This window comes from Eleutherodactylus coqui, chromosome 4 (genome assembly GCF_035609145.1).
Source record: "Eleutherodactylus coqui strain aEleCoq1 chromosome 4, aEleCoq1.hap1, whole genome shotgun sequence".
In the NCBI taxonomy this organism is placed as follows: Eukaryota; Metazoa; Chordata; class Amphibia; order Anura; family Eleutherodactylidae; genus Eleutherodactylus; species Eleutherodactylus coqui.
Genome location: NC_089840.1, coordinates 148,223,287 through 148,295,375, shown reverse-complemented (window position 1 = coordinate 148,295,375; position 72,089 = coordinate 148,223,287). Strand labels below are relative to the sequence as shown.

General features: G+C 45.0%; 1 protein-coding gene across 3 annotated transcripts; it reads right to left on the bottom strand.

Annotated features, from left to right (window-relative positions):
• Positions 1-15,374: 15,374 nt before the first annotated feature.
• Positions 15,375-59,393, bottom strand: MDFI (MyoD family inhibitor). 3 transcript variants are annotated; one of them, XM_066598692.1, is made up of 6 exons: positions 59,238-59,393; positions 45,457-45,506; positions 39,140-39,247; positions 32,095-32,301; positions 29,161-29,367; positions 15,375-16,198 (listed from the first exon to the last, which is right to left on the bottom strand). In XM_066598692.1, exons 2-6 carry the CDS (start codon positions 45,491-45,493, stop codon positions 15,942-15,944), a joined length of 816 nt encoding a protein of 271 aa, XP_066454789.1. In that variant the 5' UTR covers positions 45,494-45,506; positions 59,238-59,393; the 3' UTR covers positions 15,375-15,941. The 3 variants fall into 3 exon arrangements, with proteins under 3 accessions (XP_066454789.1, XP_066454791.1, XP_066454790.1); XM_066598694.1 differs by lacking the exons at positions 39,140-39,247; positions 45,457-45,506 and having other exon boundaries at positions 59,238-59,268; XM_066598693.1 differs by lacking the exons at positions 39,140-39,247; positions 59,238-59,393 and having other exon boundaries at positions 45,457-45,502.
• Between the last annotated feature and the right edge of the window lie 12,696 nt (positions 59,394-72,089).

The window sequence follows — 72,089 nt, the reverse complement described above, 5'->3', positions numbered from 1 at the left end:
TCTGTAGCCCCGCCCCTTTCTGCCTCTGGCGGCCATTTTGCTGCACTTGGGAGGCCTATATTCCCCAATGCCACTGTATCCAGTGCTAACATCATGATTGTCTGAAGTAAGGTTTGTTTGACCGGACTTTGTTACACTCCAAGATGTGGCCACTTTGGATGTGTGATAAGTTCAGGGAAACAAACCTTTGTGAAGATGCAGCTTGGGACATAGTAGATGACTAAGCTGGTTTATAGTGCATGGAAGATTGGAGTTGATGCATGGGGGGCAGAGACCAGGAATACATGACAGGGGACGCTCTCTCATGTTCCCAGGGGCTCTGTTTTCCACTGCCCGCTTCTCCAATGGATACTCAGACAGATGATGTTACGGAAGGCTCCTACAGATGAAATAATTTCCCTATAGTCACCCAGCAAACTTTTTCATGCAATTTGGTGAAGTAATTTTACTTTTTATGTGAAGAAAGAGGGACTGAATTGCCCAGAGTAGGATGTTAATTCATCCGTATTCTTTAGTTTTTCTTTAAGTCTTTTGTATATTCTAGTGTCAGTTTACACTGAAGCTATAATTATATTCCGACAGGAGAGTAAAAGCTAAACGCTGGCCATACCCTGAAATACTATTACACTGGGTGACGTAAAATTTGAATTGTGTGGCGCCCCCTTGTGTTAAAAAATGCTAACTGCGACCTGAAAGGAAAAACATTTTTTTGTAAGGAGATTTTCGCTCAGACTTCGCTGCATACAATGTCACCTTGACCTACAAAGTGCTTGTTTTTGTGCCTCTTGGTTTACTAGTTTGAACGCAATTACTCTTTTTTTCCATTGAGTATTCCGGTTCAAAAGGGGGAGGCAGAGGTGATCTGGGCCATAGATGATCTAGGTGTTGTAGATCAGCTATTGGGTTTGAAAAAAAATAAATAAATGGAATAAGATAACAAGATTCCGAGCCATGTGAAATAGAACATCAGCACGATTATTTAGTACTAATACAGTAAGAAACTGCAGATATGCAAACAGTTATCAGAACCTCTGTTGATAATGCATATGTTGAGCTTTTTGCAGATGGTATCAGGGTGAGGATTGACGACTCCACATCGGATATGCAGTGGTCACACAACAAGATGTCCTAGAAGCAGAAGTTCTGCCTCCGCATGTCTCAGTACAAGAAGCGGAATTGAAGGCCATCACTAAGGCGTGTAGAGTGGCGAGAGGTAAGACGGCAACCCTTTACACTGACTCCTGGTATGCATTTGGCATAGCTCATGATTACGGCCCAATATGGAAGTCCAGACAGTTTTTTTACCTTAGCAGGACAACCAATTGAGAATGGTGCAGCGGTACAGAGTCGCATGGAGGCCCTACTTCTACCTAACAAAGTTGAGAGTTCGCACCAATTCCTACACTGGAGAGGCGAGAGACGACACCCTTGCTGACAGCGCAGCAAAGGCAGCGGCCCTCAAGCCGTGGAAGAAAGAAGAAAAAGATACTGACGGCATGAGTCAGTGGTAAAAAACTTTGGACATTGATAAAAATTTGGACTTTGATATGCTAAAGACTTTTACAGTTACAAGCCAGCAAGGAAGAAAAGAATAAATGGACTAATATGGGAGCAGCAGAAACAGGACAGCGTGTGGTGAACGGTCAACAGCACTTGCCCACCACAGTTCCTGTATCCCATGATGGCCCAGCTGATGGACGGAAAGACCCACCTAGTAAAGCAGCACTGACGACGACGCTTGAAAGAGGTTGGGCGACTTCTGGGTTCTCTGTAGCTGCTGCATCATTTGTCCAGTTTAGCATGATCTATGCCATAAGTGAGTCAGGGCAGAAGTAAATTTGCCACATCACACTTGCCGGGACCACTCTACCCATTTCAGGGATTGCAAATTGACTACGTTCAGCTCCCACTTGTTGGGAAGTATGAATACGTGCTTGTTGTTGTTGATGTCTTTGCAGGTTGGAGGCTGACCCTGTTACCAAGGCAAACAAGTAGGTAACCGCAAAGAAGCTCATGAACGAGGTAAACTGTGAATATGGGGTACCAGAAGTGGTTCAGAGTCAGACAGAGGTATAAACCTCGCAGGTGAATGTAACATGTCATGTCTGCTCTGGGTGTATCCCAGGCCTTTTACATACTGTACCACCTTTAGAGTAGTGGCAAGGTGGAGAGACGTAGTGGCACGCTAAAAAGTAAGATACTTAAAAATGACGCCACTTTGGAAAGACTGTCATCCAATAGCCTTATACAGTGTTAGATACGAACCCAGGGGGGATTATATATTATCCCCCTACGAGATTGTTTGGGCTAGCCCCAAGGCTAGGTCGTTACTATCCTCAGTGGTTACAATTACAATCTGATGTGTTGACTGAGTATGTGATTTCCGTTGTTAAAGAACTAACCAAAGCCTATGCACAGGTGTTCTCTTCCAGACTCAGAGGCAGACACTGGGACACATATCTTGCAGCCTGGGGATTGGGTGTGCGTCAAGAAGTTCCCCAGGAAGCACCCTCTTGAGCCCCGATTTGATGGCCCCTACCAGGTGTTTCTGATTACTGCCACAGCTGTGAAACTAGCCGAAAGACTTACATGGATCCATGCTTCATACTGTAAGAAAGCTTCAGATCCGGGAGACCAGTCTTAGTTGTGCCAAAGACATTACTCTGGTTAGGGCTAGTGAGAGAGGAGGGTAGCAACTGGAATCCTTAGTCGGAAGAATATGAGGGTATGGTTACCTTCTAGTATAACTCGTCCAATGCTCAAGTAGCCGCATATTCCTTCGACTATTGTACTGTGGTCCCGTGTCTAGGCGCAAGATCCCACCGCAGGCCAGATTTAACTCAGTCCAGCTGGTTATATGACTTATATACCCGGGGAATACAATATGTTCGCACCACTGATAACGTCTGGGGAGAAGACTGCCGTTATTGGGGATTAGTGGGATGTAACACAGGAATAGACTGGTCCTATAAACCGCGAAGTGCCTTAAATAAGAAAGATAGGAGCGGGAAATCCCTAATTAGTCGTATAACCCTCCTTGAGAATAATAAGGACAGCAGGTATTGGAAGGCTGAACTTAGTATGTTGCTTGGTTTTAATGCGGTTTTTACATTAAAGGAGATGTCTCGAGGAAGCAGTGATTTTTTTTTTTTGCCCAGTCCCCCTAATTAAGCATACATTACTAAGCCCCCCTGTAAATGACATTTCTAGCTGGTTTGTACTTACCGTTCCAGCGTTTCAGCAACTTATAAAAGTTTCCCCAAGATGGCCGCCGGCTCTTTTCCCGTCGCTCGCTGCAGCCCGACGTGCGCACTCCCGAGACGCTGCCAGCTGTGTCTCCATGGCAACACGACGCCCCGCAGCCGCCGACCGGACCCACCGCAGCCGCCGACCAGTCACCCACCGCCAGGCAGCAGGTAACCGGCGCTAGCCCCCGGCTCCCCAGCGCTACGCTCCCGGCTCGCCAGCGCTACGCTCCCGGCTCCCCAGCGCTACGCTCCCGGCTCCCCAGCGCTAGACCCTCAGCCCAGGTGAAGGCCCCGGAGCCCAGCGCTAGGTTCCGGAGCCCAGCGCTAGGTTCCGGAGCCCAGCGCTAGGTTCTGGAGCCCAGGTGAAGGCCCCGGAGCCCAGCGCTAGGTTCCGGAGCCCAGCGCTAGGTTCCGGAGCCCAGGTGAAGGCCCCGGAGCCCAGCGCTAGGTTCCGGAGCCCAGCGCTGGGTTCCGGAGCCCAGCGCTGGGCTCCGGGGCCTTCACCTGTCAGTGAACATCACCCCCGACCCATCACTTACCTGGGCGGCTTCTCAGGACAGCTGGACACCTGGGCGGCTTCTCAGGACGGCAGCTCCAGTTTCTGCACCTTCCTCTAACAGAGGAAGGTACAGAATGGCCGCTCCAGCGCGCTCCCGAGCAGTGACAGCTCGTCTGCGCATGCGCAGAAGAGCTGTAGCGGGGAGCACACTGAAGCGGCTCGTGCTGGAAGGAGAAGACCGGACCGCGCAAGCGCGTCTAAAAAAGCAAGCTGCCAGCGAATTTAGACGGAACCATGGAGACGAGGACGCTAGCAACGGAGCAGGTAAGTGAATAACTTCTGTATGGCTCATATTTAATGCACGATGTACATTACAAAGTGCATTAATATGGCCATACGGAAGTGTATAACCCCACTTGGTTTCGCGAGACCACCCCTTTAACCATGGGAGATCCAAGCCCGGGGGACGGAGGGACTTATAGTCTGGGGACATACCGGTACGGGAGGACAGATCCCTTAGGGAAGTTTAAAATAAGGGGTATGGTAGATGCAGCCGAATGGAAGCCTTCACTTAGTCCCGTGCCCATGATTAACCCCCTCCGCCGTAAGATAAAGACCTTGACGAACATGATGATCATAGCCGACCCTACCTTTGTGGACACCTTGACAGTAGCGACTGGCTACTCTGACCAGAATCTCTGGTTGGAGTTGATGAGGTACAATGCTAACAGGAGCAACAAGTCTAACTGTTGCGTGTGCGGTAGTGCCCGACTACACTCGGGGATGGTCCCCCTAAATCTCCCTGTAGATGCTGAAGAGTGGTTTATTAGTCTCTTCACGAACATTTCCGCTAATTACACTGTCCGTGAGAAATGGAAGAAGGAATACTCTATAACTACTTAAGTGTTTTGCACCGGAGAGAGTATTACTGACTACCCTGGAAACTACACCTGCCAGGCAATTAGGCAGGGTAGAGGGAGATTTTTGGGGAACTCACCAATATTTCCCTTGTTTAAAAAAGATGAAGAGCCAGTTCCGATAATGCCAAACACATACGCTACCAAAGAAAAGGAGAAATGTACTAGTACTGCGCCTGCCCCGATCTCCTAAGATGGATTGTCAGTGGAATTCCCATTTGCCAAGGGGTAGTGCAGAAGACCTTAGGTTCCGGCGAGGGCACACCCTGTGGGGTGTTAACTTGTACAGATAGAGGGTATGGATGCCCGGAAATGAGCCCAGGGAATCCATGGCCTCCCTCTGAGGTGAGGTAGGGATCCCCCCCTCCTAGGAGTAGGGACTTACGGGCAGTGGGAAAACCCTGACGCAAGGGTGAGGCGACCTGGACGTGTTCACCATTAGGACTATCTCCAGGAGGGACATTGGTGTGGGTGAAGATTAGGGAGTCCCACGCCGTGCGTACCTGTGCACACTACTAGTATTGTAACATTATGCTAGAGCGAGAAGAGAGACCCCTGGTGGTAGTTTTGATCTACACGTATACATTGACATCATAGGATAGCCAAGGGGGGTACCTGACAAGTTTAAAAAATTAGAGACCAAGTTAAAACTAGATTCGAGTCCATTTTCCTGATCATTAGGGTAAATAAATGTTGACTGGATTAATTATGTTTATTATAGTTAGCAGTGGTTTATAAATTATACTAGAGACGCCTTATAGGGACTAGTCGACCAATAGGACCTACCTCGACTATGACTTTTTTAAAAATAGAATGACCTTAGATATGACTTTAGCTAAAAAGGGGAGTGTCTGTAAGATGATAGGGGAGACTTGTTGTACCTACATCCCAGACGACACGTGACCCGCAGGTAAAGACGCAGTTGCCATTAAGAGGCTGACCGCACTAACTAAAAAGAGCTAACTTTTGGGACCAGCACTCGCCATGGATGAGCGGGTGGTAAAGGATCCTGGCACAGACGGGCGTCGCTGTTGTATGTGAACTGATGGTTATCTTTTCTGTTCTAGTCTGCTGTGTTATCCCCTGTGTCAGAGAGACCTGTGAAACTGATGCTGGAAAAGCCGCTCCCACCATGAGTTTGCTGGATGCATCCCCAGAAGGAGTGGACAAGTCCTACACCCCCTTGAAGACTCTAAAACGAACCTTCAACGCGCTCCAGTTATAGGCTCACGCGCAGAGAACTGTGAAAATTAGATAGAGAGTTAGAGGATAGACATTTTAAGGGGGGATTGTGATAGACATGATGATTGGTTGGTGTAAAATGTCTATCGATTTGCACTAGACGTATTATGTGTGTTTTGTGACTTCAGCCTAATGTGGAACTCTGCTGCATAAGGAAAGAGTTAAATCACAGTGTTATGTTATTGCTTATGTGTTCATCTTGAGTGTTTTCCCAGTCCTCCCCATCCCCCACACAGGATCTTCTTCAACAAAGAGATATCTACTTTCACTTTCAGTTTTGAGCACGTTTGTGAGACAAAGACTTGCTTATACATTGGACTTGAGAGAAGGTGGGCAGGAAGGAGGGGGGATTCTATATGATCCGACAAATGAGAATCATATATGTTACTGATGTAACCTGTTAAACGCCCATAAAGGGCAGGTGTTATCCTTCTCAATAAAAGGCCCTGTCTGGCTGTTTCTGGGCAGAGAGCCATTTTGGATATGAGGCTGATAGCTTGTGTCTAATTTGCTCCACGAAGTGTGCACACGATACAATTCGGAAGCGACAAAATACCCTGAAGCCTGCTGGAGAAACCATAATCCAGAACACCTCACCCAGCTGACCTGTACAGCCAATGCCTCCTGGGTCTCTTGAGCCGGCAGGAAAAAAGCAGTCAGAAACAGGAGAAAGTGAGAGTAGATCCTGCCATTGCTTCACCACAGCACAGGAGGCAGGTAATTAGTTGGACTGAAACCAATTACATAGAATTATTGACTTTTTACCTTTAACTGCCAGGCCATTTTTTTTGTTTTATCCATTTTGTTGTTTTTGCCTCCATCTTTCAAAAAAATTGTAACTTTTGTATTTTTCCATGAAAATCTGTCTGAGGGTTTGTTATTATAGAACAAGTTGTATTTTTATATGATAACATTTAATGTAATGAAAAACTTTTAAACATTTTTAAGTGGGGTCTTTTAGGCGGAGGGCGTGGGTGCACTTTTCTTGTTTTTACAGCACACAGTGCTGGAAAAGGACATGTTGATATAATTTATTCATTTATTTATAAAACTACTTATTTCACAAGTCTTGTGTCCCTTTCTTATTTGTTGTTGTGTTTATGCACTTTTTCATATATATTCTTGGTTCTCAGAATTTCTATTTTTGGTGCTCTGCTATCTTATTTATGTATGTATTTATCTACTTATTAACGGAATTATTAGAAGCTATGTAAAATAGATTTTATTGTAATAATAATCTTTATTTGTATAGCGCAAACTTATTCCACTGCGCTTATTGTAGCATTTGCTGCGCATAATTAATTTTTGTTAGTTTTATTGTGCTATTTTTTCTTTTTTTATGTTTTGGGACAGAGTTTATATTTATATTTTTGACATATTTTCTGTTTTATGCATTTTTTTGATTTTGTCCCAGTATTTGTATTTTTTTTCCTTTTTCCAATTGATGTTTCTATTTTCCCTATCATAATTCACTTTTAATGTATTTAGCACTTTCACAGCTGATTGCGAAGAACGCGCTGAACCACCGAAATGCGTTATATTAGCTGTTTTTAAATATCAATAAAGAAGGGTAATTCCCTTGTTTGATAATTTATCAACTAGAAGTGTTGTGCTGCCTCTTTAATGTGATTTTACTTCCTGTCATCTAATATGGTTGTCAAACAGTGGGCAGGGAGCACCTTCCTTTCTTCCTTTTTTTGTGTACAAAAAAGAAAAAACCTAGCAGAGGTTGCTCCATCCTGTTTTCTCCACTTATGTTTCACTCCATACAATGACTTCCAAAAAGCGCTGGCTGGTAAGGGGTTGCAAAAAAATGGCGGTCCACCACCAAATTTTTCGTTGAGGAAACTCAACCAATCCAACAAGGAGCTGTCGAGCCAGCGTATCTACACCTATATTGTGTGATTCTGACTATAATGTGGTGTTGTTCCACTGTGCAGAAGGGTTAAGAGACAAAGCACATGTTGCAGCAAGGTTTAACAATCTTTACTTGGCAGCTAAATAGCGGTACAGTCACTTTAAGTAGTTTATGGGAAATAATGGTACAGGCGCTTCAAAAAGCGTAGGGGTTTCAACACCACAAATAGGTCAAATAATATTCAGGCTGCAGACCACGATAACACAGTTTTGAATACTCTGGCAATATAATCTGGAACACTTGGCAACACAGACTTGGAAATGTTTGTAACACAGTTCTGTTACGTGTATCTATCAACACTATTCTTGGTACTTGTGCCACACCACAACTTCACCACCTGAGTGGGATACAACACTCGTGCTTAGTATTTTCAATCCCTTAGTCTTCTCAGACACCTTACTACACAGTTTATTTGATTACTCTGTCTCTTAGGCCACCCAGTCTATTTGGTTACTCATCTGATCTTGTGAAGTCCATGGACATTCAGCTCGTCTCCAACTGGTTCACTTACAGTCTCTACAGTACTAGTCTCTCTCTCATGAACTTAGCAATCCAACAGGTTCCCAATCAGAGCTGCAACAGTCCAAACTCTGGAAAAAATTCCTTCCCGACTCCATAATGGCAGTCAGAATAATCCCTGGATCAATACTCTTTAGAGAAAAGTTCCTTCCTGACTCCAAGTCTGGCAGTCGGAAGATCCCCCGATCAATAACACTATTTAATGTCTATATCCTGTAATGTCATAGTGCTCCAAAAGGTTCCAGGAATTTTTTCAGCCTACACTGTCAAACTACACCCAGCATCTTTACTCTCAGCAGGCATCAAAGGGCTCCTCTCATGGGTCAGGACTTTAGGAAACACCCAACTTCTGCTTCTACCTCCCACAACTCTTGTGAACTTCATGAATATGGGAAAAAACATTTGCTTGTGCACCACATCCTAATACTTCTACCTCCACAAGTACCACCCTACAGGGCTAAACATGCCCATCAAACACACTCTCCCCACCGAGCATGTTAGCCAGTGAAGAACACCAAAGCCATGACTACTGTGTCTGGGTTCAGGACCAAATCCATACAGCATCCACATAGGCCAGACCGGAGACTACCACATTTCCCCAACAGCCTGGTTACAAGTTATCATCAGTCTTCACTGTAACAATCCGTCATCATACTCCTCTGATAAGTGTTAGCTACTTTGTCAGTAAGCTACGTCACACACATTTCTACACAAACCAGTAGCATTATATACATTTATGACATCTAATATACTTATATATGTCATTGTTTTCAATAGAGACTCTCAGACATGCGCTCGATTGCAATGCTGTACGGCACTTTCCAGCGCCGCGATTTTCGAGTGATGTCTGTTCTATTTTGTGCCTTTAGCACACCTCATCAATGATGGTGTATACTAAAGCTGCTTTCGGAGGAAGGAGCACTGCCTCCTAAAGTAAAAGCATGGTAGAGCACTGCGATTTAAATTGCGGCACTCTACCATGCTCAAGTGTGAGACAGCCGTTAGGGCCCTTTTACATTGAATTATTATCATTCAGATTCTTGCTGGATCACAGGAATCTGAATGATAATCATTCACTGTATATGTTTGCACCATCTGTACCATGAACGTTAATTAGTCATTCAGATCAAATGACGATCTACCTGCGTAAACAGGCCATCATTCATCTATGAATGATGGCCTTTTTGCAGTGAATGAAGGTTAGCAGGCAGAATGATCCCCCTCCTCTCCGCCTCCATTCATTGATTGATGATCATTCCTGTGTGAAAGCACAAAAGGAATCATTGCTAGGGCGGTTGCTGGGTACTTCTATGCCCGGAAGTCATCCTGTGTAAAAGGGCCCTTAGCTTTAATCACTATAGCTTTTGCACAATAAACCATATTATTTCCCTCTCTAAAACAACATTAGTATTACTTTCCTGCATATGCATTATCATTTACATAACTTCTCCTGCTGAACTCTGTTATATCATGTCATCTTTACAAATACACTTGAAGTTAACTCTTCATATCCCTTACATATAGAACCTCACAGCAGTACGGTCCCGATCATGTAATGTTACTGAATGCTAAAACATTCACTTATCATAACATAACAGACTTGAGGAGATGGAGCAGATAGATACGTTTCTGTTTTTGGGGCATTTGGAGACTATTATATATCCGATCCTTATACAATATTCAGAAGCCCCTATCACTTTACGCGAGAAAACATTTATAATTACCTGGTGACATCTGGAATTGGACATTTTTCTAGAGAGTCTTCATCAGTATATGAATTACCCTTCACTACGGAGGAGCTTTCAGGAGCATTAAAGGATTCAGGACCTGATCGTTTACCTTTGCAGTATTATAGAAAATTCAGTGATATGCTATCCACACTTTGTGTTGGCATTTAACTCTCTGACCCCTGGAGGTTCCTTACCGGGGGATTCACTTAAGGCATATATTACTGTCATCCCATAAGAAGGAAAAGACCTATCATTGTGTCAAAACTACCATCCCATATTTCTATTCATTGTCAATCTTAAATTGTTCCAAAAAATATTGGTAATGAGCTTAGGCATAAAAATCATTATTAGCTCATTCGCTAATTGTTCCATTTAAACACTGATTGTTCCGTCGTTCTTATTCACTGATATAGAGAGCTGGTTGACTGAATGATCCTGTTAAAAAAAAAAACTAAACAATTTATCTTTGTGTCTAAACTGACTGCCCAAGCTAACGAGCAAACTGTGTCATCATTCACTCAGGTGAACAATAATCGTTCCATGTAAAAGCACACTTAGGGCTCTTTTACAGAAGCGTATGTCGGCCCACCGTTTTTACGGTCGGCCGATATACGCTATGATCTGATGCATTGGATTTTAATGCATCAGATCACATGGCCGTATTCCCGTGACGTAAAAGGCTGCCTTTAGGCTGCCTTCACATCTGTGTCGCAACCTTTGGTCGAAGGTTCTGTCACTGATTCAGCACAAAATACTGGAAGAATTACTGCTGCATACAGCACTTTTTCTTCCATTAAAATGCCAGGCAGTGGAGCAGAAACCGAACAGACCCCATCATAGTCAATAGAGTCTGTTCAGTTCTGTTATAAATTGGCCCCCTTTGGCCGTGGGGATTCCCCTTTCCTGCTCCCCGAACAGAGCTGGAAAACAGGATCCCCACGCAGATGTGAAGGCAGCCTTAAAGTGCGCTCGGGGTTCCACTTTCCTGCTCCGTTTGGAGAGCAGTAAAGGATGATTCCCCGCAGTTGAATGGCTTTGTCGCTGGATGGAACCGAACAGCTATGGGTGGACCCCACTGACTATAATGGAGTTCGTCTGCTTTTCTGCTAAGCTGATCAGCTTTTGGAAGGAAGAAAAAGCTCTGTATGCAGCAGTATTTATTCCGGCATTTTCAGACGTTTCTGCGATTGAACCTCCGACTGGAGGCTCCAACGCCAATGTGAAACCACTCTTTTATACACTTACTTTGTAGCTAATGTAATGTTTAGTAAGATCTACATGATTGTAAAATTTCTTATTTACCTGTTTCTTTATAAAAAATCAAAAAGCAGCATAAAAAAAAAAATAATTTCATCATAACCTTTAGGCCCAATGTCCACGTGCGGTATTTATTTATAAAATCCGCGTGTGTCTCCTGCATGGGAGAACCATGTGTCTTGCTGCCCTTAGCATTAGCATCCGTAGGGCAGCTAAAAGCATGCACGGGAAGAAATCGAAGCATGCTCCATTTTCCTGCGGGTCTTCCGTACGGATGGCTCCCGCGGCTTCCATTGAAGCCAATGGAAGACATCCGTATCCGCGGCACAGCCACAGCTGTTTTTGTGCTGTGGATACGCAGGAGAGCAGGAGATTTAAAATAAAAAAAGACAAAACTCCTGAAAGCATCTGCCATGCTGAAGAAAAAAGATCCGGCCGGCACAGAGGAGACCCGCATTGGACACGGATAGGTAAGAAATAGTTTTTTTCCCTCTCCATATCCTCGGGCACGCAAGGCTACCACTGCGGGATTCAGCAGTGGTATCCGTGCATGCAAGTGGACATGAGGCCTAAGATTATTGATCTGCTGAGTTGCTGTATTAAAGTCTCTCGTGTAATATTGCTAACCTTGTATCTCAGCTTATCATGAGTGATATTATCTGCTGAGCTGCTGTAAACATTATAATATGGGAAGTGAATAGGTAAGAAGAGTGCAATAATATTCTTGGGTATAATTTGGGAGGGGTGGGGCCCAGTTTACTCTGGAGCCTTTAGGACTCTTTTTATGCCACTGGGTGCATTTTTAATTAAACATATGGAATAGCAGGTTATAGCATCTCGGAAGAATACAGCTGGCCATTTTCAGTTTCATCCCCTTTCTTCTAGGACCTCCAAGTTTTGAAATTGGAAGACTTTGTTCCAATAGTGTTAAATCACATGCAGGTCTTAAATCCACATGTTAATGAGCAAGATACAGCAACAGTGTTTTTCATGTGTCTCTCTACTTGCATGGCTAAAATTATTGCAATTGGGGGGAGCTGAACCACTAGACTTCAGGTGCATGCTACAGACCAAAGTACGCCAGGAAGGTCGTGTGAGAGAGGAGAGTATACAGAGCAGCCTATCTGTTGGAGGAGCAGTCTGCTAGAGGAGAAGCATAAGGAGCAGTCTGTGTGACGGGGAGGAGCATAAGGAGCAGTCTGTGTGACGGGGAGGAGCATAAGGAGCAGTCTGTGCGTGAGAAGGGGCAGAAATAAAGGTTTGTGAAACAGAAGAGGCACTGGAGAGCAACCTGTGTAACAGACGATGTACCAAGGAAAGCAGTGTGCAAGAGAGATAAGGAACCATAAGAGCAGTCAGTGTCGTGTGGGGAGCAGCCCATGAGAGAGGGGGAACCGTATAGGAGAACTGTAGCTTATAATAGAAAATTATTTGGTGCCACATAACAATACTTATTTGTCACTGATTTGTATCACCCAATTTACAGGGATCAGCGCCAGGGTCAATAACTTCCCAGCTCACTAGCTACAAAGGCTTAGAGGAAACACTATTTTTCAGAACAAAGGTTTAGCCTAATGGAACTTGAAAAATGATTTAGATGCATGAACAGTTTTTACAGATAATGCATAAAAGTACCACAGAAAGTACTATACATGCATTTTATAATATTTAGCATAAAGATAAAATAAACCTGATAAAAACACATTACAAATGTTTTCTATTCATATTTTTACTGGTAAGACCGGGGTCCATGATCCGAGTGCTAATGCGTTACCACAGTTTCCAAACCCCATTAGTTAGTCATGTAGCAGACATTGCTTTTAACCTTTACTTGTGTATTAATGAAGCAGTCCATGTTCTTTTTTTTTCTTTACCGAGGGCAGGGAGAGACGGTGAGTGTTGTTCATCACAGTATCACTGACCTCTGCTGTAGAAAGTCCAGTTCTGTAGCTCGTCTACTCCAGGCTGTGTATTCTGCACTCTTCTTCCAGTCTCTGGTTCACATGACCAGCACTCTGACAACTCTGTCCTGCAGTTAATGCGCCAGCTCTATGACACTGCCTAAGGGAAAGACGGTCTTGGTTGCCCATAGCAGCCAATCATAGTGCAGTTTTAATTTTTTAAGTGCACAATACGCAATGAAAGCTGTGATTGGTTGCTAAGGAAAAAAAAAGACAGCAGAGGTAACATTGGGGAGGCCAGTGTCTTCTGGTACACCGGTGTATTTGGGGCCATGTGCTGTCTCTGTTAATTCATGGGCAGCATGCAGTTCTACTACAGCCTATGGGGTTATGCAGAGTAATAGTATTCATGTGGAGCGGTGATGAAAAAATTCCTGTCCGTATCACTGATGAGAAATAGGAAGTGCTAATGTGTCCATGTGAATTGAACGGCACATGGACACGTATTCATGTGCTGTCTGATGTGAGTTGTGCCCAAACCTCTCATGCAGAAATTGCATACATGGTAAGTGTGCACCGGCTTAATTTGGAAAAAAAAAGTCTCCACCCACTTTTCATGATTGGTCTAATGGAATACACGAGGCGCTTTTCAATCTGTTTCAGTTAGCAGTGAATGCCTTATAACATTCTTCACATCTGGATGATCCAATTAGATGCAACAGTGGTCAATATACTGTTTGTTCACACATGCAGTCACTTTGGTTCAAAATTACATAAGAATTGCTGCCAGTATTGGATTTATCTTTACATTTGATTACCTTACATAAAACATGGTTCTATCGATGTATGACACTGTTATTACAATCATATCACCAAAAACAGCATAGCAAAGCTGAACAATATTGTTGGGCACACAGAATTCAAAAAAATGTGCATGCGAATGTGATGTATTTTACTACTGAAACTATTGGAAACACTTGCAATTTTTTTCATGTGCATGAAAAATGCACATGAAGTTCGCAAATAAATAGATGCAATGCGGTTTTTAAGCAAAAATGCATCATGCTCACACTCATAATCACAAGTTTAACCCTTTCCAGTCCAATTTGTATCCTGGTTTTCCTAGAGGGCTTACTTTTTTCTCTTGTTATACAACAGCGCTATATGCTGGCTAAAGCCAGTACTGCATGAGGTGACACGTTGGAGAGGCTCCGACAGAAGAGAGGCTGGCAATATACAGTAAGAGGACCCCGACGGATGTCTACCAACATCGGAGCTGTACAGCCTTAAATCATAATGTCTTCACAGGTCAGAGAGTGGATTGGAAAGGTTTAAGAGCAAAATATCAGTCCGAGTTTCTCAGGTCAATACCATACTTGCCCATGTGAATATACCCTTAGGTTGGTGTCACATGGGCATAAGCGCATTTACGCAATGGGCAAAAAACATGCAACCATGCTCACATTTATTGAAATGGGCAATTAAGTTAATTACTCTAATATGCACTATTTTCGTGCGCAAATGTGCAGGAAAATACAGCATTCTGCATATTTTTTTTTGAGCAAATTAAATGTGCACACAAAATACGCTTATGTGAATGAACCTATTGAAATTAATGGGTTCTATTCATTGCGTGTTGCGCGTGAAAATAATGTGCACAAAAAACGCGGCACAAATACGTTTATGTGAATCCCACCTTCGGCTTCCTTCACACGAGCGTGTATCAGCCAGCCTTTATCACGATTATCATGATTCCAATGCATCAGATCACATGGGTGTATTACTACGACGTAAAAGCGCCCGGCAAGGCCAATATAGTGCTAGGCGTTTTTACGTAGGGCCCAAAAGATAGTACTGGAACTATCTTTTGGACTGGAATATGTCTGCTGCTGCATAGGATTCTATGGGAGCCCATTGCAGCGGCTGTAGGTGGGAGGCAGTTTAGCAGCGTGGCAGGCTCACCTCTCACACCGCTCACCTCTCGTCTCCCCTCTGCTCATTCTGTGCAATGGAAGGGGCGGGGGCGGTGCTAAGCACCATCCCGTCCTGCCTCCTATTGAAGGCTATGGCCAAGGGGCAGGACATGGGCGGTGCTAAGCTACTGCCCTCTCTCCGCCCCTTGTCCATAGCCATCAATGGGAGGAGGCGGCGTGGGCCAGCACTTAGCTCCGCCCCCTTCTATTGTACAGAACAAGTAGGGAGGAGACGAGAGGTGAGCCTGCGATGGGGAGGGAGGGGAAATGGGCAACGGCATGGTGAGCTCGGTTCACATGCATCGGACCCATGCAGTGTGAACGGTCGCACAAATGTTAGATTTGTGCGCCCGTTCATGAGCTTCTACGCCCCAGATGGAAGCATATATTGGCCGTCCGTGAAAATGCTGGCCAATATGCGTTCATGTGAAAGAAGCCTAAGGCAGACAATATTTGCCAAATTCCAGACAGTTCCATTTTAAAGCATAGTGTATGTAAAATGATCAGTTTCCTACTGTATATCTTTACATAATGTATAGAGGACATAACTAACGGCTCAGGCAGGAGGAGGACGACATGGCTCAGGTTTGTTCCATTTCTTTACTTACTGCTCCCTGTTGTGGTTTATACATTGAATACAATCTCTTAGAAGATGCAACAATTTTTTTCCAAACCTTTCACTATCTTCACTTGTATCCAAGGACTTTGTTCACATTTCAGTGTCCCATTTGTAGCTCTCAGGAAGAGAAGCAGAGACCACAACATTCCATGCAGATCTCAAGGCAATCAGCAGATTCGCAGCAGGCATCTACAATGCCACAGTCAGTGCTGCAGGAGTCGGCGCAGTCTGGACAGCCACCCATGGAGCAGCAGGAGCAGCAGAACCCCGCAGAGTCCGCTGAGCATGATCCACAGGTCAGGACGTCCAGCAGCAGGTTACAAAGGGAAAGGAATTGACAAAACAACAGGGCCAAGGCACAGTGCACACAGCAATCTGGAAAGCAAAGATTTGTATGAAGACAAGAGGACACTGCAGGTTTAAAGTCAATACATAGTCAATGATTCAATGAATGGCTGTGATTGGTTCTTCGAGTGCAGGGTCTGATTGGCTGAGCCGTGTGCTCGGGAACCAATCAGAAGCAGAGCTTCCTGGAGGCGGGGATTTTCAAAGTCCCGACCAGGAAGCTCTGCAGGAAAACTTCAAGCAAGTCTGCCGCAGCTTCAGGGAAGACACTCGGGGAGATGGCAGCACCGGAGAGGTGATGTATTCTTTTTTTTATGCAGCTAGGGCTTAGTTTAGGGCTTTTATAGTAGGATTTCATACTGTAAAAGTTGCATTGCATTGTACAAAAACCACGTTTTCGTGCGATACGATGCAACACATAGGAAGGCTCCAAAAGGAAACATGGGCTATAAAAGATCGCAAATTGTGGCTGTATAGAGCATGCCAGGAATTTGTAGTCTCGCAATGTCGCAGGCTACAAAACATCGCTCATGTGGAAGAACCCATATGAAAGCATGGGCTCTACATACATGCGATTTGTAGCACTGTCGCATTGCAAGAAAATCGCCTGTGTGGAAGCGGCCTAAAGAGAACCTGTCACCAGATTTTAGTAACCTAAGACAAGAGTAGCGCTACAATATTGCAAATTCCTTTTGGTTTGTCTGATTATAAAAGCATACCTCTTTAATTGTTGTTCCGTATGTAAATGAGCAGAGCAGTCTGGCAGGGTATTCTGGACGGACTCTGCCAGCAGCCTGTTCATCTCAAAAGTTTGCCCCTCTCGCCTGCTCAGACACACGTAGCAGTACTAAATCTCACATAAGAGATGTGACGTCTGGCCATCAGCCAGTGCATGCACAGATGAACTGTCGCTTTTGCGGGCATATTTGCGTTGCTCATCTGTGCATGCACTGGCTGACGACCGCAAGATGCTCACATGACTTGGTAGTGCTATGTGTGTCTGAGGAGGCGAGAGGGGCCAACAACCGGCTGCATTGATTTCTAGACCACGGAGTGAATTGCGTATATGATGGACTCCTTGCTAGACACGGATTGTACCTTACAAAGACAGGTAAGCATATATTTGGCAGGCGCCTTGCTTCACTCATTAGGAGAGCTTAAACTAGTAAAATAAGAGAATAAATAATAATAATAATCTTTATTTGTACAGCACCACCTTATTCCACAGGGCTTTCAAGGCACATAGGGAACACAAACAATAAAAAAAATTACAGAGATTACAAGAGTTATATGTGGTATTCATTTATTTGGAAACAAAAAGGGTGGGGGTAATACAGAAGGTCACGGAGCAAGGGGGAACACAACAATGCGACGATAACATGTGATATACAGTTTTTAGGACATAAATGGGGTGGGGGTAGTACCGGAGGTGTGGGGCAGGAAATGTACTTGATAGGCAAAAATGGAAAGCCATAGGGGGCATATTGTGGAGGTGGGGGACTAGATCAGGAGGTTTGATATGCTTCTATGAAGAGGTGCGTCTGAAATTCCGCACGTTGGAGATTGTCCGGATATTTTGGGGTAGAGCATTTTAGAGGATCAGTGCTGCTCTAGAGAAGTCCCGGGGGCATGTGAGGTGCGTATTAGAGGGGTGTTTAGTCTGAGTATGTTAGCAGATTCGAGCGCGCGGGCTGGGTGATGTATGGACAGGAGACAGATGATGTACGGTGGTGCGGCGCCATGCAGAGCTTTGTGGATGAGGGTGATGAGTTTGAATTGAGTTCTGCAGTGGATGGGTAGCCAGTGCAGTGACTGGCATAGTGCAGAGGCGTCTGAGAAGCGGCTGGATAGGAAGATAAGTCTAGCTGCTGCATTTAGTATAGAGAGAAAAGAAGGGAAGTGAAAGGCCAGGCAGAAATATACAGCTGATATATACAATTGAGAACCTTGCTATTAGAAGTAGAAAGAAAGAACAAAGACAAAAAATTCAGAAGAAAAGTAGAGCAAAAGACACCGATCACAAGCTAAAATGTTTCTACACAAATGCCCAGAGCATGGGAAACAAACTAGGGGAATTGGAGTACCTAACACAGGAAGAGAAATATGACGTCATATGCGTCACGGAAACTTGGTGGAATGATACACATGATTGGAATACAAGAAATGCCGGAGCTGAGCACAGAGGGCAATAAGCGTAAGCAGCATGACAGGGTTAATGGGGAGTAAAGGGGTTAACTAATCCAGGGTAATGCTGGGAGCTAGGGGGGGGGGGGGGGGGTGGAGTTTTTACAGGAAGCCAGACCAGTAGCTGAAGAGCCAGGAGAAGGCAGACAAGAGCCATGGAAGAAGAGAGAAGATTATGAGAAAACTGAAGAAAGAAGATTGAAGTCAGTGGGTCCAGCAGCAGCAGAAGTCCCAAGACTGAGGAGAAGTTTCTGAGGTCAGGTGGAAGAAGGAGCCTGAAGAGGTCGTCTGCTACTTACCCAAGATGGAGGCTGTGCTGGTGAGGATCCAGGCAGCAGCAGAGGAACATGGCCGGGAGTGGCTGCAGCGGCTGACTGGGGAAGCACTGAAGAAAGAGACGGCTACAGGAGTGGTGAGAGAGAGGAGGGCGCATGTGCCGGCGTGGCTGAGTCTCGGGCACGCGCCTTCCTGCAGGCGCCGTGTCAGGAGTCCATCCCAGGGCCCCCTGGTTAGGCCCTCTCCCGCAAGTCCACTGAGTGGGGAGGGGGCAGGGCTGGGAGAAATTCCACGCATTGCAGCGCTGCATCCAGTACTGGGCCTTGTGCTGCGAGGGGGGAAGGGCCTACCGCCAGACAGTTGTCCGAGAGAAGAGATGAAGGTCCAGGGGTCGAGAGGCTTCCTCCCCGCCACGTGGCTGATCTAGTAGGAGCTGGCAGCCACTGCACAGAGCAAGACACCGGTGGAGGCAGGCTTTGAGAAGAGGTCAGCGGGCAGCAGACAGTGGCGACGGCGGTGGCCCGGTGCAGTCCAGCACCTAGAAGGTCTGCGGTGGCTGCTAATACAGCGGAGCAGTCTCAGCCAGGGAGAAGGAGGTCAGCGCAAAGGGACAGCAGTGATGAGGACCGGATGGATCGGCTGGAAGACGGATCGGCGGCTGGTGGGTTCACAGCCCCTGCGCAGCCAGGTGAGATACCATCTATGTTTGGTATATCTAATGTGCTTAGTCAGTTGGCACCTGTGGGAGGTAGTCTGGGGGGAATGTGCGAGGGAGGGGAGGCGCTTGCAGGTGCGCCAGGCATTGGTGAGCAGATGAGGGCCTTAGTGGGGTGTATGTGGGAGTTCTTACGGCGGCAGAAGTTAGGCGAACATCGTCGCCTGTGCTGCCGTGGAGCACACCAGGGAGCGCGTCATCCATCAGGGAGATTTTTTCTGTAAGAAGCTCGGCTGGAGGGACTGGGGTAGAGCAGGCGGTGGGTGTGATGAATGTTTGGCCCACCCCAGGGCTGGTTACAGCTTTAAACCTGCCAGATGGTGGGTCGTCTAGCTGTGAGAGCATCCCAGGCAGAAGCTCCGCCGGTGGGGTGGGAGTCGGGCGACAGGAGGGAGTCGCAGAAGTGGTCTGGACGGAGAATGGCGGAGATGGTAGATGATAGGGCAAAGCGTGAGGTATATGTTTGCTTCGAGGAGCCCTTGGCGGCCCAGTTGAAGGAGATACGGGAAAAAATTTGAAAGGGATGAATATGTAAAGATATTCTCCTCTTGCCCTTAAAAAAAAAAATTCATTTGGACAAGGGAAAAGAGTACAAAAAGGAGAAAGAGGAAAAGGGCAGGTGGCGTCTAATCCCGCAGACATTCACAAACTGGTTATAGGCTTTTGCCATTTTGGCTAGCGTCATAGGGGGAAAAGGCACCGGAAAATTGTTCCGGCCTCTTTCGGCTACTTGGATTCGATCGAGGAAGCTTATAGAGTTTATGGGGGTCAGACCTGGCTGCGCTATAATGAGCAGTTCAGGCAGAGGAAAGCGGTCCGTCCATCGAATCGATGGGATCAAAAGGATATTGGGTTGTGGCTGAAGGTAAAGTTCCCAGTGTGTTTTGGGCTGCCCTTGCAGAGGGGAGCTGCGTCTTCTGGCTCGGCATCCACATTGGCGGCAAGGGGCCAAGGGGGGCAGGCTGGGGGAAAACAAACTGGACTTTTGTTGGCAGTTCAATGAAGGCCAATGTAAGTTTGGTGCAGGATGCAAGTTTAAGCATGCCTGCTTTCATTGTAGGGCAGAGTCACACAGAGCATCAAAATGCTTCAAACAAAAAAAAAAAGAGGGTACGGTTTAAGGGTTTTTAGCGAGTCCCGTTTTTCCACGGAAAAACTGCGCTCGGCACTTGAGTACCCGAGTGTGGTGTTAGAGAAACTGGGTAAGGAGGTTAGCTTAGGCTGTATGTCTGGTCCATTTAGGAACCCCTCTTTACAGGATTTGGTGGTGTCCCGCTGGGTATAGTCATAAAGGAAGGAACCAGAACAAGCTCCGTTCAAATTCATCACTAGTCCTACCCCAAAGGGGCATCCTTGATGATGGCAGAGACCCTGACATTTGTTCAGTGGTTTATACGTCCTTTGATGCCACATTGCATTGGGTGCGGACATATGGACACAGGGCTTTACTGAGAAAGGTAGATATCAAATCGGCCTTTCGCTTGCTAACGGTGGTGTCGAGGAGCACTAGGATATTGGAGTATTTTGGGGAGAAAGTTATTTGGCTGATCGTTGTTTGCCCATGGGATGTTTTATCTCATGCGCATATTTTTTGAAGTGTCTAGCTCATTCTTAGAGTGAGGGTGCGAGACCGAGTTGGCTATCCATTACCTGGATGATGTTGTGCTCGGGGCGAATGGGTCGCCGGTGTGTGACTTTGGTGACTACGTTTTAAAGGGCTGCTCAGAGTTTTGGGGTGCCATTGGCCCCAGATAGGGTAGAGGGGCCCACTACATGTTTAAGTTTTTGGGTATAACCATTGACACCGAGGCAATTGGTTTGCCGATTGCCCAAGAAAAGTTGTAGGTTTAAAGGAGGAGCTGGTGAGGGCCCAAGGTAAAAAGAAAATTTCCTTGCGAGGGCTGCAGTCGCGGCTGGGAAACTTAACTTCATGGGCAGTATATTGCCCATGAGCCGTGTCTTCTGTAGGAGATTGGCAGCAGCCACGGCTTGTGTGAAGTCCCCGCATCATTTCATTAGATTGCGAGAAGGTCACAAAGGTGACGTGGCTGTTTGGGCATCCTTCCTGAAAAAGGTATAATAGCAGATCGGTAAGAATGGAGGGAATTAATGAGAATGCTGATTTGGAGTTATATACAGACCCAGCAGGCAGTGCTGGGTTCAGTGCATACTTCCAAGGACAATGGTGTGTGGGGGAGTGGCCCAAGGTTTGGAAACAGGCTGGCTTGGTACGGAAGCTGGTGTTATTGGATATTTTTTCTAATAGTGGGGGCCGTGGCGCTTTGGGGTGCTCACTTCCGGAGCAGGAAGGTGAGCTTTTATGGTGATAACCTTGAAGTGGTTCAGGAAGTTAACACGCTTTCCCAGTGGTGAATTTGCTGCGCCATCTGCTGTTAGAAGCATTATCATTGAACGTGCAGATAGTGGCAGTGCACGTTCCGGGGGTTGAAAACTCACTTGCGGATGCTCTCTCTAGTTTCCAGTGGGAGCAGTTCAGGATGCCGGCTCTGGAAGCAGACATGGAGGGGAAGACCTGCACAGTTTGATGCTGGAACGTTGTAAGCGAGCAGTCGGACACCTGATGAGGGTCACTGTCTTGGGGTATGAGGGTGGCATAGGATGCAGCGTGGCATGAGTGGGAAGACTGGATTTTACAGTGTTGGGCTGTGGACTCTGAGGATGACAGGGTAGGGGGCGCCTTGTTATGTTGACTTGGCACGGTTTCGGAGGAGGAGTGATCAGTAGTATCGGTTTATGGCCAGGTTGGCGTTTTTTTTGGGTGTTAGTTGAGAGGCTTGAGAAATGTTACAAAGAATTTTTAGTTAAGCAGGCAGTAAGAGGATTGAGAAGGGGGAAGGTGCAGCGTGATTCGAGGAGACCGGTATCTTTTAGCCTGCTGGAAAGTATGGGGTCGGCGTTGGATACCATAAGCATGGATCCTTTTGAGAGAATGTTATTTCAGGCAGTGTTCTCAGTGGCGTTTTTTGAGGCACTAAGGAGAGTTAGTTTCGCCTAGAAAAAGGTGGGGGGGGGGCGGCGGTTTACAAACGCAGGATGTTAAATTGGTGGATGGGAGGCTAAAATTTTCATTCGGCAGTCAAAGATGGATCAAGGGGATCGTGGACAGCGGGTTTGCTTTAGAGGAGTTAAAGGGGGTGCGGATGTGCCCGGTATGGGCGTGGAAAGCTTACTGAAGTAGTGAAGATAGATGGTGTTGCGGGATAATGAATTACTCTGTGGTTCTGTTTTTGTTAAAAGTCATTCGCGTGGATTTTGGGGGTACTCCTACGTTTTGTGGGGGGCAGTAAGAGCAGCAGTTAGACTGGAAGGGAGGCAGTTAAGGTTTGGAAGGAGGGAGGCGGTCATTAGGTAGATGCGCTTGAGGGGGATGTGGTGGTGCAGGGTGTTAGAAGAAGTGGAGAGGATAGTGAGTCTGGATAGAGTGCCAGATATACTAGTTTTGCACATGGGGAGAAAGATTTAGGCAGGAGACCATTCAGGGATCTCTCAAGGGATATTAAGAATGGCATGTTGCGGCTGCTAACATCATACCGGGGCCTGGTAATTGTATGGTCAGAAAGAGTCCCTAGAAAATACAAAAATGATAAAACGTCCATAAAAAAAATTGGGATAAAAGGGGGTAGGACTGGCAATCGGGAGCATTACTTATCATTATAATTTCTACAGTAATCAAAGAGTATGACAGGACAAGACAAACTTCCAAAGAACATCACATGTGGCAAGTAAGCAAATAGCCACCATCAGACATAGACACAGACCAGGGAGGACCACACCAAGAGAAAAAACCACAAGGGGGCAGACAAGGGGAGGGGGAAGCAGAGGCCCAGGTCCGAGCTTACTCATCTTCCACATCTACGCCCGCCTCTCTGCTCCTTCAACTCAGGGGGAGCCTGACTCCAGCCACCTTCCAAGCTCATCAGAGGACCTGAAAGCAGCCCAGGCCTGCCAAATACAATAGCGTTTTTACCTGGCCTCCGGCTACTCCGTCCCCAACTCCTCAAAATGCATAAGTGTGTGGTGCTCCTCCACCCACATTATCCGGGTCGGGGCAGTGGTGGAACACCACAGCCTTGGAATAATCCTCCTGACTGCTATAATAAAGAATCATTTTCATTACACTCATTGAGCCGGGGAACATAGAGAGAAGAGCCAATTCGGAGTCGCCTTCATATAACAAATATGATTATATAACTCCACCACCTCATTCCAAAGGTTCAACACCAGAGGGCAACCCCATCAGATATGTGTCATAGTACCTCTGCTGCCATTACATATCCAGTAGGTATCAGGAACCCTGGGGGAACATCCTTTGGAGCTGATCCGGAGTCCTGTACCATCTGGACAATATTCTGAAATTCAGGTCCTGGACTCTACCCACCAAGAAGAGCTTGAGAGTCAAGAGCCACACTCTGTTCCATTCCTCAGGGAAAAAGCTCCTGCCCAGTTCCCTCTCTCAGGCCCCCACATAAATAGGGTCCTAGCCTTCCGTCTCCCGAGACAGCAGCAAGCCGTAGAGTCTGGAAATCAAATATCTGGGAAGTAAGGGGGTAAGACACAATCGCTCAAATTCCATGTGGGGGCCAACCTTGTTCACCCATGGCATCAGTGAGTAAACAAAACCTCGCAACTGGACATATTGCAGCCACATTTCCGGTTGAACCTCCCTGTCCCCCAGGATCTCCTGCATCGACTTCAGGCCCTCTCGTGACACAACATCTCCTAGTCTTGGGATTGGGGAACCCGGAAGTACCAGTATAGAGGAGCCCCTGAAGGTAGCCTTGAATTGAGGGTGGAGACTAGAGGCGTGAGTGGGCCTGGAACCCCCATCAGAGCCCTGGGAGCCACAAAGCTTACCCAATTTTTAATAAGTAGGACACAAAATGGGGACTCAATAGGTAAGGCTTTATTCTGTTTAGGAGGGATCCAGAAGGCAGCCTGGACATACCCTGCCACTCCCTCAAGCTCCGCCTCCACCCAAAGCTTTGATGATTTATGTTTTAAAAGATCCAACACACAGTTGGAGACACTAGCCCTGTAATGAAGGGAAAAGTCAGGGAGACCCAACCTGCCCCTGTCCTTTCTCCTTGTGAGGAGCGAGAAACGCATACGTGGTCTGCACCCTCTCCACACGAACACCGAAATTAGGGATCTCCGTCTTTTTAAGTACGGTCTTGGAAGCCTGATCGGGATAGTTTGGCATAGGTAGAGGAATTTAGGCAATGAGTCCATTTTGACCACATTGACCCTTCCATTCCAAGATAGGAACTCCACTTTCTCAGGTCGCCCTCTAGTCACACCGCAAAGAGGAGAAAATTGATTCTAAATGTCTGAGAGACATCTGCTGGGAGCTGTATCCTTAGATATTTTATACTCGTTGAGCGCCAACGAAAGGGGAATGACTTTTCCAGGTGTGAATTGACCTTATAATTGCTGACCCAGCTGAATCCTCCAAACTCCTAGAGAGGGACTGGCAAACCAATTTGATGGTTAGACAAATAGAGAAGCAGGTCAACAGCAAAGAGAGCCATTTTGTGTTCCTGATTCCCAATTTGGATTCCCTTAATGTAACCATTACTGCGAATAGCATTGGCCAGTGCCTCAATAACCAGAACATATAAAAATGTAGAAAGCGGGCACCCCTGTCTCATTCCATTTCGTGCCCAGAAAGTGCCCCGTTGACTTGAACTCTAGCTGATGGATCATGGTACAGTGCTAGTATTCATTGCTTCATCTGTGCTCCCAAACCTCTGCTGTCTAGCGCGGCAGAGAGGAAGGGCCATCTCATTCGATCAAATGCTTTTTCGGCGTTGATTGCCAGCAGACTCAGGGGAATTCCCAAACGCTTAGCCCTGTCAATAACGGACAAAGATATTTAATTTTTTAAAATTATTTTATGCTGACAGCTATAACTTTTTATTTTTTCGTCAACATAGTCGTGTGATGTCTCATTTTGTGTGAGACGTCCTGTAGTTTCCGATGGTACCATTATGGAATACATTCAACTTTTGGATCACTTATTACATTTTTTCTTGGAGACGGGGTGACCAAAAAAGTGCATTTACCCATTCTGGGTAAATAATGCGTTATCTTGATAGATCGAACATTTACAGCTATACCAAATATGTATTTTTGTTTAATTATTTAGGTTCTTTTATTATAAATATGGCAAAATTAGAGTTTTTTTAAAACTTGTATTTATTTATTTTTTTCTAATAATTATTAAAACTTTATTAATCTTATTTTAACTTTTTTTCTTGGTCCCCAAAGAAGACAACAAATTGCGATGCTTTGATCGCTCCTGTAGTATGATGTGATGCCATAGCATTACATCATGCTGTGATCGAGCAGGCATTCTATCAAGCTACCACACTGGCATGGTTTGAGCCCTTTCAGAAGGCCCCCAGCTGCCATGACACCCGCATGGCTCCCTGTCATCTCATCACGGGAATGTCAAATGGGACCCCAAAAAATCGGGCAAGGGATTTAAATATCACTATCAGAATTGACATTCAGAAGTGGTATTTAAAGGTTAAACTGCTCAGATGAGCTGTGCGGCTTATCTGAGCTCTTGCTGCTATGTGTCGGCTGTAAGAAACACCTGGCGCCTGCGTTGTATGAAGGAAGATCAAGCACGATCTCCCTGCATACACACCCCGAACATACAGGACTTAACCTTACGTCCTGTGTTGTTAAGAGGTTAAAGAGACCAGGATGCATGAACAAAAAACTTAAATACATGCTAAAAAGGAAGAAAAATGTGTTTAGCAAATGGAAAGAGGGAGGATTATCTAAAGAAGAATGTAATGTGGCCTACAGAAACTGTAGGGCAAGTGTCAGAAAAGCTAATAATGAATTGAGGCTTGCAAGAGAGGCCAAAAGCAATAAAAGGGATTGGGGAGGGGGGGGGTTGTCAAAAGCAAAAGAAAGGTCAAATATGCTATAGGATGTTTACAGGATGAAAATGGTGAATTGGTCAAAAGTGATGTTGAGAAGGCCGAACTTTTAAATTCCTATTTTGTATGTGCTTTCTCTCAGAAAGTAGATGTAATATCAACTGATCTTCCCTGTTCTATTAGGGGAATAAAAGAATGCAGGCTGTCTATAAGCAGGGAGATGGTGAGAGAACACTTAGCTAACTTACATGAATTCAAGTCTCCAGATCTAGATGAATTACATCCTGGGATACTGAAGGAAGCAGCAGAGGTAATTGCTGAATCACTTGCCAGAATCTGTGAAAATTCCTTGAGAATAGAAGTCCCAGATGATTTGGAGAACAGCAAATATTGTCCCTATCTTCAAAATACGTAAGAAGGTGGATTCAGTAAACTACAGGCCTGTGAGCCTGACTTCTATTTCTGGAAAAATTTTCGAACACATTATTAAATAGCAGGTGTGCAAGTACTTGGATGAGAGTGGAGTAATTAACCAGAGCCAGCATGGTTTTGTAACAAACAAGTGATGCTTGGATTGACAAGGCAACTGTTAGGTGGATTCACAATTGGTTGAGTGATCATACTCAAAGAGTGGCCATAAATGGCTGCACACCAAACTGGAAGAATGTCTCAAGTGGGATACCACAAGTTTCTGTCCTGGGCCCAGTGTTGTTCAACATCTTGATTTAGATAAGGAAATTGAGGGGAAAACTGATTACATTTTCTGACGTCTAAAAGCTAGGAGGGATTTCTAACTCTAGAAAAGAGAGAGAGAAAGAGAGGATCCAAAAATATCTGGACAAGCTTGAACAGTGGGCGGTGACTAACAGAATGGTATTTAACAAGGGGAAATACAAAGTCCTACATCTGGGCAAGAAAAATGAAAGAAGCACATACAGAATGGGAGGAATTGAGCTAAACAGCAGCACATGTGAAAAAGACTTGGGTATACTAATAGATCACAGACTGAACATGAGTCAACAGTGTGATGCAGCAGCAAAATAGGCAAATGCATTTCTGGGATGCATTAAGAGTAGCATAAAGACTAAACCACATGAGGTAATTATTCACCTCTACTCTTCCTTAGTCAGACCTCATCTGGAATACTGTCCAGTTCTGAGCACCTCAATTTTAAAAAGACATCGACAAACTGGAGCAAGTTTAGAGATGAGCTACTAGGATGGTGAGCGGTGTGCAAACCATGTCATATGAGGAACACTTAAAGAATCTGGGAATGTTTAGCTTGCAAAAAAGAAGACTGAGAGGAGACTTAATAGCTGTCTGTAAATATCTGAAGGCCTGTCACAGTGAAAAGGGATCAGCCCTATTTTCATCTACACAAGGAAAGACTAGAAGCAATGGGATGAAACTGATCTGTGAGTGGAACAGTTTGCCATGGGAGGTGGTGAGTTCTTCTTCAATTGAAGTCTTCAAACAGAGTCTGGACAGACATAATTTAATGATCAATCTATGATTCCAATCTATGATTCTACCATGTTTGCCCAAAAATAAGACCTTCCATGATAATAAGCCCTACCCTGATTTTTGGTGAGGCCTTGAAATCTAAGCCCTATCCCGAAAATGAGCTACTCTACATGAAAAAAAAGCAATACTTACCTAGCAGTTGCTGTTCAGGTCCCTCCCGCTGCGCTATGACGCTCCTGCAGGCTTCCGTGTAGTCCTCAATGCTGATGGAGCATCTCTTGTTGGTGACAGGGCTTGAATACCCTGCCTCCAGCAAGTGATTGCTTTGATTGGTTCAGGAGCACTACCTGAGCCAATCAGAGCCGGCGCTCGATGAACTAATCACACCCATTCATTGATTTACATCATTGAATTACATCGGTATTCAAGCCCTGTCACCAGCAAGAGATGCTCCGTCGGCATTGAGGACTACACGAAAACCTGCCGGATCTCTGCAGCCCAGCAGGAGGGACCCAAACTGCTCCTACTAGTTGAGTATAAAAAGACCCCCCCCCCCAAATAAATAAAAATAAGACCCTCTTTTGGGGTAAAATGTAATATAAGACAGAGTTTTATTTTCAGGGAAACATGGTATGACTTTGGGGATGAACAGGCTAATGGCAGAGATGGTCCAGTATACCCACCCATATCGCTCTGCCTCATTTACATATGGTACAGGAAAACTTTATACAATTACACAGGTATGCTTTTATAATCAAACCAACCTAAAAGGACTTCAGAAAAGATTTTTCTAAAGGTCTGCTCTTGGTTTAGGTTACTAAAATCTGCTGACAGCTTCCCTTAAACCTCTCAGAATACTAAAATATTTTACATTGGACAACAAAGCTTAATTCTTATGCAAAAAAACACTTAAAATGTTTAGAATGTGAAATTCCACGCAAACAGAAAGTGTAACATAAAACCTCAGCAGACAGAGATGTCTAAAACTTTGTTGACTTACTTACACTATGTCTAGTTTTCATCTTGTCTGCTTTCAAAACAACCTAAACCACAAATATGCAGAAGCCTGAATAGCAAAATTATGTTGCCACCGTAGATCTGCTCTTTCAGACAGCATAATGTGTCATTTTTAGTTGCAGTATTTGCTAAGCAGTTGAATGAATATTATCCTCACCACCAACACTACCGGTTCCTGTAGTGAAAGAGGGGAACATGGTGGCCCGGAATCAGCAGAGGTGGGATTGCTAGGTATGTATTATACAAAATGTTTTATGCCAAAGAAGACTAATCATACAGGGAAAAAAGTGTTCACATCTTTTAGTGTATTAGAAGTATTTTATAATTAATTTCAGTAACATCATTGATGTGGAGACTGTACTGTTTGGCTCTCATAGGGTGAAATTCAATTTAGTAGAAGTGTTGCTCAAGAATGAACATACCCTCTTGTGCACCAGGAGGAAGAAATGGAGGTTCACTTCCTTCGTTACTCGTTCGACTGGTCTGTTTCACAAGAGGCGGCTGGGAAGAGACCTTTTTCTTAGAACTAGTCTTAGGATTGTGAGTGACAGCAGCTTCTGGATAAGGATTACATTGTGTCCCATTGGTGATTTGTGGAGCTTGTCTCACAGGAGGCATAGAAGAATGACCTGCAAGGAGAGCGCAAGCAAATTCACTGCAAGATCCAGTGTATCAGTTACATCCATTTATGTATCCATCCATTTCCATTGGTGCTAATATGAAGTTGAGCCCCCTTGCAGCTACAGTATTACAAACTCCACCATTCTGCAAGATCTTCCCACAAGATTTATCCTGTGGAAATTTGAGTTCTTCAATCAAAGCTCCCTGTAGTGCTTAGTGTGCAATATTACATGGCAGATCCCCTTCTGATGGTTGGCATACAGTACTACCTTAAATTTAGAAGATACCCACTGCAGATATTACATATTACAGGGGCTTGCCAGCATTTATTCGCAGCAAACACCACAAACATACAGCAAACACAGCGTCAAGTCCATAATTTAGGGTACACAAACCCACAGGGCCACTGTCACTACCCCGCCCAGAGTGTCTGGAGGCCATCTTCCTTTGTCAGATGCGTGTTGGTTCCCACAGCTGGTCCGCATGGGACCTCAGGCTCACAGTCCTGATGCGGCGTCTCTCACCACCTCTCTGGCTAGCAGCCAGCATTCCTCTTGACTGTGTCAGGACTGACACTTATAAACTTTTGTTTTTGCCACACTCACAGATGTTAAAGGGGTTGTCCCGCGCCGAAACGGGTTTTTTTTTTTTCAACCCCCCCCCCCGTTCGGCGCGAGACAACCCCGATGCAGGGAAGTAAAAAAAAAAAACGCTCAGCGCTTACCTTAATCCCCGCGCTCCGGTGACTTCTATACTTACCTGCTGAAGATGGCCGCCGGGATCCTCTTCCTCCGTGGACCGCAGCTCTTCTGTGCGGTCCATTGCCGATTCCAGCCTCCTGATTGGCTGGAATCGGCACGTGACGGGGCGGAGCTACACGGAGCCGGCATTCTGCACGAGCGGCTCCATTGAAGAGAGCAGAAGACCCGGACTGCGCAAGCGCGGCTAATTTGGCCATCGGAGGGCGAAAATTAGTCGGCTCCATGGGAACAAGGACGCCAGCAACGGAGCAGGTAAGTAAAAAACTTTTTATAACTTCTGTATGGCTCATAATTAATGCACAATGTACATTACAAAGTGCATTAATATGGCCATACAGAAGTGTATAGACCCACTTGCTGCCGCGGGACAACCCCTTTAATCTATTTTAGGTTCTAGGATGCCTATCCGTTGCCCTCTGCAGGCCATCTTGTGCGCTGCCCTTCTACAGTTTGTAAGTGCAAACAGATCACAAAGGCCATGCAATAGTGACTGAAATGATGAGGGAAGAAAATCTTTTATCAGATTGTGTCTTCCTAAGGGCTCATTCACACAGGCGTATTGTCACCGCGTATTATGCATGCGTATTTCCTGTGCATAATACGCAGTGAATGGAGGCAATGAAAGTCTATGGACTTTCATTCTTCCATTCACACCTGCATTGGAACTGCGAGGGAACATCCGTATAAAACACAGAAGAAATAAATCACAGCATGCTCAATTTCTCAACGTTTCATATGCACAGAGCAGGGTATTTGAAAAAAAAAAAAAGACATGTGACTGTGCATGCCTGTGATGTCATTATCCCGGGCATGCACAATGCCTATCGCAGCCCCTCGCGATCTCTGCCGGCAGAGCGTAGGGGCTGCCATGACTACAACACTGCAAGACTCACAGTGTTGTACTCATACGCCTGTGCGAACAAGCCATAAAAGGTCCACTAAAGCGTGTGAGAGAAGACCGCAAACTCTGCAGCAGAATGACGTGTGTGGTAGAGTATGAATAGTAGCCGATCTTGTTAATCGAGTTAGCAGTGGATAGGTCTGTACTGTACTGAAGGTTTTGCTGCTGTGTTGTTTTTAATTGCATTACTGGCATTGTGGTTAGTATATCATGTGTATGTAGATCAGAACAAAAGGTACGCCACAGCCAGGCTACTATAAGGCTGGTCTCAGACAAACGGATTTGAGTTGTGGATTTTGCGATCGCCATCCATGGGTATGATACGAGGTAATACGCAGGTATTCAAATGCATTGACTTTCACAGTTTCGCTCACACTAGCAGGTAGGAATTATGGATTCTACGAACAAAAGAAAAATTGCAGCATGCTCTATTTCACCGTGGATTCCGTGCACATGAGCGCTATTTATCTCTATGGATGCATTCGAAATGCAGTGCATATGCAATTACCATTGCATATGGACGTGGATTCATGTGCACGTTGCTAGGAAACCAGATAACAAATGGTATAAAGAAAGCAGGAAATTGTGGGCAGATAATACAGGACAGAGTCTGGGGAGCAACATACCCATCTAGACTGTCTGCAACCTCCACTTGTTCTTCTGGACTCTTCCTCCACAAGAAAGTGTTTTTATCATGAAAGTGGTTTAGACTACTTTAAAAAAAAAAAAAAAAAAGTAGTGTAAAGCGGCCAAGCCTAGAGAGTGGTATCCTGTCCTGAAGGATCTCAGAACAGCTCTGTCCACGACCGCACAAGAGAATGTTGCCTGAACGGTCGCCTTAGCAATAGAAGGGTGTTTTCAGGGGTTGGGATACTTTCTGATGTCATTCCCTGCTTGCGTTCGTTCTTTTGCGAGAATGATATACTCTACATCTGTGCAAAATTGGAACCTGCAACCTGGGAATGGAAGGATGAAGACTTTCCTTATAAGAGCATACATAAGCATATGTTATTCAAACAGGGGACTACATTGAATTTCAATTTAGTAGAAGTGTTTCTAAAGAATCAACATACCCTCTTGTGCACCAGGAGGAAGAAATGGAGGTTCACTTCCTTCGTTACTTATTCGACTGGTCTGTTTCACAAGAGGCGGCTGGGAAGAGACCTTTTTCTTAGAACTAGTCTTGGGATTGTGAGTGAAAGCAGCTTCTGGATAAGGATTACATTGTGTCCCATTGGTGATTTGTGGAGCTTGTCTCACAGGAGGCATAGAAGAATGACCTGCAAGGAGAGCGCAAGCAAATTCACTGCAAGATCCAGTGTATCAGTTACATCCATTTATGTAACCATCCATGTATGTATCCATCCATTTCCATTGGTGCTAATATGAAGTTGAGCCCCCTTGCAGCTACAGTATTACAAACTCCACCATTCTGCAAGAGCTTCCCACAAGATGTTTCCTGTGGGAATTTGAGTTCTTTCAATCAAAATAGCATTTGTAAAGTCAGTCATGGCATGTTGAAGCTCCCTGTAGTGCTCAGTATGCAATATTACATGGCAGATCCCCCTTTTGATAGTTGACAAACAGTACTACCTTCAATTTAGAAAATACCCCCTCAGATGTCACATGATTCAATAGGACTGCTTAAAAACTGCTTTCTGAGCAACAACATGTGCCAGTGTGTTAGGTCTCATCCTGATTCTAGAATTTACACATGTAATTGCTTATTCGTGGACCTAATCCATACCTGTCCACCATCGGTGAACCTGAACCCATGACCCTAATCTCTTCTTCATTTTAACTATTCTTTTGAATCTTCATGTAGTATCTGTTTATCTTCAACTATTCACATTAAGCAGGCAGTGAGAGGTCTATGACCTGCAGGTCCTTGACAGCTACGTCCATATGTCCCTGGTGAAGACTGAGGGGCCTAATAGATGCCATGCCTTGGCACTGCCATAAATAAACCAAGACTCATAAAAAGGAATCCAAAATGCCCTGTTAGTAGTAGTAAGACCCAAACGTGTTTGATGGTGTTGAGGACAGGGTTCTATGTGCAGATTAGTGGAGTTCCTTCACAGCACATTTCTCAAAGCTTGTCTTTATGGACCTAGCTTTGTGCACAAGGGTACATTCAGTGGTGCACTATAAGGGTGGCAGCCAGGAAAATGAAGGAGCAATTTCACAGGCCTAATTCCCAGATTGATTTAGTATGGCCCGAGTGGTTATTTTTAAATCCTCATAATTGGTTTAAGGGCCTGGGGGATGATATCTGGAAGTCTTCATATCCTTTTACAAGTAGTCCTTCTAGTTGTGACTGTCTTCATAATCATAAAGGTTTTAATTATTATCTTTAAAAGAATTCTGCAATCTAATTGTTTGCGATTTTCAGGGGAAAAAAACTAATTTGGATCTAAATAGCAATCGGAGTATAAAACTCAAGTGATGACAGTTATCCCCTCCGTCAAACACAAGTGCTTGTTGTGTGGCAAAGAATCCCTTGAGATACCAAGGACTATATACACTGTCCAAATCCATGGATCAAGTTATCATGTGGTTATTTTTCGAATGACTGATAACTTCATACTTTTTATTCTGTACAACTCCTTACGATTGTAGTAACTCTGAGAAGGGAAGTCATTTATGTTTGACTATATGAAATAATGGACTTCTACTATTTGCATTAAGTAAATCAAATGTACTCACTTATATAACCTCATCCATCCTAGCCTACTATATGATATGATATATAGGAAGAATTAGTAGCTCTGGTATTAGTTGAATAGGGATAGCAAGGTCTAAACAGAAAAGTGATCTAGATGGATCCAGTGATCTGAACCTATGATCTACAATGGGCAGCCTTGTACTTTGTAATGGTAGGGTTATCTTGGGGCAGACCTTCGGTTGGGAAGGGATAGAGTAGTTACTCCTCTCATGACCTAAGGGAAGATAGCCACTGAAACTTCAGAGATGATGAAAATGAGGGAATACGATAGAAAAGCAGCTATATGAAGCAGTCTTCAGCTGCGGAGAGCATCCGAAAACGGCTGACACCACACAAGAATGAAGGTGCAGGAGCTCTTAAAGGGTTAACTAAATTGTACATATTATAATATTTTCTCCAAAAGGGAGTTTTTCTTTTGGCTTTTCATCTGGGAAGCTATCCTTTTGGAAGCATCAGAATTAGTAGTTTGGAATATGGGTGGATATGGTTGAATTATTATGATGACTTGAACTGTTTGGAAAGGTTTGTTTTTATTCCCACTGCACGCATGCCAAAATGTTGTTCTTATCACATATAAGCCAGAATACTGTCTCATTGTTTGTTCATTCACACTGTTACTTGTCATGTATACCACAATATAACAACCACTATCACTGGCTGGCCTCACCCAGTGAAGCAACAAAAATTTTTAAGTGGACCATGGCCATGAAAAGGGGTAGGGCCAAGCTGAACTCTCGCACTAGGGCCCATGAGCCTTTAGCTGTGCCTGTGGGTCCATTCATACTGGAACAGGAAAGAACCTTCTGCGAACTGTTACCACAAAGTTAGAAGCATACTTGTCTAATATAGCTTTGTATGCTGTAGTATTAACCTTACCTTTCATTCAAAATAAGAGGCGTAAAAACCAATGCCACACCATTATCCCTTCTCCACCACATTTTAAATTAGACACTATGCATACTAGTATGTAGCATTCTCCAGGCATCCTTCAACCCATATTTGTCCATCACACTGTCAAATGTTGAAATGTGATTCATCACTTCAGAGAGCACATTTCCGCTACTCCAAACCCTAGAGGTGACATGCTTCTCACCACGCTAGCCGATACTTGACATTGCATATGGTTGTCTTAGACTTAGACTTCTGCCGCACAGTTCTTGAGCTGATGCTACTGTTTGAAGCTATGAAGATTTTTACACACCATGAGCTTCAGCTTTTGTCATCTATGAGTTTGCCAGGTCTAGCACTTTGTGGATGAGCTACCTATTTCTAGATGCAGTCACTTTAGTATATGACTCTAATTATACAATCAGGGGCTGATTGGTCATTCACCCTACTGGTAAAAAACCTGGTGGGCTGGTCGGGTCCTGGGCCAGTAGAAGGGAACTCTGGGCTGCCTTAAGTGTATATAATAAAAAAAGGGCCATATTCACCTCCTCTGTTGTTCGTTGACTTCCGGCTCATTTGATCATGTGACAGACACACATGATCACTTCAGTGAATCCTGGTCTCAGCGATCATGTGTGTCTGTCACATAATTACACGAGCCGGAAGTAAGACGGGACACCAGCGGCTGGGGAGCAACAGAGGAGTTGAGTATGACCTGTTTTATATTTTCTTATATGACTGCCTCATGTGGTTAAAAGGGGGCCACATTGATGACTGGGGGCAGAAAGTAGCTATTATTACTGACCTAGTGCAAAAGGGAGCCATGATTATTGACTGGAGGCCATTATTACTGCTTGTGGCAAAAAGGACTGATTATTACTAACTGGGGTGCAAAAGGAGGCCATTAATACTGACTGAGGGTATAAAGAAGGCATTATTGTGAAGAGAGGGCAGTTTTGCAGTGTGAGGGTCACTATAAGCAGCATGTACTGTGTGAGGCCTGTAGGGGGCACAAAAAGAGGAATACTATTAATGTGTGGAACACCACAAGTAGCATCATTACTGCCTGAGGTACTATAAAATGGGAGAATGTGTACCAGTATGGGGGTGATTACATGGTTCATGATGATTGCATTGATACTATGTTGGTTCCTTTTTTTATTGTACTTCACAGAAAATTTGCAGTGGCGAGTGAGGTAGGTCTCATAGACTCTTCCCTCCTACTACCTACGTGCTGCTGCTGGCAATTTGCTGACCCCCTGCCTACTTGTGTTTGCCCCACTTGCAGCTAGTTTGGACCCACCTACAAATTGAGGCCAATTTGTAATTTTTCTCCCCGGCCACTTTGAGTTCCAAATCCGCCCCTTATACAATTATCATGTTAGTTATCCTACACAGTGGATATCATAAAATAAATTTAAATAAACAATGCCACATTTTCAGTTCTTTTGACACTTTACCTCCCAAAATATGGGAACAAAAATCAAAAAGTGTTATGCATCCCCAAATCATAGCAATTAAAATGCCATCTTAACCAACGTAACCAAGCCTTCATACAGGCGATGGAGAATTTTTTGAATCTCAGAATATGGTGACACAAGAAAGCAATGTTTAAGCATTTTAAGCATGCTAAAATAATAAAAATATATATTAATTTGGTATAGCCGTAATGGTACTGACCCACTGAAAAAAGCTAACATGTAACCTCAGGATTAATGCTATAAAAATGACATTTCCCTAATTCTTCCCCTAATCTAGCCTTGATGCTGATCCCAACACCAGACACCAGTGTCCCTAAGTATCCCAAAAGATATCCCTAATGGACACCCTATCTAAAACTCTGACCCTGACAAACAATGTAAGTGCACTAAAACAGAGACAAGGAGAAAACTGAGTAAATCTGAACTAAGAAACAAGACATAAATAGATATTGTATAAACAGGGAAAAAGCAAAACAACAAACTACAAAGCTAAGAAGCAAAGACTACCCTAGAACATACCATTGGAATAAAATTACAAAAACAAGAAGCAAAGCTAAAATAGGAACAAGATACTCAAAGCATATAAAGAATATTGGATTTAAACGGAATCTGTCAGCTCCAACACGCAGTCCAATCTTCAAACATCATGTATAGACCTGGCGGAGCCAAGCAGATTGGTATATAGTTTTATTGGGAAAGATTCAGTATACCTTGTATTCATTTATATCTCTGCGCATTCAGAGCTGAGCAGTCCAGTGGGGGGAGCTATCAGTGATTGACAGATTGACAGTCTTCCCTGTATGTACAGTCATACACAGATCAGTCCAGTGAGAGGTCCTATCTTTAATTAACAGCTATCTGAGCACTTGAGCTTTGAACTAGGGGGATTGACTTCCCCACATAAACACCTCCCTGTCACCTCTGGTACATTAACTGTGGAATAGGGAATGTGTATAGGCAGCATGACTGCCATCTTATGTGTGCTGTTGCGGAAAATTCTATTCATTCAGGATCCGTGGCATAGCAATAAGGCTCGCAGGGGTTGCAATTGCACCCGGGCCCATAAGCTAGAGGGCCCCTCCTGGATTGAAGTCACGCAGAGTAGCTGCGCAGAGTGGAGGCCCAAGATAAACGTTTGCATCTGGGCCCAGGTGGTCAGGATATAAACTCTGTCGAAGGTGTCTGTCAGTCACTTATCCACCTCTTAGTGGTGATTCTCTGCTACTAGATTCCTTCTAGTTATCAATGCAGATAGGCAATTTGAGCTTTGAACTAGGAGGATGGACTTCTCTGTGCTGACACCTCCCTGTTACCTTTGCTACATTAGCAGGCTAATGGTATAGTGACCTAGATAGGATGGGGCAGTTTCACTGACAGCCCGAACCTGTACTTTGATAGAGAACTCAAATAGGTTCCCTGCCAGTATAACCCCTCAACAGCGCTCATGTTAAATTATTACATAAATAGAGAAAATTGTAAAACTAATGTATAAGTAAACAATTAAATACCCCCTCTTCCAAAACAGATAATGTGCACCAATATTAGACATTCTGTATGACACAAGTGCATTTCACATGGGTATATGTCCAGCAGAAAAAAGAAATCCAAAATTCTGGAGTAACAAAAACAAATCCCAGAAATCGACTATGTATTTACTGATACAAGAGGGCAGGTAGAAGCACCACATAACCCTCAACATGCCAACAGCCAAACTGCTATATGTATTTATCAGTAACATGCAGCTTTAAACGCTGAGGGGCCTGGGGTACATAAACTATGAGGTGCATCGCAGCGCGCAGGATTGAAATATGGCATCATAATTAGGCTGTAAGTCTGCATGCACCATGTACACGTACTATGTGGTCTGACTCCCTGCATCTACTATTTAATGCAAGAATAATACTAAGCAACCGCCCCCCTCTATATAAGGAAGGTGTGTGAGTGGCTGTTCATCAGCACCTTCACCTGTGCAGTGCCTCCTCCATATAGCAGTTTGGCTGTCTGCATGCTGTGGGTTGTAGTGCTTCTACCGGCTCTCTTGTAGCTGTATATCAGTAAACGTATGACTGTTTTCTGGGATTTTTTGTTTGTTTGTTTATATTTCCCTTTTCTGTGATTTAAAAAATTCTGGGGTAAACTAAGAAATTAAAAATAAAATACAAATTTCTACTTTAGAATGCAGCATTCCAAAAGGAGGCATTTTGCTCTAAGTATTAAGTTAAAGTTCCAAAACACTGTTTGTCATGAAAGAGTTAAGGGGTTCTGTCATTGCAGAAAAAAAAATCCTATACTTACCTATTCCTCTCCCGCCAGTCTTCTTACCAGTACCACATCTTCACCTCACTGATCTTCTCCTGGCTCCTCCAGTCCCCTGAGTCACCTGAACTCCAGCGGGCAAGATCCTCTTCTTCCTGTGATGTAGCGTACATTCTTAGCATTCCGCTTCCTTCAGGTCAGTGTACCGGGTCACTAGTGACATAGCATTCACTGCCTAGCAGGGAATGCCGAATCCTCGGCAGCCTGCTTTAGCCCGCAGATGGTGTCTCGCCACAAGTGTTCATATACTATATGAACACTAGTGGCGAGACCCCTGCACCTGCGTGCTAAAGCAGGCTGCCGAGGATTTGGCATTCCATGCCAGGCAGTGGATGCTATGTCCCTAGTGATCGGGTACACTGACCTGCAGGAAGCAGAATGCCAGCAATGTATGCTTCGTCACAGGAAGAAGAGCATCCGGCGGGCTGGAGGTGAGGTGACCCGAGGGACTGAAGGAGCCAGGAGAAGATCGGTGAGGTGAAGATCTGGTAAGAAGACTGCCTGGGGAGGAATAGGGAGGTTTTTTGTTTTTTTCTAATGAAAGGACCCCTTTAAAGGGTTTTTCCTATTTACGGAGGTACATTAAAAATATATTCAAAGTGCTATGTCATATCTGAGAAAGGGCTGGAGGCTGCGGAGTAGTTGCTTCTTTAGCCTTCCTATAATCTGGTCTTGTAAATAAAGTGCTTTTATAAAGAATTCTCCTACATGATATTTGGAGGGGCTCCACAGATTCCATTGACTCGGATGTCACATATATTGATTCTTTTTGTTTTATTTGTTCCATTTTTGCTCCATGAGCTGTCCTGGAGGGGTCTGAGAAAACAAGCAACATAACATTTCAGACAGTCAGACGTGGACGCAGGATACATTTGTTTATGATATTGACTTTACTTAACTCATTTATAAAAAAGAGACAAGAGTAAGACGGAACTAACAAGTGCTCCACATATTATCATGAGATAAAAAGTTTCTGCACTATTAGTTTTAATGCAATGATATGCTCAGCGGCCCTGTAAATTGTCTGCTTACTTTAATTCCTGTATAGCCTGTAGTGCCTGAAGGAAAAATACTCCTGTAGATGCAGCCCAAGTACTCCCCATCTAAGTACTTTTGGGATTCAAAATCCCTTGCAAAGCCAGTCTGAGGGCTCAGTCACACGAGAGAATGTTTGCTGCATAATACTTAGCGCTGAAGACCATTGATTTATATTGGGTGATTCAGACTTGCGTTCTTCTCACACGCATGAGAAAAAATGCAACATGTCCTATTTTGTTGTGTAATACGCCCTTTATAGACTCTGGGTGTTTAAAATACACAGTAAATACACGTTACATGTGTATTTGCTGCATACTGTATATTACACACGTAAAAACATACGTGCATAATAGGCAGCAAAATGTGGTTGTTCTCAGGAAGAGAAACCAAGTAATCTTGTAGATATAATACCTTTTAATAGCGAACAAAAATACATGATGTTATAGCGAGCTTTTCAACCAGGCAACAAACATACGCCCGTGTGAGTGAGCTCTTAGTGTGAACTGAGCGATATTTCCCAGTGGGTTCTTTGTTTAAATTTTTTTGTGTTCGAAGATCACTTTGTAAAACTGGGAAGTATTTCAGTTGCTTCATAATTTGTAACTATAAGTAAACTTGGCCTTCATCAAACCCGACACAGAAGCGCTGATGGAAAGACTGAAGCAATTTTTCACTTTTTACTTTATAGTGAAACAGTACAAATATGTGTCGTGTAAAGAGATATTTTGCCCAGCAGACTGGGTTCGTCATTACATTTCTCCAAGAGCTTATTCACACAGGCGATTTCACCAATGAGTGCTGTCCGTGTTTACAATTGATTACACACAGACAGCGCACAGACTCATTGTAGCCACTGGCGCTATGCAGATATGTGTTCTGTTACATGGACCAATCATGTTATATTCTGGAACAATTTCTTGGACTGTTTTTTGTCGACCTTGACTGAGCAATGCTAAAAACAAATTGGGCTTCCTTCCATATTTTTATTTGACACGTAATGACTAGAGATGAGCGAACGTACTCGTCCGAGCTTGATGCGCGTTCGAGTATTAGCGTGTTTGAGATGCTCGTTATTCGAAACGAGCACCACGTGATGTTCGAGTTACTTTCACTTTCATCTCTGAGACGTTAGCGCGCTTTTCTGGCCAATAGAAAGACAGGGAAGGCATTACAACTTCCTCCTGTGACGTTCCAGCCCTATACCACCCCTCTGCAGTGAGTGGCTGGTGAGATCAGGTGTCACCCGAGTATATAAATCGGCCCCTCCCGCGGCTCGCCACAGATGCATTCTGACATAGTTCAGGGAAAGTGCTGTCTTGCTGGAGTTGCTATAGGGAGAGTGTTCGGAGTTATTTTAGGCTTCAAGAATCCCAACGGTCCTTCTTAGGGCCACATCTAACCGTGTGCAGTTGTGTGGAGGCTGCTTTTTGCAGTGTTGCACATTTTGTTTTATTTGTATATCGGCCGTGCAGAGCATTGCGTCCTGCAGTAATTTTACATTGTCCAGGGCCAGTAGTGGTGAGGCAGGGACAGAAGACATATTTAGTGTATATAGGCAGTGGGCCTTTCCAAAAACATTTGGGAAAAAAAATCTATTTGGGCTGCCTGTGACCGTCCTCAGTGTACTGGGTCTCTGCTGGGGGTAGTTGTCCTAATTCATACGCAGCCAGCTAAGTGTTACAGCAGACTTGCGCAAAATTCTTTCCTGGCTCTGTGTTGCCTGTTACATCACCGCTGTATTCCTGTCCACAGTGAAACAGTCTGCAGTAATTTTACATTGTCCAGGGCCAGTAGTGGTGAGGCAGGGACAGAAGACATATTTAGTGTATATAGGCAGTGGGCGTTTCCAAAAACATTTGGGAAAAAAAATCTATTTGGGCTGCCTGTGACCGTCCTCAGTGTAATGGGTTTCTGCTGGGGGTAGTTGTCCTAATTCATACGCAGCCAGCTAAGTGTTACAGCAGGCTTGCGCAAAATTCTTTCCTGGCTCTGTGTTGCCTGTTACATCACCGCTGTATTCCTGTCCACAGTGAAACAGTCTGCAGTAATTTTACATTGTCCAGGGCCAGTAGTGGTGAGGCAGGGACAGAAGACATATTTAGTGTATATAGGCAGTGGGCGTTTCCAAAAACATTTGGGAAAAAAAATCTATTTGGGCTGCCTGTGACCGCCCTCAGTGTACTGGGTCTCTGCTGGGGGTAGTTGTCCTAATTCATACGCAGCCAGCTAAGTGTTACAGCAGGCTTGCGCAAAATTCTTTCCTGGCTCTGTGTTGCTTGTTACATCACTGCTGTATTCCTGTCCACAGTGAAACAGTCTGCAGTAATTTTACATTGTCCAGGGCCAGTAGTGGTGAGGCAGGGACAGAAGACATATTTAGTGTATATAGGCAGTGGGCCTTTCCAAAAACATTTGGGAAAAAAAATCTATTTGGGCTGCCTGTGACCGTCCTCAGTGTACTGGGTCTCTGCTGGGGGTAGTTGTCCTAATTCATACGCAGCCAGCTAAGTGTTACAGCAGGCTTGCGCAAAATTCTTTCCTGGCTCTGCTGTGCGTTCCGTAAGCGAAGTCAGCCTCCAACCACAGGCCAATAAGCGACACATTTAATTACGGCGTTCTGTTTCTGCACTACTGGTAATACACCATGCTGAGGGGTAGGGGTAGGCCTAGAGGACGTGGACGTGGACGCGGGCGAGGACGCGGAGGCCCAAGTCAGGGTGTGGGCACAGGCCGAGCTCCTGATCCAGGTGTATCGCAGCCGACTGCTGCGGGATTAGGAGAGAGGCACGTTTCTGGCGTCCCCACATTCATCTCACAATTAATGGGTCCACGCGGTAGACCTTTATTAGAAAATGAGCAGTGTGAGCAGGTCCTGTCGTGGATGGCAGAAAGTGCATCCAGCAATCTATCGACCACCCAGACTTCTGCGCCGTCCACTGCTGCAACTCTGAATCCTCTGGCTGCTGCTCCTCCTTCCTCCCAGCCTCCTCACTCCATTACAATGACACATTCTGAGGAGCAGGCAGACTCCCAGGAACTGTTCTCGGGCCCCTGCCCAGAATGGGCAGCAATGGTTCCGAATCCTCTCCCACTGGAGGAGTTTGTCGTGACCGATGCCCAACCTTTGGAAAGTTCCCGGGGTCCGGGGGACTTCCGGCAACTGTCTCAAGAGCTTTCAGTGGGTGAGGAGGACGATGACGATGAGACACAGTTGTCTATCAGTGAGGTAGTAGTAAGGGCAGTAAGTCCGAGGGAGGAGCACACAGAGGATTCGGAGGAAGAGCAGCAGGACGATGAGGTGACTGACCCCACCTGGTTTGCTACGCCTACTGAGGACAGGTCTTCAGAGGGGGAGGCAAGGGCAGCAGCAGGGCAGGTTGGAAGAGGCAGTGCGGTGGCCAGGGGTAGAGGCAGGGCCAGACCGAATAATCCACCAACTGTTTCCCAAAGCGCCCCCTCGCGCCATGCCACCCTGCAGAGGCCGAGGTGCTCAAAGGTCTGGCAGTTTTTCACTGAGAGTGCAGACGACCGACGAACAGTGGTGTGCAACCTGTGTCGCGCCAAGATCAGCCGGGGAGCCACCACCACCAGCCTCACCACCACCAGCATGCGCAGACATATGATGGCCAAGCACCTGCATTAAAGCTGACGTTACCTCAGCTGTGATCGGCACTGCAATGGGATATATTTATGTACCGCCGGTGGCTTCCAGGGAGCCATCCATGCTGTCGGTCCACACGGAGTTGTAAATGCATCTGTCCACTTCTAAAGAACCCCAGTCTGACTGGGGCATGCAGTGTGGGCCGAAGCCCACCTGCATTAAACATGACATTACCTCAGCTGTGATGGGCAATGCAATGGGATATATTTATGTGCCGCCGGTGGCTTCCTGGCACCCACCCATGCTGTCGGTCCACAGGGACTTCACAATAGGGAGTTGTACCTGCCTGTGTCTATGAATTAAAAACCCCGGTCAGGTTGGGGCATGCAGTGTGGGCCGAAGCCCACCTGCATTTAATCTGACGTTAGCTCTGCTGTCCAGGGCACTGCAATGGGATACATTTATGTACAGCCGGTGGGTTCCAGGGAGCCACCCATGCTGTGCGTGCACACGGAATTCCCATTGCGGAGTTGTACCTGCCTGTGACTATTTATAAAAAAACGCGGTCTGACTGGGGCATGCAGACACCTTGACAGAATGAATAGTGTGTGGCACATATATTTCTCACTGCTTCTGTACAGCATTGTGGGCTATCGTCTTGCCCCTTTTAAAGAGGGCCGCTGCCTAGCCGTGCCAACCCTCTGCAGTGTGCGCCTGCGGTTCCTCCTCATGGCAGACGCACTTATAAATAGACATGAGGGTGGCGTGGCATGAGGGCAGCTGAAGGCTGCGCAGGGACACTTTGGTGTGTGCTGTGGACACTGGGTCGTGCGCGCGCGCGGGGGGGGGGGGGGGGGGTTGGGCAGCATGTAACCCAGGAGAAGTGGCAGCGGAGTGTCATGCAGGCAGTGATTGTGCTTTGTTGGAGGTAGTGTGGTGCTTAGCTAAGGTATGCATTGCTAATGAGGGCTTTTCAGAAGTAAAAATTGTTGAGAGGGGGTCGGCCACTCTTGCCGCTATTGTGGCTTAATAGTGGGACCTGGGAACTTGAGATGCAGCCCAACATGTAGCCCCTCGCCTGCCCTATCCGTTGCTGTGTCGTTCCCATCACTTTCTTGAATTGCCCAGATTTTCACAAATGGAAACCTTAGCGAGCATCGGCGATATACAAAAATGCTCGGGTCGCCCATTGACTTCAATGGGGTTCGTTATTCGAAACGAATCCTCGAGCATCGCGAAATTTTCATCCCGAGTAATGAGCACCTGAGCATTTTGGTGCTCGCTCATCTCTAGTAATGACATAAAAGTATACAACAGACTCACAATGCATGCCAATGTAACACAAACATACACGCAAATTAATATCGGTCCGCTTTTCATGGACTAAAATCGTACACACTCGTCTGAATAAGTCGTAAGGGTCTTCACTATAACTAAAACTTACACACAAAAGTGTTGGGCCATCTGATATGGAAAAGGCATCAAATACTAAAAAACAGTCAAAACTGATTATTCGATTCCAGCTTTAGGACTCGTGCACACCAGAGCTTTTATGCAGCTAAACTGTGCTTCAGTCCAAATAAAACCAGCACAATCGTGTGGGACTTTTAAAAGCAGCAATGTGTATTAATAGGAAAAACAACATGAAAAGAAGAAAATGTGAATTCAATAGAAGAACAATGCAAAGCTACTTACCTTTTTTTCCCCGCAAATTTCTTTTTATTGAAGCCATGAATGATCATGCACTTTGTACATACTATTCGCTCTTCTTTATTTGTTATCCAAACTGTACAAGCAAATTGTTGTTGCTAACCATTTAGTCATTCACGACACTCAGCGACCCTAAGGCTGGGTTCTCACGGGACGTATTTACAGCTTCAAAACCCGCGGGATTGGGAGCGGCTTGGCCGCATGCTTTTTCATTGTGGCTGGCTCCTCCATAAAGGAGAGCATGGCTGCAATGGAAAAAAAATAGACATGCTGCTGTCGGGGAATCTGCACCGCAGCGCCTGCTTCTGCCGGCTTTGCCGTGACGGATTGGCCGTCCCGTGTGGACAAGATTTTTGACAAATGTCATCCACATGGCCGGCTAACCCTGGGATTAGCGTCCGCAGGCAGATTTCCCGCAGCAAAATTCCACACGGATTTTCTGCGGCAAATCCGCCCTGAGTGAACCCAGCCTAAAGGCAAGCTCTCCATGTTTTTTGGTTTTGCACTGCTTCTTTCACTTGTGTGATATCCATGCCTGTATTAGCTCTGACAGTATCAAGCTGTTACCATTTACTAACTTTTCATTCACATTCCAGCTATTGTGAAACAATTTGTAAAGATGTGGAATTTTGTTGCAGCTCCCAACCACAGAATACTATTTTGACAGCAGTCTTACCTGAATCTATGTCTTCAGATAATACAGGGGTCTTCATGAAAATATAAATGCTAAAATAGGAACAAGGTATAAATCAGTTTAGTAATACATGTAAGGGCGAAGTGTACCTAATGAATCCATCTTTGTATTAGGAACTAAAATACCGTAAACCTTGTCCCAGGAGCACTATTTTGTAGCACTACATGTTAGTGGCACAAATTATCTATCTTTCATATTTGTGCACTATTATTTCATTTAAAAAAAAGTTTATGACAGATCACATGGCTGTATTCCCGTGATGTAAAAGCGCCCAGCCAGGCCAATATAGCGGTAGGTGTTTTTACGTCGGGCCTGGAACTATCTTTTGGGCCAGAATATGTCGGCTGCTGCATGGGCTCCTATGGGAGCCAATGACAGTGGCCAGAGAAGGGAGGAAGTTTCGCAGCGTGACTGCTAAACTCCCTCCCTCTTCTCTCCTTCCCTCCAGCTTATTTCAATAGGAGGGGACGGGACATTGCAGAGCTAAGCTCCACCCCATCCCACCTCCTCCCAATGCTGGCTGCGTTCAAGAGGCAGGACGAGGGTGGAGCTAAGCTCCGCCCACATTCCGGCCTCTCCCATTGCAATCAGCCAGGGGGAGGAGAGAGGAGGTGAGCCGGGAAGGGGAAGGCTCAACTGCATGGCATTCTTGGCGTATATGCGCCAGGGCCCATGCCATCTAAACATGTGCACAAACGTTAGATTTGTGCGCCCGTTCACAAGGTTTTACACCTGACATCGTAGCATATATTGGCCGGCTGTGAAAACGGCGACCGATATACGCTTGTGGGAGTAAAGTCTTATACAATGATTTGATGGAAGGCCAGGATCATCCAGCCAGGGGACACAAATTTTTACTTTAACCCTCTTTCCAACCTGACAACAGCATTCCTCTTAGGCCTCATGTCCACGGGGAAAATCAGATCCGCTGCGGATTTGTAACGCGGATTTGGGGTGCGGATGCACTGTAATTGTCTTTTATTTTTCAGGCGGGAGATCAATTGAGCTATGTGCTCTATGAGCTTCCGCACGCGTGATCTGCACTAAAATGGAGCATGTCCATTTTTTTCATGCTCCAGAAATGTTTTAATTCCCTTTTAAATACCATCCGCGGGTATTTATCTACCCGCAGGTGGTCAATGCATTCCTATGGGGCGTGGATCCGCGTGCGGGAAAAACGCTGCGGATTTTAATTCTTATTTTCCCAGTGGACATGAGGCCTAAGTAATGTATTCTGATGTAGTGTGGGTAGATGACAGGATCCAATGAAGAGCAATCAACTTCTTAATCAAATACCCAAGTACACAAATTATGGTGTCCACAGGAATCCTAATGTCAAATGCTTTTTTCTACAAGCTGTAATATCTCATTCCAGTTATTACCCAACTCCATACATTCTCACATTATGTGGATCAGGTATGCACGGTCAATCCCACAACTGGACACCTGAAGTCACTCCTCAGAGCAACCCTGTGTAGAACAGCTGGCGTCTTGTAAACTCTATGTACTGTAATAGAAATAGATGTGATAGTCTATGGACTTCACACAAAGACAAAGCAGCCATGCTTACTAGAATCTCTGACTACTGTTCATCCATAATGAGACCAATTATGCACCTTCCACTTGTTCTTAATTAGTAAGAATGCCCCGTCTATGAGGCCAATTGAGTACTTTGCCTCAGGTGGTGACCCTTTCTGACTGCAGGGGGTAGAAATTTACAGAAGGCAGCTGAGCATCAAGGAGTGCTGCTCAGCTTCAGGTATTAAGTAGTAGTTGGGGAGTGGGGTTGTATGTAAGGAGAGATATCTGGGTCACTCTCCCACTAGTCTTTCAGAAAGATCAGCGTCAGATGAAAAGTTTACCTTGTACCCAAATAGGACAGAGAGCAAGTAGACCATTTAAAGGAAAAAATAACCTTTTAGGCTGCAAGACCATTGCTGGAGAGAGATTAACGTTTAGCATCTCAAATTTATGTAAGTTAACCTTACAATTAATAAGAGTCAAGTCTTCGCCTGGCTTAGACAAAACTACCACAATTCTGGCAACCTCCATCCACTGCTGCCTTAACCCCTTAGTGACCAAGCCTGTTTGTGCCTTAATGACCAGGCCAAATTTTGCAAATCACGCGTGTCACTTTAGCATGAAAAAACACCAGAAAGGTTTTGCATATCCAAGCGATTCTGACATTGTTTTTTTGCCACATGTTGTACTTCATTTAGGTGGGAAAAAAAAGACCGATAGAATTTGTGTTTATTTATTAAAAGCGCCAAAATTGGGAACATTTTGAAAAAATCGTCATTTTTTCACATTTCCAACTGCAATATCTCAAATATGTGCAAACATAATATAGAAATTTTTGCTAAGATTTATATTTCCATCCGTTTGCTTTATTTTTGGCGCACATTGGAAAAACTTTCGGTTTTTTTAACCATTTAGGAGACGTACAAATGTAACATTACTTTTCAGCATTTTTAGGAACACTTTGTTTTCCTACACCAATCCAAGATTGGAAAGGCTCATAGGAGTCAAAATTATAGATACCCCCACAAGTGACCACATTTTAAAAACTACACCCTTTAACGTATTCACTGAGGGGTGTCATGAGTATTTTAACCCCACAGTTTTTTTTCAGGAGTCAATGCAATTTAGAAGAGAAAAACTAAAATTTCATATTTTTGCAAATATGTCATTTTAAAGACAGGACTTTTTTCTATAGTACACATGAAAATGAGGATTTGCACCTCAGAATGGATACCCCTGTTTGTCCCGTGCTCAGAAACATACCCATTGTGGCCCTAATCTTACGTCTGGATGCACAATGGGGCCCAAAATGAAAGGAGCAACCGGTGGCTTTCGGAACAGAAATTTTGCTTGAAGGAGATTTAGGCCCTATTGCACACTTGTAGAGCCATTGAGTGACTAAAACGATGGAGAACGCCCACAAGTGACCCCATATTGAAAAGTAGACCCCTTAATGAATTTATCTAGGGGTACGATGACTTTTTTGACTTCACAGTTTTTGAATGAATCTAAGCCAAGCCGAAGGAAAAAAATTACGATTTTCATTTTTTTGGTACTTCTGTCATTTTAAAAGCAGTTTTTTTGTACAGCACATATATGAATGAAGACTTGCACCCCACAATGGATACCCCTGTTTCTCCCGTGCTCAGAAACATACCCATTGTGGCCCTAATCGTATGTCTGGATGCACAATGGGGCCCAAAATGAAAGGAGCAACGGGTGGCTTTCGGAACAGAAATTTTGCTTGAAGGAGATTTAGTCCCCATTGCCCACTTGGAGAGCCCTTGAGTGACCAAAACGATGGCGAACGCCCACAAGTGACCCCATTTTGAAAAGTAGACCCCTAACGAATTTATCTAGGGGTATGATGACTTTTTTGGCTTCACAGTTTTTGAATGAATCTAAGCCAAGCAGAAGGAAAAAATTTTGGCAATTGTGTCAATTTAAAAACTGTTTTTTTTGGACAGTGTACATAGGAATGAAGACGTTCACCCCAAAATGGATACGCCCGTTTGTCCTGTGTTCAGAAACATACCCATTGTGGCCCTAATCTACTTAAAGGAAACATAGCTAGGCCTATAATGGAAGGAGCACCCATTGGATTTCAGGGTACAACGGAATAAATTCCAGTCCCCATTGCCCACTTGTAGAGCCATTGAGCGGCCAAAACGATAGAGAACCCCCACAAATGACCCCATTTTGAAAACTAGACCCCTTAACAAATTCATCTAGGGGTGTACTGCATATTTTGACCCCAAAGTATTTGAATGAATTTAATCAAAGCAAAAGGAAAAAATTACGATTTTCCTTTGTTTGGCAATTTTGTCAATTTAAAAACAGTTTTTTTTTTACAGCACACATAGGAATGAAGATCTTCACCCCAAAATAGATACCCCTGTTTGTCCCGTGTTCAGAAACATACCCATTGTGGCCCTAATCTACTTACAGGACACATAGCTAGGCCCATAATGGAGGGAATGCCCGCTGGATTTCTGGGCAGAACTGAATAAATTCCAGGCCCCATTGCCCACTTATACGGAAAAAAAATTGACTTCCTAAAAATAATCCCTCCCCCATCCCCCCCGCCATCCCCATTTTTTTGGCATTCCCTAAATATTAGATAAAGGTAATAATATAAACTGTGTTTTATGTCCGAAGACAGGGGTAATTACGGAGGCTGGTTGGGTTGGGCACATGGGGCAAGAAAACCGGGTATCCCCCCCCTCCTCTCATGTATTTTGGGGGGTATTTCGTAACCTCAGCAGTGGGGATGGGGTGTAAAAGTGGCGCTCTGTGAGGCTTTGTAATCTTGCTGCGGTGCGGCGGTCTCACAGAGAAGGCGCTCAACAAGCTGCTCCTGGAACTGCAGGAAGGTGAGCGTTCCCGGGGCTTCTTGTAAATTACTTATTACAGGTAGCGGTCTGAATAACGCTCACACGGCCATAGGCGGAATCTGCTTGCGGAGGCCGGCAGCGGATCCCAGCTGTGAGCCTGGCTGTGACCCTGCGTATGGCCGCGTAATGTACTGCGCATAACTGCCTACTCACACCGGCGGTTTTTTGTTTGCATTTCCTGCGCCATCGCTTAGAGATGACCAGGGTACCCGCAGCCCGTACACAATGTATTTGCACATGGGCTGCGAGTATATTCGCGGTAATAGAGCACAATGGGCTCTAGGTCGCGGATATCCGCGGTAAAATATAGCATGCCGTGTTCTGTTTCTGCGAGTGGATTACGTAATTCCGACCCGCTAATTGGGGGGAATTGTGTGATCCAATGCATGTGATTGATCCGTGGATTACCGCTGATCAAGCGCATGCAGAACCCGTAATTCCTCTCCGGTCATGTGTGACCAGCCTAATGTTAGTTCGCTACTTTATCACGTGACCGGGGACCGCTCAGCGAGGCCGCCTGTCACTGCTCCAAGCACTCAGCAACCGTTGGTCGCTGGGAGCAAGGAGATTTAAAATCTCCTGGGCTCCCCGGCTCCTGCGAATGTGTCCGGCATTTTGCCGGCGGGCACATACCCAGTAGCTGGCAGGATCCATGGAGGATAATCGCATCTGGATTCAAATGCGGAAGCCTCCGAGAAGATGTTTCATCTCCCCCCACCGATCGCATCGGTGAGGGGAGATGAAACTGCCACTTTTTAAAGAACTTTTACGTGATCGCCATTATGCATTGGATAACGGCGATCACGTGACCAGTAACCGCATACTGCAGCTCCCCGTGACATCTCCAGGCTCTTCCAGCAGCAGGGAGATTTTACATTTCTTGGGCAATATTTCACTTTTGCGCATGCGTCCGCCATCATGCTGACGGGCGCATGCGCCGAAGCTGGGGTAAGGTCCACGGATCCGATCCATGAGGGGAGGTGAAACTTTTCTTTTTTTACACTTTTTTCACTTTTCTGCGATCGCTGTTATCCATTGTATGACGGCGATCGCGGTACCGCGGTCCCCGCTGACATCTCCTGCCTCCCGGCTACCTACAGGAGCCGGGAGCCAGGAGATTTTAAATTTCCCGCGCCGCCGGGCCTTCTGCGCATGCGGCTGACGTAATGCCGCCTGGCGCACATGCGCAGAAGGACGGCTACGGGGCCCGAAGCATCGGGACAGCGGGGAGCCGTGCCGCGGACCTCGGTGAGTAATTTCAGCTGCTCCGATGGATCCGATCCATCAGAGCAGCTGAATCTTTCACTTTTTGGGCACTTTTATTTACTTTTTTGCATTCGGCGCTATCCATTGCATAGCGCCGATCGCAATGCCGGGGGGGGGGGGGGGGTTTGAACAGCCCGGGATGACAGCTCCATGCTGTCGGCTACCTGCGGACACCGACAGCATGGAGCTGTCACGTCCACAGCCCGAGGGGCTTTATTCTCTGCAGGACACATGTTTTTACGTCCTCAGAGAATAAAGCCCACTTCGGGAGGACGTAAAAGCACTATGGGCTGGTCGTTAAGGGGTTAAACACTTCTAGCAGCTCCAGCAATAGAAAATCTCAGCATGTCTTAAGAAATTCTCCGGAATTCCTGATGATTTTTCATTAGGTTATTCCCCAAGGGTCTCCTCCAGCTAATCAATAGTGATTGGTTGCTTCAAATCTCCACTCTATTGGTCAGGATTAGAACTCCTCAGTTCCATCTCCTTTAACCCCCACTTTGGATGTGTATATATTTTGATAAAGGGACTTTTATAAAAAAAAAAAAAAAAATTCTTATTGACAGAGATCAAATCCCAATCAGAATTCTTAAGAGTGGTAATAACAGCTAATCCTTATTATACCTGGATTACTGTGGCCAGGAGACAGATAGTATTTTCTCCCTCTTCAAAATAGTGCAGTTTGAGGAAGTACTTCTTATAACCAGCTGTCTAAAGAATCTGTTCATTAAGCTGCATCTGAGTCTCCACCCAGTATATTTTATTAATATCTGTTCAATGGTAATTATATCAACATTCTGTGTCCCAGACCCTCTGTTGCATAACTTGACAAGCCTTTAGACGTATGTTGGCTGATGTCTTGAATCAAGAAAACTATGCCAACTTATTCTGCAGCGCTTTCAGGTAATCTATTTATTACCCCCCACCAAGCTGGGTACTCATTTTACCAACCTTAAAAGGATGGAAGGCTGAGTCAAACTTGAGCCAGTTACCTGAACCATGCAGGGATTAAACTCGCATTCTTCAGGTCGTGAGTGAGAGCGTAGGACTGCATTTCTGCTGCCTTAACACTCTGTACCACACGAGACCTCTAAAAAAGTCTTTAGAGCATTACATATATTGGAGCGAAATATCTGAAGCCAGAATGGGTTCAGCCTCGAGAAACCTCTGTGCCTTCTGAGTCTACAAGAAACTTCACCAATATAGGAGAATGATCAGATATACTCAGTGGAATATAATCCAACATGTGAAAATATTGGAATAGTCCCTCTACCAGATCCATTCTGGATAAGGAGTGGTGAGAACTAGAGTAGCAAGGGCACTTTCTTACTCCAGGATGCCTGAGCCTTCAGATATCACAGAGATTGACTTCTTTGAGAATTTTAGCCAAAGCTGTATGGGACTAGTTCTCAGCACTTAAATGGAACTAATTATTGGCTTAGCCCTGCCAAAACATCCTGGGACATCACCAACTCACTGGAACTGACATGATTAGAAACATTGCACCGCGATACGCCAAACTTTTCATGGTAAAACTGGAGAGGGACTTCCTGGCCTTCTTCTCCAGCAATTCGCCCTCTCACTTCCCAGAAGAGGGGATATTACACAATGGTAGACATGGCCCCACCCCAACTTTGTGAGATGTGTTGCTGCCATCAATTTCTAAATGAGTTCATTTAAAAAAAAATGAAATGAAGCAATGTCCCCCTACCCCTCTGATATGTTCTACTGTGAATAAAATACAGTTATATGAGATCTCCAAATCATTCCATTCTTTTTTTCTTTACATTTATTTACATTTTACACAGCTTCCCAACGTTTTAGGAATCGGAGTTGTATTTTGTCATGCATTTTTTTGGACAGAAACCTTAGGCAACACACAAAGGAACCTTTTCTGCTCCTTTCATCAGTTGAAAACGGCCTCATAGCGGTATTTAAAAACTTTCCATATACCTCTAAGAGGCCGTCTTTAGCTTTCAGGAGGAGCAGAAAAGCAGCAAAGACAGCCAAGGGGACACAGCGCTAAGGCGAGCATTGCAGTCCCCTTCTTGTGATCAATGGGAATCTCAGCAGCCAGATCTCCACTGATCAATACTTTTGACATGTCTCTATGACATGTTGAAAGGTGATTTGAAATTTCCCTACCAAACATAGCCAAGAGCCTGGAGATTTCACGGGGGCCCGCAATTCATGATCACGGTTTTCCAGCGGCAATCATGTAAAAGTTAAAAAAGTTAAAGTTCCACCTCCAATCATGGATCCGAACCGTGAGGGGAGGTAAAATTACTTACCTAAGGCCTCCGGCGATGTCCCCTGAAGGGATCTTTATCCGCGGACCGTTCCACAACTTCGACACATGTACCCATCAGCAAAATGGTGGACACAAGCGCAGAAGCTGGGGAGGGCCTGGGAAATTTAAAGTCTCACTGCTCCTGGCTACTAAATGTAGCCGAGAGCCTGGAGCAGTGACTGAGGGCCACGGTAAGCACCCCTAGTCATGTGATCACCGTTATCCAATGGATAATGGCAATTATGTAAAAGTTAAAGCACAGTTGAAGTGTGATGCGCCTTTGGGTTTGAGCTCCGTTAACATACGGACATAACTTTAGGGCCACAATGGGTATATTTCTGAACACGGGACAAACAGGGGGTATCCATTTTGGGGTGAAACTCTTCATTCAGATGTGTGCTGTACAAAAAAATATTTTTTTTAAATGACACAATTGCCAAAAAAAATAAAATCGTAATTTTTTTCTTCTACTTCACTCAGATTCATTCAAAAACTGTGGCGTAAAAATACACAGTACACCCCTAGATGAATGTGCTAAGGGGTCTAAATGGGGTCATTTGTGGGGGTTCTCTGTTGTTTTGGTGGCTCAAGGAGTCTACAAGTGTGCAATGGGGCCTGAAACACCTTCAAGCAAAATGTCTGTTCTGAAAGCCACCGGCTGCTGCTTTCGGTTTGGGCCCCGTTGTGCCTACGGACACAAGATTAGGGCCACAATGGGTATGTTTCTGAACACAGGACAAACCGGGATATTCATTTTGGGTGCAAATCCTTATTTTCATGTGCACTATAGAAGAAAAATCCTGTCTTTTAAATGGCATATTTGCAAAAAATTGCATTAATTCATGAAAAAAAAACGGTGGGGTAAAAATACTCATGACCCCCCACGTGAATACATTAAGGGGTTTAATTTTTAAAATTGGGCATTTGTTGGGGTATATATCAGTCTGGCACCTATGAGACTTTGCAACCTTGGCTTGGTGTTGGAAAAGAAAATGTTCCTCAAAATGTTAAAAATCAATGTTAAATTTGTACGTCTCATAAATAGTTAACTTAAAGTTTTTCCAATGTGCGTCCAGAATAGAGTAAACAGATGGAAATATACATCTTACCAAAAATTTGTACAGTATATTTGCACATATTTAAGATATTGCAGTTGAAATGTGAAAAAATGACAATTTTTTTCAAAATTTTCCCAATTTTGTCACTTTTAATAAATATACACACGTTCTATCGGCCTATTTTTAGCACCTAAATTAAGAACAATATGTGGCAAAAAACAATGTCAGAATCACTTGGATATGCAAAACCTTTACAGAGTTATTTCATGTCAAAGTGACACATGTCAGATTTCCAAAATTTGGCCTGGTCATTAAGGTACAAACAGGCTTGGTCACTAAGGGGTTAAAATATTTGTCCTTTGCTCCAATCAGCTTTCCATCAACCTCCTCCCTTCCACGACAGTATGACATTCCTCCCAACTGTGGAGCAATGAAAAGAGGGACAACTATAGTGGCAATTTTTTAGGACAGGCCATGCACCTTTATGATATGCCATACCCTCTTTATCCCATACTTTAGTGACCCCCTCACAGTAATAATGGCCAAATCTGGGACTGTTTTGCCACATTTGAAATGATTGGGACACATGTACAAGTAGCACTGTGTATTAAATTAGCAATTAAATGTTCACATCTTTATATCCACTTGATGGACAAGAAAAAAAAGTGTAAATAAACTTTATATATATTATAAAACTCCTTATTTGGTGAAAAAAAATACACATAATAGGTATCGCCGTGTTCATAAAGACCACCATTCTAAAAATATTATGTTTGTTATACCATACGGTAAATAGTGTAATAAAAAAGAGCCAAATGCTATTCTACTCTTCTCCTAAATAAAACAATAAAAAAGATAAAGTGATACCAATGGAAACTACAACTTGTCCCACAGCCATCCACAGTGTCCAGTAATCATGTATCCTTTGGCTTCTGCAGTGCTTGTTGCTCGGCCCAAACTCCGAGCATCATAGGAATGTACGATGTTCGGAGTTTGGGTCCAGAGATCCTCAGTCAGGCTGGGATGCACTTCTGTTTAATGGACACAAAATGGAGTGAAAAAAACAGCAACATTTCACCCGCCTTGGTGTCTCACAAGATTATGATAGAACTACAACTCCCAGCATGACCTGGATGTCTGAAACTGTTAGAGCATCCTGGAAGTTGTAGCTTTATCAAAATCTCAACAGATGAAAGATCTACTGTATGATAGTACTACAACTCCCAGCATGCATTGACCGTTGCAGACCAATGGCATGCTAGGAGTTGTAGTAGTTGAACTCCACCACCAGTATTTTACCCCTAATTATCCCTCCTCCACTGGTTTTATCCTCCTTTACTCCCTTCTACGTGATGCTGGTGGTGGAGGAGCTCTGCTCTTACCTCCACTGCAGAATGTCGAAGAATTACATGATGAAGGACCTGCAATGGTCATGTGACTGTGAACTCATTGCAGGTCCTTCATCCATTGTACCATGGTAACTACACTGAGGAGGTGGGGGAGGGGTGTGACATGTCTCCTGCTGCCCAACTGAGGGACAGCATCCAAAACCAAACTGTCTGGCAGAATCCGGGATGGTTGGGAGGCCTGAGCAAGATGCTGCCACCACCAGGCTTCACTGTAGGGATCGTGTTGGGCAGGTGATGAGCGGCACCTGGTTTCCTCTAGACAGAATGCTTAGTATTGAGGGCAAAATGTTCCATCTTGGTTTCATCAGACCAGTGAATCTTGTTTCTAGCAGTCTGAGGGTCCTCTAGGTGCTTTTTGACAAAGTCCAGGTGGCTTTCATGTGTCTCTTACTGAGGAGGCTTCTTTCTGCCCACTCTGTCATAAAGCCCAGATTGGTGGAGTGAGGCAGTAATAGTTGACTTTCCTGCAGTTTCTCTCATCTGCACACATGATCTTTGGAGCTCAGCCAGAGTGACCATTGGGCTCTTGGTCATCTCTCTCACCAATTCCCTTCTTCCCCCCGATTACTTAGCTTGGTGGGTCGGCAGCTCTAGGAAGAGTCCTGGTTGTTCAAAACTACAGTGGTACCTTGGGTTACAAGTGCCTCAGCTTGTGAGTTTTTTGACTTGTGAGCAGGCTCTCTCACAAATTTTTGCTCTGATTTATGAGCAAAAACTCGGGGTATGAGCCTGCTTGCAAGTCAAAAAACTTGCAAGCTGAGGCTCAGGGGGAAGTCTATACTCACCTTTCACTGGCGTTTTGTCCTCCCATTCAATGACATCATGGAAAGGCTGTGATTGGTTAACGCACCGCGGCTTTCATTGGCTGACGCTGTGCTGAGTTAACCAATCAGAGCATTAGCTTGCTGGAGGCGGGGCATTCAAGCCCCGCTTCCAGAAAGCAATGCTCTGTCGGCGTGAAGGAGGGAGCTACAGCCTGCAGCAGCATCACAGATCATCGCAGAACACAGCGGGGGGTGAGTATTGATTTTTTTTTTCTACTTATAGTTAGTTTCCCTATTGAAATGCATTGGAACTCATTAATGGCATTTCAATGTATTTCCATGGGGAAAAGTGCTTTGACATATGAGTTTTTTGCCTTACGAGCTCCGTCTCGGAACAGATTAAACTCGTATGTCAAGGCACCACTGAACTTCCATTTAAAGTCATTCTGTCATGAGGTTTATGCTACCCATACTACGGGCAGCATGAATGCAGGACAAGATGTGGGAGGTGCCAGAGAGATAGAAAACTGTGAGAGAAGCTATATTTTCTATCCTTCATCTTGTCTTGTAACCTGCTCTTCTCCTCTTTTTCTCTGTCCTTCCATAGCACATATTCAGATATTATGATTGTTTCTATCACAGGAATGCAAGGCTGTTTTCCAAGCCCATTTACTGAGGTCCCATGAGAAACAGCTTCAATCAGCTTGTGAGAAGTCCTGCCCCTAAAGAGATGTCACTACACTTGTTGAGTTTTTGATAACCAATGATAATAAATTATACATATTTACAAGTGAGGCGCCTTCTAGCCTCGTTTCAAAAGTTTTTGTATACATACTTTTGTGGATTAACTAATAAATCAGACTACTTCCTATCACATTCAATGGTGTATGTGATTTGTAAGCTTTCACAAGTTCGAGCATTGACTATTAATTTGGCCACTTGAAAACATACCAACTAGCAAATATTTGCGCTAACAAAACCCTTGCTCTGAAGGTTTGAGTGGCCTGAGGCTACTGAGGGACCAAGAGACTGGGGCATGGATGCATTTGGGGAAAAAGGGAAAGCTTTTTCTCTTGGTGAAATGTATTGGAGAGAGACTCAAGGCAGGAGGACAGGCTAAATGCTCCTACGGTAGACCCAATGTATTATAACAAGAGGGTCAGGATGTAGACCTAGTGTATCACCCAGTGCTTGGTATTAAGAGGAAGAATGTCCTATGGTTCTCAGCCTCCATCCACCAAAAGCAGATGGAATTTGAAAAAAATTAAAGTGATGTGCTATTCCTCTGCATTTGAAAATTGTTGAAAAGATTTTTTTTTAAAGTTATATGCAGCTTGTTTAAATTCTGTGCCTTTGCAGGGATGGCAAATGAAAAACACTAGGGAAAATTAAGGGATGTTTCACTGTTGTCATATATAGTTTATCGTGTCTTGGCACAAAACAAGATATGAGAGGTGAAGTGTATATGTGGAAAGGGACAGAGAGGTAGAAAATGGTTTTCACTCAAGCCCTTATAATGATGAATGTTCACACTCAGCTGTACTACAGGTCCACAACCTGAGCTCCCACAGCTATAATGTACTTTCAGTTCCGACCAGAAGATTCTGGGCTTTGCACAGCTTGCTCTTTTAAGCTGCATCCAACCTCTTCCAGAGCAGTCTTCCAGGAAATCTCTCATGGATCACGACTCAGGCCTCACCTAACCTTGCACCAACTTCATGTACTTGCTATTCACTCCACCCCAGCCAACACAACAACATCCCATCTTATATACCAAAGTAGGCACCATCCTGCAGGGCAAGAAATGTCCTACTGTTAACTGAACAGATGCACATGCCCCACTGAGCATGGTACCTAGTAATGTACAGCTTCCAATGGCCATCGTGATTGCGATTGAGACCACTCATACACTGCCCACATGGACCACAACAGATGCTTACATAAATTAGCTGCATAATACACATTCACAATAACCCTCAGCAGTGATGCCATAATCATCCTTCTCTACAGCATTTCTGCTAAAAAACTTCAGCAGTTACAAATGAGATTCTCGCCCCATGTAAAAAGATAAACTTTAGATTAGCAGGATTGTAATCTAAATATTGCTGGTATAGTAAACTAGACTTATGTTGCAGAATACAATCAGAGGTTGTATAATAATAGTAAGTATTGTAATGCTCAGTAACTATATTTTGCCTTCATACGTCTTTACAGAAGCTTGGTAAGTGTTAATATATGTCAGTTATTAAATGGGCAGCATTTGCTTTATCTTTATGCCATCACTCACCTCTCTGGTTCTAGATCCTTACTTTCTCGTCTATGTCATTTCTGGTTCTCTTTTTTACTGGTGCCTTATTTAGTCACTTTTGTATAATCTTCTTCCCATTTAATGCATTTTCTTCAGCTCTGCCACAGCTTTATTTGTCTCCTCTCACTCCCATCCTGTACCCCCTCCTGTGCGTCGCCTGTCTGCACCCTTATGGCTCTTCTCCCCTACTTCTCCCAATTCCAGTTAGTTTCTTACAGACTATTCTAATTACCGTAACTCTCTCTCCACATACCTTTACTTCTCTCGGTGCTTCATTCAGAAATAAACTTTTTCCCTTTGCCTTGATTCCTTTTCCTCTTCTGTGGACCTCTGCGCTCTTGAGATATTTACCTGCTTTTACTGTTCATTCTCTCTCTTTACTTAGTTTTGGACGTCTTACTTGGGTCTGTCTGTGAGTTTCCTCTCTGGGGACAATGTGGGAGTTTGTATAACCTTAATAAGCAGGTTCTGCAAACACAGTCCATAAATATACAGTTGTATATACAAATGTAAGGTGCTATTTTAAATCGCTTGCACTAAGCCTGAAGTTTTCTCACATTTTATAGAACATGCATATTTTTTTTTACCAAAAAGTTAGAATATATTGAAGTATAAATGCGAACACAGTATTCATTGTCTACCGAATGTGAATCTTATTTATTAAACTGTATAAACTAAGTTTAAGTTCAGGGTTTAATCTTTTATTAAATGAGACTCAAGACTTTCATGTGGATCTTTAGAAAACATTGGTATTAATGGAAATTGAGCAGTTAGGATGCTTTCACGTGGCGGAAATATCTGCCATGGATAAATCAGCACCAAAATCCGTTTATTTTTTATGAAGATCTTCACGAAAGTGCTGTGGATTTGCAAAGTGAAAACTCTGCAACAATTCAGTGTTCATTTCTAAACAAACTGTAGTTTCATACATAGGATTTTTAGAAAAAATTTAGCATTTGTTGTAGTTTTCACCACCTATTTCTGCAAATATACACTACAGCAGATGTTAACTGTAGATCAATAGAGAGCCATGAACTACACTACAGTGGGTTTCGTTAGGCGTACCTAGTGTTACGGACAGTGAGTGTGGACCCACTGTGCCAACCAACCGGTTTGGCTTTGGGTAAACCTAAGGGCATTATTCTGATGGTTCCCAGGTATTCACCTTTTAACCTCAGGGATCTGGACTTGGCCGTGGGAAATTGAGCAGGCTGCTAGCTCCCAGTCCTAGTGAGGTTGGCAGCTGACACAGAAGCACGAGTGCAAAGCACCATGAAATAGACCAGACTATAAACAGGAATCTGGTGCAAAGTTGGAGCAGGCAGAGAAAAAACACATCCAGGTAAAAGTTCAGAAATAAGAGCAGACACAAAAGTCAGAGACAGGAGACCTATGCTGGGTGACTGAGGTAAACTCACAACAACACTCAGGCAAAGGAGGAGGATTCCCAGCTCAACTAAATAGGAGGGAAATAGCATATTACCCTGCAGCTGGGATGAGAGAACTGAGGAGGATTAACTCCTGCAGTGCTGATGGAAAGTAGAAGCTCAGAGTCCATTCATACAGGAGGAGCAGAGCGACGCCCACATCTGCCTGAGATAGCAAGAGGACAGCAGACAAGGGTAGCCGGTTTAACACCTAGAGCATGCTTTGTTTTGAAATATGAAATGCTCTGGACTCAAAAATGCAACAAAAGTGAGGAATTGTCAGGAGGTCAAAAGAAAACATATTGGCACAGATTACTAATACTATCTAATGGTTAGACACAATGGACTTGTATCAGCCTCCAAAAGTAACGGGAGCCATGTAGGCATACACTCTGCTAAAGCAGCTATAAAACTGTGCTACAATCAGCAGAGACATGACTGTAAAGATATGCAGCCCTATTTTGCTTATCACCGGATGTGTCAGGCCTTTGTAAGCTACGGGACTGCAGTTCTTCTTCTGGGATGTAGAAGTTCGTATCTCAGTAACTAGAACAATTTCTGCTAAATTCTGTTGATGCTGCAAGACTCCGTATGTAAATGCCGTGTACTCTCTTAGGTACCCACTACAGTAATTTCAGTAGATGTCTTTATGCCATTTTAACTGATATTTTGTGTCTTGGATTTATCTTAATACAGCACAGGTTCGTTGGTGTCATCGTAGCCTCTGTTCGCCTCTTGCGCTTGCAGATCTGGAGTTTAGACCATATCCTGGCTGTCTGGTATTTTGAGACTTTCACAAAACCCTCTTTGTTCCCCATACTGCGCAGTCACATAACTTTTGCTACCAACTCTGTATTTGTTTTCTCAAGTTTTCGGAAACATTTTTTTCATAAATGCATTTCTCTCTGAGAGACATTGTATAAGACACTTAGTGGGTGTGGAGGCTCAAACTTCAGTAAGTGATTTGTTTCAGTATGTGTTTATATGAATGTACTAGTCATTGTACAGGATGCAGATTTAACCCTAAACTCAGTGGCAAAACTATAGTACATGACATGTTATGTATATGAATGCATTTATTTTCTTGTGTGACTACCCCCTCTTTAAATCAAATTATATCACTTCCTGTCTCAGTGACCCCATAGTCTCTAATATAGCTGTCATTGTCATAGACAAAAGTTCAAATTTGGTGCTAGAATTTTTCATATTTGAAAATGTATATGTTACAATAAATTCCAGTAATGAACCCATAGAACATGCTGTATTTCATGGACCCTAAAAAGCATCAAAAGTGAAGAAAATGCTGAAAAAACTGTTCTGCTTATAGTGTGTTTAATATTTCCTCATTGGCTTTAGGTTAACATCTAAGCCAGTGTTATTTTCCTAAAAGGCATGAAAACACTAGTAAAAAAGGCACAGAAAACCTATGTGAAGTCCCTGATGTGTTTCACCCCACAATACTTTATCTAGCCTCTAACTAGATCATAAATTAATAATTAATTTGTTGCTAGCTTTCAACAAACCTTTGTTTAGGTGATAGCTAGAGATGAGCAAGCACGCTCGGATACAGCAGTTACTCGAGCAAGCATCGCTCTTCTAGAGTAACTGCTTACTGGTCCGAGCGTGCTCGGGGGTGGGGGGGGGTGGCGGGGGGGAAAGTGAGCGGCGGAGGGTAGTGGGGGGGAGAGTGAGAGAGATCTCTCTCCCCCCGCCACCCGCCGCTCACCTCCGCAGCCCCCCCCCCCCCCCGAGCACACTCGGACCAATAAGCAGTTACTTGAGTAACTGCTGTATCCGAGCGTGCTCGCTCATCTCTAGTGATAGCCAATGTGATAACTAGCAAAAGGGCAAATCACTTTAGTTACCTTAAATTATGTCTTTGTGCTGAAAAATCCCTTTCTTTTAACTTCCTGTTCAGAGTTTGTTGGAAGCTGTACCTTCTGTACTCAACCAGGCCTTTGCAGTGTTGACAGCGCTATCCACTTCCAGCACTGTTCACACTGACAGTGGGCCTAGGGATCAGTTGATCAGCAGGGATTCCAAGCGGTGGATCCTCACTGATCAACTATTGATAACCTATCCAAAGGATAGGTCATCCATTTTAAAAATCCATAAAAGTCACATTGAAATATAAAGAAAATGTTTAAAACTAAATCTCATGTTTTTGTGTCCCATCAAAGTCACCTTTTCTGTTTCACTGCTGGGATGCGTTACCCTCTTTTAAAGGGAGTCTGTCAGCTGTTGACCTCCAATTCCTGTGCACTAAACCTTGTTCATATCTTATTATGACTGCATCTTTCTTGGATTACAGACCTGAGACCCAACATCGTTACAGCTGTCATTGAAAAACTTCATCACCTAGAGATTTTTTTCCAAAAGGATTTTTAATAAGAGGTACAGTTGTAGCACCTCAGAGTTGAGGTCCCACAGCACTACTATAGCCACTTTCTGTAATTATGTGAATATATCTTGAAATGTGTGAAATCGTGTGTATGACTTTAAATATGTTAATTGGGTGTACCGATGCAAGCAAATCCCGCATGAGTTGGCAGAATTCACCATAACCTGCTTTCACACCTGCCCATTACTCTAGCTAGCTCAGTGATTGGATAGTTAGTTTTCCCCTTTAAATATAAGTTCTTCCCTGAAAATAATCCCTAGCTGTAGTAAAAAATAAAAAAAAATATATACTCACCTCTCCGCCGCTGCCGGGGCTCAGCAGCGTGTAGCCGCGTCTTCTCCCTGCACTGCTCTGAAGTTCTTTCATCAGGCGGGGATTTAAAATCCCTGCCTGCTGAAAGAGCTATATCTGATTGGCTGAGCACTCGGCCAATCATAGGTAGTGCTCAGCCATTCAATGAATGACAGCTGATCGCTGCCTGTGATTGGCTGAGTGCTGTGGCAAAACACAGGCAGAGCTTAGCTGTCATTCACTGAATGGCTGAGCACTGCCTGTGATTGGCTGAGCACTCAGCCAATCAGATACAGCTCTTTCAGCTGGTGGGGATTTTAAATCCCCGCCTGATGGAACAACATCTGAGCAGTGCAGAGAGAAGACGCGGCTACACGCGGCTGAGCCCCGGCAGTGGCGAAGAGGTGAGTATATATTTTTTTTAAGTTTTACACATGCTATGGATGATTTTCAGGGAAGAGCTTATATTTAAAGTCCTTCCCTGAAAATCACTGCGGGGTTGCCAGCAGCCCATTGCATTGAATGGGCTGCCGGCAGCAGCGGCAGCCCCATTGAAAGGTATGGAAAACGGATTAATGCCGTTTACATTCATTTCAATGGGGAAACTAGTTTTGACATACGAGTGTTTTGGGTTAAGAGCTTCGTCACGGAACGAGTTAAACTATTAACCCAAAGCCCCACTGTATAGTAGGATCTACAAAGTCGATTCTTGGCATTATTCATGAATTCTCTGCCGTGGTCTGTCTGTAATTTTTGCAGTACACAGTGGGGATCCTTTGCATATATCAGCAAAAATGCTTTCGTAACACTTGCCCCTGATTGGTCACTCAAGCGGACGCACCAGGCGTATTTTGATAATGCATCTATTGTTAAAATGTATTTTAAATAGAGATGAGCGAACGTACTCGTCTGAGCTTGATACTCGTTCGAGTATTAGCGTGTTCGAGATGCTCGTTACTCGTAACGAGTACCACGCGATGTTCGGGTTACTTTCACTTTCATCTCTGAGACGTTAGCGCGCTTTTCTGGCCAATTGAAAGACAGGGAAGGCATTACAACTTCCCCCTGCGACGTTCAAGCCCTATACCACCCCCCTGCAGTGAGTGGCTGGCGAGATCAGGTGTCACCCGAGTATAAAAATCGGCCCCTCCCGCGGCTCGCCACAGATGCATTCTGACAGAGATCAGGGACAGTGCTATCTTGTTGGAGCTGCTATAGGGAGAGCGTTAGGAGTATTTTAGGCTTCAAGAACCCCAACGGTTCTTCTTAGGGCCACATCTAACCGTGTGCAGTACTGTGGAGGCTGCTTTTTGCAGTGTTGCACATTTTTTTTTTTTGGTATATCGGCCGTGCAGAGCATTGCGCCCTGCAGTAATACTCCAGGGCCAGAAGTGCTTAGGCAGGGACAGAAGACATATTATTGATTGAATATAGGCAGTGGGCCTTTGCAAAAAAATTTGTGGGAAAAAATCTATTTGGGCTGCCTGTGAGTGTCCTCAGTGTTCTGGGTCTGTGCTGGGTGTAGTAGTTCTCCAAATTCATACGCAGCCAGCTAAGTGTTACAGCAGGCTTGCGCAAAATTATTTCCTGGCTCTGTCTGGGCTCTGAAATCACCGCTGTATTGCGGTTCACAGTGCAACACTCTGCAGTTCTGTGACATACCCTAGGGCCAGAAGTGCTTAGGCAGGGACAGAAGATATATTATTGATTGAATATAGGCAGTGGGCCTTTGCAAAAAAATTTGTGGAAAAAAATCTATTTGGGCTGCCTGTGAGTGTCCTCAGTGTTCTGGGTCTCTGCTGGGTGTAGTAGTTCTCCAAATTCATACGCAGCCAGCTAAGTGTTACAGCAGGCTTGCGCAAAATTATTTCCTGGCGTTGCGTAAGCGAAGTCAGCCTCCAACCACAGGCCAATAAGCGGCACATTTAATTACAGCGTTCTGTTTCTGCACTACTGGTAATACAGCATGCTGAGGGGTAGGGGTAGGCCTAGAGGACGTGGACGCGGCCGAGGACGCGGAGGCCCAAGTCAGGGTGTGGGCACAGGCCGAGCTCCTGATCCAGGTGTATCGCAGCCGACTGCTGTGGGATTAGGAGAGAGGCACGTTTCTGGCGTCCCCACATTCATCGCACAATTAATGAGTCCACGTGGTAGACCTTTATTAGAAAATGAGCAGTGTGAGCAGGTCCTGTCGTGGATGGCAGAAAGTGCTTCCAGCAATCTATCGTCCACCCACAGTTCTGCGCCGTCCACTGCTGCAACTCAGAATCCTCTGGCTGCTGCTCCTCCTTCCTCCCAGCCTCCTCACTCCATTACAATGAGACATTCTGAGGAGCGGGCAGACTCCCAGGAACTGTTCTCGGGCCCCTGCTCAGATTGGGCAGCAGTGGTTCCTCTCCCACCAGAGGAGTTTATCGTGACTGATGCCCAACCATTCGAAAGTTCCCGGGGTCCGGGGGATGAGGCTGGGGACTTCCGCCAACTGTCTCAAGACCTTTCAGTGGGTGAGGAGGACGATGACGTTGAGACACAGTTGTCTATCAGTGAGGTAGTAGTAAGGGCAGTAAGTCCGAGGGAGGAGCGCACAGATGATTCGGAGGAAGAGCAGCAGGACAATGAGGTGACTGACCCCACCTGGTTTGCTACGTCTACTGAGGACAGGTCTTCAGAGGGGGAGGCAAGGGCAGCAGCAGGGTAGGTTGCAAGAGGCAGTGCGGTGTCCAGGGGTAGAGGCAGGGCCAGACCGAATAATCCACCAACTGTTTCCCAAAGCGCCCCCTCGCGCCATGCCACCCTGCAGAGGCCGAGGTGCTCAAAGGTCTGGCAGTTTTTCACTGAGAGTGCAGACGACTGACGAACAGTGGTGTGCAACCTTTGTCGCGCCAAGATCAGCCGGGGAGCCACCACCACCAGCCTCACCACCACCAGCATGCGCAGACATATGATGGCCAAGCACCCCACAAGGTGGGACGAAGGCCGTTCACCGCCTCCGGTTTGCACCGCTGCCTCTCCCCCTGTGCCCCAACCTGCCACTGAGATCCAACCCCGCTCTGAGGACACAGACACTACCGTCTCCTGGCCTGCACCCATACCCTCACCTCCGCTGTCCTCGGCCCCATCCACCAATGTCTCTCAGCGCACCGTCCAGCCGTCGCTAGCGCAAGTGTTTGAGCGCAAGCGCAAGTACGCCGCCACGCACCCACACGCTCAAGCGTTAAACGTGCACATAGCCAAATTTATCAGCCTGGAGATGCTGCCGTATAGGGTTGTGGAAACGGAGTCCTTCAAAAGTATGATGGCGGCGGCGGCCCCGCGCTACTCAGTTCCCAGTCGCCACTACTTTTCCCGATGTGCCGTCCCAGCCCTGCACGACCACGTCTCCCGCAACATTGTACGCGCCCTCACCAACGCGGTTACTGGCAAGGTCCACTTAACAACGGACACGTGGACAAGCACAGGTGGGCAGGGCCACTATATCTCCCTGACGTCACATTGGGTGAATTTAGTGGAGGCTGGGACCGAGTCAGAGCCTGGGACCGCTCACGTCCTACCCACCCCCAGAATTGCGGGCCCCAGCTCAGTGGTGGTATCTCCGGCGGTGTATGCTTCCTCCACTAAACCACCCTCCTCCTCCTCCAACGCAACCTCTGTCTCGCAATCAAGATGTGTCAGCAGCAGCACGTCGCCAGCAGTCGGTGTCGCGCGGCGTGGCAGCACAGCGGTGGGCAAGCGTCAGCAGGCCGTGCTGAAACTACTCAGCTTAGGAGATAAGAGGCACACGGCCCACGAACTGCTGCAGGGTCTGACAGAGCAGACCGACCGCTGGCTTGCGCCGCTGAGCCTCCAACCGGGCATGGTCGTGTGTGACAACGGCCGTAACCTGGTGGCGGCTCTGCAGCTCGGCAGCCTCACGCACGTGCCATGCCTGGCCCACGTCTTTAATTTGGTGGTTCAGCGCTTTCTGAAAAGCTACCCACGCTTGTCAGACCTCCTCGGAAAGGTGCGCCGGCTCTGCGCACATTTCCGCAAGTCCCACACGGACGCTGCCACCCTGCGCACCCTGCAACATCGGTTTAATCTGCCAGTGCACCGACTGCTGTGCGACGTGCCCACACGGTGGAACTCTACGCTCCACATGTTGGCCAGGCTCTATGAGCAGCGTAGAGCTATAGTGGAATACCAACTCCAACATGGGCGGCGCAGTGGGAGTCAGCCTCCTCAATTCTTTTCAGAAGAGTGGGCCTGGTTGGCAGACATCTGCCAGGTCCTTGGAAAGTTTGAGGAGTCTACCGAGGTGGTGAGCGGCGATGCTGCAATCATTAGCGTCAGCATTCCTCTGCTATGCCTCTTGAGAAGTTCCCTGCAAAGCATAAAGGCAGACGCTTTGCGCTCGGAAACAGAGCCGGGGGAAGATAGTATGTCGCTGGATAGTCAGAGCACCCTCCTGTCTATATCTCAGCGCGGTGAGGAGGAGGAGGAAGATGAGGAGGAGGGGGAAGAGACAGCTTGGCCCACTGCTGAGGGTACACATGCTGCTTGCCTGTCATCCTTTCAGTGTGTATGGCCTGAGGAGGAGGAGGAGGAGGAGGATCCTGAAAGTGATCTTCCTAGTGAGGACAGCTATGTGTTGCGTACAGGTACCCTGGCACACATGGCTGACTTCATGTTAGGATGCCTTTCTCATGACCCTCGCGTTACACGCATTCTGGCCACTACGGATTACTGGGTGTACACACTGCTTGACCCACGGTATAAGGAGAACCTTTCCACTCTCATACCCAAAGTGGAAAGGGGTTCGAGAGTGATGCTATACCACAGGACCCTGGCGGACAAACTGATGGTAAAATTCCCATCCGACAGCGCTAGTGGCCGAACGCGCAGCTACGAGGGCCAGGAAGCAGGGGAGGCGCGGAGATCAGGCAGCATGTACAGCACAGGCAGGGCAACACTCTCTAAGGCCCTTGACAGCTTTATGGCTCCCCAGCAAGACTGTGTCACCGCTCCCCAGTCAAGGCTGAGTCGGCGGGAGCACTGTAAAAGGATGGTGAGGGAGTACGTAGCCGATCGCACGACCGTCCTCCGTGACGCCTCTGCCCCCTACAACTACTGGGTGTCGAAGCTGGACACGTGGCCTGAACTCGCGCTGTATGCCCTGGAGGTGCTTGCTCGTCCTGCGGCTAGCGTCTTGTCAGAGAGGGTGTTTAGTGCGGCTGGGGGAATGATCACAGATAAGCGTACCCGCCTGTCAACCGACAGTGCCGACAGGCTTACACTCATCAAGATGAACAAAGCCTGGATTTCCCCAGACTTCTCTTCTCCACCAGCGGACAGCAGCGATACCTAAGCAATACGTAGGCTGCACCCGCGGATGGAAGCATCGTTCTCTATCCCCATCAAAAACGGGGACCTTTTTGCTTCATCAATCTGTGTATAATATTCCTCCTCCTCCTCCTGCTCCTCCTCCTGAAACCTGCAAGGCCCGGCTATTATATGCCTGCAGGAGACACATTTGTCAAAAGAAACCACAGACACACTTAAAGGGGTTGTCTCGCGAAAGCAAGTGGGGTTAAGTACTTCTGTATGGCCATATTAATGCACTTTGTAATATACATCGTGCATTAATTATGAGCCATACAGAAGTTATTCACTTACCTTCCCTGCGCTGGCGTACCCCTCTCCATGGCTCCGTCTAATTTCAGCGTCTAATCTCCCGATTAGACGCGCTTGCGCAGAAGGGTCTTCTCCCATCTGTTCGGTCCAGCACGAGCAGCATTCTGGCTCCGCCCCCTTCTACGCGTCATTGCGTAGCTCCGCCCTGTCACGTGTGCTGATTCCAGCCAATCAGTAATCAAAGAATTCAGAACCTTCTCGGGACTCTCCATCAACTGGAATAAATCGGAAATATTACCAATAGACACCCCAGAAATGCAAATCACTAATAGAGAAATAACCCTGAAATGTACACCAACAATCAAATATCTGGGAGTCAAAATTACTAGAAAAGTTAGTGAGTACGGAAAAATAAACCTAGAGCCGCTCATGGAAAAATGGAAACAAAAACTTCACATATGGCGCAAACTACCCATGACAATTATAGGAAGAGTGAACCTTATAAAAATGATATGGATGCCGCAATTGCTATACCTAACACATAATGCTCCCCACTGGATAACACAAAAATTCTTTCATAAGGCCAAGGGACTATTTAGGGAACTCATATGGGGGGGGGGGGGGGCCTAGGATCAAACTGGAATTGCTATATAATTCCAAAGAAAAGGGCAGACTAGCTCTACCCAACCCGTTTTCGTATTTCATGGCCTCCCAGCTGCAACAAACACCTCAGGGGATGGGAGACGGAGGAGATACAGGACGCCAGTTTCAGGATCCTTAAAGATTTCTTTGACGGGTCACACTTGTTTGAAACACTGGAACGTTCAAAAGAGACGGTCAGAATGCTTCCACGCTACTACTAATACATAGAGTATGGTGGAAGACCAGAAATATGCTCGGCATAACAAGCTGTACACAGTACACCCCCATATGGAATAATCCATACCTACCAGAGATTAGCAAGCTACAAGGATTCCAGGGATGGAAAAACAGAGGAGTAAGGAGGATGGGTCAGATACTGGAGGGGGGAGAGTTGAAAACCCTTGAACAACTAAGACAGAACTACGACATTCCCAATAGTGATTTTTACAAATACCTACAGCTTAGACATGCTATACAAGCAGAAAAGAACACGGCAGAGATAACAGTGTCAACAAACATAGTGGCAGATATAATAGGCAATGCTACCACCACAGCCGGGAAAATATCTATATTATATTCCTATATACAAGACACGGTCAACGCACACAACCCGATACTAACAAAAGCAAAATGGGAGGCAGACATAGGCCCCATTGAGGAGTCGCACTCGGAGGAAATCCTACAAATGACACCCAAACTATCTCTAAGCGAAGCGCACAGACTATCACAAATAATCCTAATACACAGAGTATACCGTACTCCGGCTTTCCTATATAACATAGGAATAAGAACCTCTCCGGTATGTGTAAGGTGCAAAACCCACACGTGGACCTAATCCACATGCTATGGAGATGTCCGAAATTGCACAGATATTGGGTGGAAATACGGGGTACAATAAATGCAGCATTCGGTATAAGTATGGACTTTACACCATACGTATGCATCCTGGGGTATACATACGATCTTGCGCTAGATGATCACGAAAAGCTGGCGGTATCCAGACTATTGTATATAGCTAGAAAGACAATAGCCCAACATTGGCTAGATGAAGAACCGCCCACACTAGGGGAATTTAAAAACAAGGTCAACCAAATTTTACCGTGGGAAAAAAGTATATATACTAAACGCAAGACCAGCCAAAAATACTAAATAGGGGAAACAGTTATATACAAAAATGTTATAAAGATATGTAAAAGGTGAAAAGTTCAATAAAAAATACTTTCAATCGAAAAAAAAAAAGGGATAACTCTCAATGTTGCTAACACCCAGCTAGTAAGATTTAAATACCTAAAAGATTTAGTTTTGGATTATCCATGCAGCACCTCCTCTGAAACTCAGAAAGCTATTAGCATTGAGCAACCAGATAATGTAAAAAATAAGAAGTTCTGGGACATTAAAACAAGACCACTACGCAAAACATAAAAGTGCTTTTATACAAAGAGACAGTTATTAGATGATTTTACAACATTGCCTTTTGCATATTAGTTCCGCTATCATGAACACCTTTGATACACACACAATCCCCGTAATGTTTTTTGACTTAATGCATGTTAGCTAAAGTTATATAATGCTTCTACTTCTTCTCCTAATCAGGCATTGTAAGAAATAACAAGTATTTGCATGCTGCTGCAACTCTGCTACGCAAACCACAAAACGGCGTAAGGAGATGATTAGACCTATTTACAACATAACCTTTCAGTTATTAGCATGTCTAGAATAGACCCCCATTTGCAGAATCCTTTCTCATGTATTCTAGCAGGACCCTCTAAACTCTGGAAAAATCTACTTTGTAAAACAACTGTTACACAACGCGACACACATTTATCCCACAAACCCGATGAAATTGTTTGGTTTTATGCATGCTGGCAAAAACTATATGCTGCACTCTCTCATACTTCTAACATCGGGTTTATGGAAGGACTTCCATAGATATTTAGAGACAATAAGATATTTTCCCTGACCAGGTAAATTTGACTATTGTTGATGATCTCATGGAGAGCGCTAGTGAAAATTGTGAAATACAAGAAGCATTTATCAAGTATGTGCATCAGAGAAAACTCAGCATTTTCTATTTGGTACAAAACATATTGTGTCAAGGTAAAAAAAGTAGAACAATAAATTTCTACACTCCAAGTACATGGACCTTTTTAATAACCCCTGACATGAATTGCAAATTGTTACACTAGCAAGACAAATGTACCCTGGGAAGACGCGCTTCTTAGAAGCTTTTAAGATGCCACACAAGAGCCTTAGGGGTGTTTGCTAGTAGATTTAAGATGCAATATGCCGGAGGAATGCCGCTTAAGAACCGGGTGGTTTCCACCAGCTTTACCAGCGGTACATATTCACAAGAAAATTACCTCTTAAAAGTGAGTTTATCATCACACTGTCTATTTTAAGCTCAGCACATAATGCTGACAAGATGTCTGAAAGATTACACTGCAATTTAAAAAAAGATGGTGAAAGTTAGCTACAGCTAGAAAGTCTACTTTACGCCATGCGAGCAATGATTTAATCACAGCCATATCGAAATCGCTTTAAATATCTTAAAAGGGCAAATACCTCTAAGAGTGTCAAAAAATATACTAAAAAAGTGGCATCAGAAGCCTGGTGATAAAACTGTGGCCATAAAGAAAGAGAAGTGGATACTGAATCAGGTAGGTGGTTTTTTAGGACCGATCTTTGCGATCTCTATAATAACGAGTCTCTTTCCTGAGCGATAATAGAGCATACA

Excerpts from the sequence above, each read along its gene's own strand:
- MDFI (XM_066598692.1), bottom strand. The coding sequence starts at position 45,493 with ATGAAGACCCCTGTATTATCTGAAGACATAGATTCAG. Across the intron at positions 29,368-32,094 it reads TCCTCCTGGTGCACAAGAGG|GTCATTCTTCTATGCCTCCT; the intron begins GTATGTTGATTC and ends CTCTCCTTGCAG. Across the intron at positions 16,199-29,160 it reads TCCTCCTGGTGCACAAGAGG|ATTGCTGTGTGCACTGTGCC; the intron begins GTATGTTCATTC and ends TTTGCTTTCCAG.